Source organism: Furipterus horrens, unplaced genomic scaffold (assembly GCF_987537825.1).
Source record: "Furipterus horrens unplaced genomic scaffold, mFurHor1.1.pri manual_scaffold_18, whole genome shotgun sequence".
Taxonomy (NCBI): Eukaryota; Metazoa; Chordata; class Mammalia; order Chiroptera; family Furipteridae; genus Furipterus; species Furipterus horrens.
Window position 1 is genome coordinate 949,937 of NW_028327188.1, and position 63,356 is coordinate 1,013,292.

General features: G+C 48.8%; 5 pseudogenes; all 5 read right to left on the minus strand.

Moving 5' to 3' along the window:
* Positions 1 to 9,702: 9,702 nt before the first annotated feature.
* On the minus strand, positions 9,703 to 13,326 carry LOC149990300 (ATP-dependent RNA helicase DHX8 pseudogene; annotated as a pseudogene).
* A 20,370-nt stretch (positions 13,327 to 33,696) lies between these two features.
* Positions 33,697 to 36,099, minus strand: LOC149990301 (cell division cycle 5-like protein pseudogene; annotated as a pseudogene).
* Positions 36,100 to 38,271: 2,172 nt separating this feature from the next.
* LOC149990302 (cell division cycle 5-like protein pseudogene) lies at positions 38,272 to 40,674 on the minus strand (annotated as a pseudogene).
* Positions 40,675 to 42,851: 2,177 nt separating this feature from the next.
* Positions 42,852 to 45,254, minus strand: LOC149990303 (cell division cycle 5-like protein pseudogene; annotated as a pseudogene).
* A 2,173-nt stretch (positions 45,255 to 47,427) lies between these two features.
* Positions 47,428 to 49,830, minus strand: LOC149990304 (cell division cycle 5-like protein pseudogene; annotated as a pseudogene).
* Positions 49,831 to 63,356: the final 13,526 nt, after the last annotated feature.

Consider the following 63,356-nt stretch of genomic DNA (forward strand, 5'->3'; position numbering starts at 1 on the left):
TCTTATGCAAAATGGCTTTAATGCATCCAAAGCCTCAGGCAGATGGGAGGAGTCTTGAACTAGGGGACGGTATGGAAAGCACACAGAGCCTACGTAAGGACCTGTGAATGGTCAGAACTGTTTGCAACGCCCACTGCGTCAGATGACGCAGTCAGGGATATATAAGCAGCTGCAGACATTTTAGACTCAGACTCTCTCTGGCTCTCGCTCGTGCTCTCACTCTGGGACTCTCGCTCTCTGGGTCGCGCTCTCGCTCTGGTGCTCTGACTCTCTCTCTGGCACGCTCGCGAGCTGGCTCTCCCTCTCTCGCTCTCTCGCTCTCTCGTGTGCTCCCTCCACGTGGCTTGGTGAAGGGGCCTTCTCCAGGTGGCTTGGAGAAGGGGTCTCCAGGCTGCTCTAAGAGGCTCTCGCCATGCGGTTTTGAGGAGGAGAGGAGATCTGCACGGTTTGCAGGAAGAAGGCAGTTTGCAAGGAGGCTGAGAATCCAGGCGGTCCTGCATTGAGAGCTGGAGGGCGCCACAGCACAGAAAGGACCTCCCCACTCAGATTGAATGATTGGCAGCTGCTGGTAAATCTGAACTGTGTTTGGAAAGTAGGGAAACGGTCTCTCTGACTTTCCTAAAACTAGCCTGGTTTGGTAGTGGGGAGGCAAGGATATGTATTTGTGGGTGTTTTAAAGAGCATAAGACTTAACAACAGAAATCCGCAAATAACTAAATCTGTATGACTGTTAAATAAACAATTCTTTTTCTTTTCACCAAACTCTGGTATTGAGAGTTATAATTTTGGCGGCGGGCAATCGGGCCCCTAACTAAAGAGCCCGTGGGTTTGTTTTCAATTGGAGCAGCCCAGGGGTTCTGTAACAATACCCCCACCCCCACCCCGTGTCTAGCATTTCAGTCTCCACGAGATGCTTCCTTTTTCTTCACACAAGTCACTTTCTCGTCTGTCCATCCATCCATCCATCCATTCATCCATTTGGTGTTGGAGTCGGGGAGAAGACAAACCAACAAAACAAAGACTCGCGATAATACCTGTGCCCGGTGTCATTTAACTAGCTCCTTCGGTGTTCTCTCCACCACCACCCTCCTCTATCTTCTTGCCGTCTCCCTCTAGGGTTGGACCGTTCCCAGCTATTTTATAGGAATGGAATCACACTCTCCCCGCCCGCCTGTCTGCTGAGGAGATGGAATGCGTTTGGCCGGCAGCTCAGAGGCACGCCGAACGCCCTGAACGGCCTACCCTACCCTACCCTGACGACAGCCCGCTCGTTTCTAGTCCTATAACGCCGGTACTTGGATGAAATAAATATTCTAGCTCATCTTAAAGCCCGGATACTCCTTCCCTCTCCTCAGAGCTCACGTGGCCATTGTCTTTCTCCTCTCTCTGTTTCAATTACTGGCCCACCCCACCCTGAGACTTTAGCAACTCGATCTGCATCTGAACGCTCACTCCTTGCCGGAGCGGTCCTCTTCCCTTTTCTCTGACCGCTCTGTTGGCGGATCTGCGACCCCCGTTTCTATCTGCTTTACAGAGTTCCGGGCCCGACAGAGCGGACGTCTGATCCCCTAGCGGGAGGTGACGCTATTCCCCGCCTGCCCGACCCAGGCCTTGCGCTCACAGCTGCAGATCGGGCCTGGCCCCCTTGTGCCCACGTGAACTGGGAATGAGGGGACGAACGGAGAAGGGAGACCTCGCCACCTCCCTCATGTCAGAACGTGGAGGCGGCTAGAATGCACACGTGGGCTTTTGGTACATGCTAATCAACCTGGCCCTGGACTTAGCCGTTCCCAAAGATATGCTGATGGACTTAGCCATTCCCAAAAATATGTTGATGGACTGAAATCATCCCCAAGGGAAATGGTAATGAACCCAGCCTGATATGTTATGTTAACTAACCTGTTATGTGTGTGTAGGGGGGGCGGCAAGCATTCAGATGTAAATTATCTACCAAATATGTTGATAAGCAAACTCACCCTCACCAAAATGTGTGGTTGACAAGTATAAAAAAGGTGCCTGCAGAAGAGCAGGTGGGACTCCTACGGGTCCACGGGGAGGACCGGGAGTCCCCATTCCCCGTCCCCCATTACCCCTGCTCCTATGGGCCCTTGAGTTGGTCCGGGAGCTGCCTCTCCCCTCCCCACTTCACCCTTTTCCCCCCTCAATAAACTCATTGCCTAATCCCACAGTGGTGTCTGGGTGACCTCTCAGAGCAAGGCTTCCCTGACCCCTCGATGCATGGAAGAACACCATGAGGGACTGTCTGTTGTGGAAAGGCTGTCAAAAGGGATTCCTGGTGTGAGAAACGCTCGCAACAAAATGCGGGGACACGGGACTTGAGCGGTAACCGAGACGGGTGTTTATGCACAGATCTGCAGCTCTTGACGCAGCCTATAAGCCAAATCAAGGTGTGCGCCGAAAAGATGGAGCTGGCTGTTTTTATTCTAATGCGAGTAAAGCGCCCACCACCACCACTAAATTAACTGAGGGTGAGAATTAACTTGGGGTGATCTGGTTATAGGTCTCTCTTCAGCTCTTCTTTGAAAATTTTTTATCTTGTTTGCTGGCTCATCTAGCTACATTTTCCCATTTCCTGGAGTTTGGTGATGACCATCCCCACCCCTACCCCCAAACCTTCGATCTCAGGTATCCTTGGTACTCCAAAACCTCTGGGCTGAGCTGCGGAATGCCACAAAACCAATGATGAAGGGAAGGAAGTCGGGCTTCAAGTCAATGATTTTGGAACATAAGGAGGGAACAAACAAACAGTCAACCAGTACAAAATGAAGAGACAAGAACCGAAAAATATGAGGAGAAGCTTAGGAACCGCTGGGACAACTTTAAAGGTGCCAACATACACCCTGGATGGGGTGGCTCAGTGGATTGAGTGCCAGCCTGTGAACCAAAGGGTCGCCAGTTTTATTCCCCATATGGGCACATGCCTGGGTTGCAGGCCAGGTCCTCATTTGGGGGCGAGCGTGAGGCAGCCACACATTGATGTTTCTCTCCCTCTCTCTAAAAATAAATTAATTAAATTAAATTAAAAATACAATTAAAAAAAAGGCAAAAGATGCCAACATCTGTATCATAGGGATGCCGGAAGGCTGAAAGGAGCAGAGGAAGAGCAAGAAATTGAGAGCTTAAGTAAAAGATAAAATAAAGGAGAATTTCCAAAATTTGGTGAAGGAAGTAGACATACAAGCCCAAGAAGCACAGAGAATCCCAAAAAAGCTAGACCCAAAGAGGACCACACCGAGATACATCATCATAAAAATGCCAAAGGTGAAAGATAAAGAGAGACTCTTAAAAGCGACAAGAGAAAAGCAGAGCGTTACCTACAAAGAGGTTCCTATAAGACTCTCAGCTGATTTCTCAAAAAAAACTTTGTAGTCAAGAAGGGACCGGCAAGACATATTCGATGTGATGAATGGCAAGGACCTACAACCAAGATGACTCTATCCACCAAAGCTATCATGTAGAATGGAAGGGCATAGAAAGTGCTTCCCAGACAAGGTAAAACGAAAGGAATTCATCATCACCAGGCCATTATCCTATGAAATAAATGTTAAAGGGACTTATTTAAGATAAAGAAGATCAGAACTATGAACGCTAAAATAACAGCAAACTCACAAACTATCAACAACTTAATCTAAAAAATAAAAACAAAATCCAACGAAGCAAACCAGAATAGGAACAGAATCATAGGTATGGGGGCCATTTGGAGAGTTATCAGCTGGGAGGGGGAGGAGGGAGAAATGGGGAAATGGTGCAGGCATTAAGAAGCATGATTGGTAGGTACAAAATAGACATAGGGAAAGGGGGTGTCGGGCAGAGGGGAGCAAAGAAAAAAATTGGGACTACTGTAACAGCATAATTAATAAAATATACTTAAAAAAACAAAAAGGCAACAAACAGACAAAAAAGCCTTTCCATTGAGAGGCCTAGGGAAGAAGCTTCTGGCCAATGTAAATCCATGGCCCTTCCTATGTACTCCCTTGCCCGAGATTTCTTCTCAGACGTGTCGTCAGTCTTCAGGTTCGTGTCATCCGTGGATGGGAATAACTCTAAATCTGCGACTGGCCTCTCAGCTGCCTTCTGGTCTGACCTGCCGTTCCCTTTAGTAACAGGAGACCTATTCTTCTGGTGACCCCTATAGTGGATCACTGCTGCCTGTTTCGGGAGTCTAACTGCTTTTAACAGATTTAAGATTTCCTGTCTGTGCTTAAAGAGGGAGTTCCTTTTAGTAAGGAGCTCCCTGAAACGTCAGGATACTCATAATCTGGCCAAGAGGTCTTGTTCTAGCAACGGTATGGGGCATTGTGGAATACTTGAGAAAGAATGCTTAAAAATTTGGCATTCAAATCGACAAGGAATGGGGCGTGTAAAAACAAGTCCTGGACTTTCCTTTAATCCCCCATGATATTACACGAGTTAGAGGAGAGAGGACCGGCCTAAGAGTTGAGGACAGAGTGAGTGGCCAAGAAAATTAACTCTCTTATGTGACACGTCCAGTCACCCAGGTTTTTTTTTTTTTTTTGGATTGTTTGTTTATTTGTTTGTTTGTTTTGGTAGAGATTGAGCTACTTGTGTAGCTTGGGGCCGACCCGCTCCCCGGGCACCTTCTTTGGTCCTCGAGTCCCGCTGATGCTATCTCCTGAAATGCTGATTCAAAAAAACCTATGCACCCCTGTGTTCTTAGCTACGCTATTTGCAATAGTCAAGTGCTGGAAACAGCCTAAGAGCCCGTCTGTAGATGAGTGGATAAGAAAACGGTGGTAGTTTACACCACGGAACACTATGCAGCGGAAAGAAAGAAGGGACTCCTGCCATCGACGATAACAGGTGTGGAATTAGGGAGAGTTATGCTCAGCGAAATAAGCCGGGCAATGAAAGACAGATGCCATACGATATCACCTGGTACAGCAAACTAATGAACAACACACACAAACGAGCAGAACTGAAACAGAGGCGTGCAAACAAGGAGCAGATTGGCAGTGACGAGGGGGGAGGGGGAGAACGGGGGTAAGAAGGGGAAGGGTCTAGTCAAGGAACTAGTACCAATGACCCAAGAACATGGATGACGTGGTGGGGATTGACTTGTGGGAGAAGGGGTGGGGGGAAGCAACGGGGGTGGGGTTGAGTGGGACAGACAAATGTAATGGAAAAACAATAAAATATTAAGGAAAAAAATAAAAAGGACAATCTCTTAGGCTTCAAACCCTCTGTCTTCTCAGATCTCTGACCATCTAAATAAAGTGCCCATGAAAGATTCAATCCCTGTATCTGCTCATGACTGGGTCTGGTAGATGACAAGCGGCACGGACACCGGTTTTTCCGGTTTTGCTTTACTTAAATTCACTCACATTTTCCTCTTGCCTTTTTCTGTACGTGCACCTGAAGTTTATCGAGAGGGGAGGGGTGGATAAAGCGACCTGTTTTCATTGTTTTTTAAGGGAGGGCGGTTAACGAGTGAACAGTCATGGTCCCTCCCCTCCCCCCACACGAGAGGACCTCTGTCCTTCCCCCACACACCCCCTTTGTTAAGAGTTGCCGGTCTGTGGGGTTCTTTCCCGTTTCTCCATCGTCCTTCCTCTTTTTTACGGCGAGGAGGAGGCGAGTGACATCGCCAGCGAGTGTGTGGAGAGGCACTGAGAATTTCCTCTGGAGAGCCAGTGGGTGGAGGCAGGACGGATCCATCCATCCATCCATCCCTCCGTCCACGCGTCCACCCGTACGCCTGGGAAGTTAAAGAGGAAGCAGAAACACCAGCGCCTGGAACACGGTGTTGCTGTGGGTGTGTGCTTGCCTGTCCCGTGACCCGGGGGTCCGTCGCCTTGGACCCTTGACCACACGGACCCTCGACCCTGTCGCGTCGCTCCCCGCCCCCACCGCCACCCAGGATTCTCAAATGGCGGAGGGCTGCTTCTTAAGACTGGGAAATGGAGGCGGACACCTTTAGCTCGGAACCTGCCCGGCCGGTTTCTCAGACATCATTCCCCCCCCCACTCTCTCCCTGGCAGTTTGGAAGCTGCGGGCCTAAGGGTGGGGGAAGTCAAAGGAGCCCGAGGCGGAGGCGGCACCGAGGTCAGAGGCTCAGAGTTCCACCCAGAACTTTTTGCATTTGAACGAATGCCATTCGAACGCCTTGGAGTGAGGTCTCTTGGAATGAATCGCCCTGACCTTCCCTCCCGGCGCCGACCCTGCCCCCACACACCACCCCGCCAGGGCTCTGGTCCGCAGGAAAGTCAAACAGCGGGGTCAAGCGAGGTCGGCTTGTCCTCGTGGACCGAGCGGCCGAGGTGGCCAGACGTTTGTGGATGAGAGGGGACCGGCCCTGGGACCTTTATGCCCGTCCTTCCGCATCCTTCTCTGGCCCAGGAGAGGGCCGGGGCGGTGAGAGACGAGCGGGGGAGGGGAGACTCGGACCCCGGTAGGACGGTCGCTGGCGGGTTGTCGCGCGATACTGAGGTGCCCCTTGTTGGGAGTGCAGAAGGTAAACGGCCCCCGTTCGACCCTTCCAGTTTCAGTAAAGGCCCGAGTTTGAGCTAGGAAAGGTTCTACGGATTTTCTGAGAAAAGGGACCGGCCCATCCATCGTCACCTCCTGCCCAAAATTCCTGGGGAAATATCTCCACGGGAAGACTTCTTTTTGTTTGTTTACAAAAATAAGCAGATGGGGCGGGCCAGACCAGCCCTCCCTCCCTCCCGCCTATACCGACGACCCATTAATTTACCGTCTTAGGCACAGTTGTCATTTAGTCTGGTCGTTTGCATAAAAACAAAAGAGATTGATCATGTAGGCCTTTTTAAAAAAACTGATTTTCTTATTGCATCTCCCCCGCCCCCTCCCCCGCATTACCATCTAGACCCTAGGCCCCTTATTCCGCTCCCCCCGCCCCCTCCGCCCCCAAACAGGCCTTGGTCAATTCATTCTGGTGGGACGTTACAGGGCCACCGGGTAGGAAGAAACCTAGAAGTGCTTCACTATTGCTTATGAAAGTACACTTCACCTAATCTCTTTAAGAAACGGAGGGTTTTCACAGGGGCGGTGGGGGGGGGGCGGTAAGGGGAAAGCAATGGGGGGAAAGTGGGACAACTGTAATAGAAAAGCAATAAAAAAGGAAGAGAAAGAAAAGAAATGGAGTTTTCTTATGTCTGAGAAACAGATGATGAATGATTAGCGTTATTTTTCAACAAAAAAGTTATAAAAGACACGATCATCCTATTCGGTTGATGGTACCCATGTCCCGTGATTGATCTCTGTTTATCCAATCATCTATGAGCCAGCGCCTCTTCAGATCTACGTTAGGACAAAAAAAAAAAAATGCCTCTCTGGAGGAAGGTGTGCAAGGCACGTCGCCCCTGTTCAAAACCCTTTCACCCACTACACTTAGTTTTGGAGTGAGGGGAATAATTTAGGATTTTCATTTATATTTTAATTGTTTAAAGACACTGTCTTTCTGCTTAATTTTCACATGAACACATTGGCTGGTGAAGGAGGTTTCATACTTGTCAGAACATGGATGCAGCTAGAATGCACACCTGGACTTTTGGTATATGCTGATCATCCTGGCCCTGGACTTAGCCATTCCCAAAGATATGCTGATGGACTTAGCAGTGCCCAAAAATGTGTTGATGGACTGAAACCATTCCCAGGGGAAATGGTAATGAACCTAGCCCAATGTGTTAACTAACCTTGTGTGTGTGGGGGGGAGCAATCAGATGTAAATGATCTGCTGAATATATTGATAAGCAAACGCACCCTCACCAAAATGTGTGATTAACAAGTATAAAAAAGGTACCTGCAGAAGTACCGGTGGGACTCCTACGGGCCCGCGAGGAGGACCGGGAGTCCCCATTCCCCATTCCCTTTCTCCTCATTCCCCTTGCTCCTATGGGCCCTTGAGTTGGTCCGGGAGCTGCCTCTCCCCTTCTACCCGCTTCCTCCTTCCTTTGTTCCCTCAATAAACCAGTTATCCATTCCCACAGCAGTCTCTGGGCAATTTCTCAGAGCAGGGCTGCCCTGACAATACTTAGATTTTGTTTTGCTTTTTCTGACCCCAGGGCGGTGAGATTTTTCTTTTCTACACACATAATTTAAGTGTCCATTGACGTGCAGAGAATGAAAGCTATTTAATGTCAATCTGTTTTTGTAGATGAAAAAGCCATGTACAGTGTTCTGTTTAATAATACTATCCTTGCCCTGGCTGGGGTGGCTCAGTGGATTGAGCACTGACCTGTGATCCAAGGGGTCATGGTTTGGTTCCCCGGTTTCTGGTCAGGGTGCATGCCTGTGTTGCAGGCTGGGTCCTTGCTTGAGGGTGTGTGAGAGGCAACCACATGTGGATGTTCCCCCCCCCCCCGAAAATAAGGAAATAAAATATTTTTTTGTTGTTGTTTCCTTAAGAAAATGAGCATTTCCAGGAGGTCAATACAAAGTACAAGGGTTGAACAGGAGGAGAAAGTGGGGGCCAACACTTTCTCTGAGCTTCATGGCACCCTCCCCCACAGAGTACCGGGGTCCTCACCGTGTCCATCTGTCAGTCCAGGTGTCAGATGCTCCTGACGCCCCCATTTCCCATCCCAGTGCTGCACAAGTTGTCCTTTCCTTGGAGATGATGCAGTGCATCCCTGGGTTGGCTGCAAGCCCCAGCCATCCCCAGTGACTTGGGGTAATGGGGCCTGAAGGCCCTGGTCAACCCAGGCATAAATCCCTGTTTCAATGTTACTGTTACAGAAACAGGGGTATTCCAAAAAACCCCAGAGTTTGCGGCTGGGGTATGGGGAAAAGGAAGCAGCTTTTAGAATGCCTCCACATGGCTGAGGCTGGTGGCTAGTGTCTTTTTTTATGCAAGATGGCTTTAATGCATCCAAAGCCTCAGGTAGATGGGAGGGGACTTGGACCAGGGGACGGTACAGAGAAAGCACACAGAGCCTGCGTGAGGTTCTGTGAATGGTCAGAACTGGTTACCGCACCCACTGCATCAGAGGATGTAGTCAGGGATTTCAAAAGAAGCGGCAGACATTTTAGGCAGGCTGACTGTGCAGATTTAACTAAGACTGAGGCTGACTATGTGCATTTGACTGAGGCTGAGGCTGACTGTGCGGATTACAAAATGACTAACTATACAGTTTACAAGGAGGCTGAGAATCCACGAGGTTCTGGATTAAAAGCTGGTGGACCCCATAACACCGACGAGGTCTCCCCAATTAGGATTGAACCATTGGCAGCTACTGGTAAAGCTGAACTGTGTTTGGAAAGTAGGGAAAGGGTTTCTCTGACTTTTCTAAAACTAGCCTGGTTTGGTAGGGGGGAGGCAAGGATATGTGTTTATGGGTGTTTCAAAGAACATAAGACTTAACAACAGAAATTCGCAAATAACTAAATCTATATTTAGTTAAATCTGTTAAATAAACAATTCATTTTCTTTTCACTAAACTCTGGTATTGAGAGTTATAATTTTGGCGGCGGGCAATCGGGCCCCTAACTAAAGAGCCCGTGGGTTTGTTTTCAATTGGAGCAGCCCAGGGGTTGTGTAACATTACCGTGAGGGAAGAAATACAAATCAAACTTGGCAAACATCCAGTTAAGAGATGTAGTCAGTCCACTGGACAGCCGTGTCCTCTCGATCAGGATTTCACCAATAAGAGTAAGTCCAAGCCCTGGGCCGCTGCTGCAAGAGAGGCAAACAAGTCGTCCTTCTCAGCGCCGCTGGAAAGCCCGGGATATTCTCCAGGCGTTGGGCTCCTCGTAGCGATTGTACAAGGGTTCAAGACGCTGCTGCTTCTTCTGCTTGCTTAGGTTCATCAGGTCGGAGACCTTGAAGAAGGCCGGAGCCAACTCCGCGAGCCACCGGGGGTCGATGGTGGTGACCTCACGCATGTACTCCTTCGTGGTCAGCACCAGCTCATGGTACACCACCCATTCCGGCTGTCTGTTGAAGAGAGCGCTGGAAGGATGGATGTAGACCGCCTGCTGGTCGGTCAGTGTCCGGTAACCTTCCTGAGGGTCTTTCTTGGCAGCATTTCGGAAGAACCCACTGCAGATGGCCTTCCGCACTCGGACTGCGGACTTACCGCAGGAAACCACATCCAGCTTGTGTCTGTCCATTATGCCTAACATCTGCTTGCGAATGTCCTGGGCCCGCTGCAGAGAACGAGCCTGGATAAAGTTCTCATAGCACCATGGTTTGGAGAACTTGTTGTCCTTCCAAGAGTTGTACACGGCTAGCAGGGTGAGATGGTCTCCTTCCGTCTGGTGGAATTTGGCCTTCTTCTGATCGGCGAGGGCTTGTTTATCCTTGGGCCTGTAGAAGACGTTCTGCACAGACAGCATGGACACGATGGTCAGCATTTCCTTACTGCAGCCCAGGTGCACAGACATGATCAGCATTTTGCACAGCATCGGTTCCAGAGGGAATTCTGCCATCCTGCGGCCCAGACGAGTAAGCAGACCCTCGTCATCCAGTGCCCCCAGCGTATACAGCTGCTCCATAGCGGTTATCAAGGTTTCCATTGGTGGGGCATCCATGAAGTCGAAGGACAGCAGGTCATCGATGCCCATGGCCTTGAGCGAGAGCACTGTGCTTGCTAAGTTGGTTCTCTGGATTTCCGGCACATTAGTGGTCAGCATTTCATCTCGGGAGGCACGTTCTGTGTACAGCCTGTAACACTTCCCTGGGCCTGTTCTCCCAGCTCTGCCAGCTCGTTGCTTTGCTTGAGCCTGAGAAATAGGAGTCACCACGAGCTGGTCAATTCCTGTCTTGGAATTGTAAACTTTCTGCTTCACAAATCCAGGGTCCACCACATAGTAGATGCCATCGATAGTCAGCGATGTCTCTGCAATGTTGGTGGCAATCACGACCTTTCTGCTGCCGGGTGGAGCTGGGTCAAAGATTCGGGTCTGCATCTCACTGGGAAGAGCAGAATACACTGGGAGGATAATCAACTCAGGAACATCAGGTCCAAGGGATTTCATTCTTTCATACAGCATCTCGCAGGCCGTGTCGATCTCCTCCTGACCAGTCAGGAAGACTAGGATGTCACCTGGTGGTTCTGTTAAATGGATCTGCATGACAGTGATCAAGCTGGCATCCAAATAATCGGTCTCGGGTTCCTTTGTGTACAATATTTCCACTGTATATGTTCGACCGGGGATGGTAAAGATGGGAGCTTCATAGAAGTATTGAGAAAACTTCACTGCATCCAAGGTAGCTGAGGTGACAATCAGTTTCATGTGCTGCCGTCTCTGAACTGTCTTCTTCAACAACCCAAAGAGCACGTCAGTGTGGATCGTTCTCTCGTGCGCCTCATCCAACATGACGACTGCGTACTGAGTGAGGTCGGGGTCAATCAGGCACTCTCGAAGCAACATCCCATCTGTCATGTACTTAATGACCGTTTCAAGGCTGGTACAGTCCTCAAATCGAACGGTGTAGCCCACCTCTTGGCCTAAGCAACAACCAAACTCCTCTGACACTCTTTTGGCCACTGACATGGCTGCCACTCTTCTGGGCTGGGTACATCCAATCTTGCCCCTGGAAGTGTAGCCCGCCTCCACCAGGTACTGGGTGATCTGCGTTGTCTTCCCAGATCCTGTCTCTCCGATAACAATCAGGATCTGATTGTCATGGACAGCCTGAACCAGCTGCTCCTTCAGTTTGTAGATGGGCAGGCTCTCTCTCTGCTCAATGATTGACATCTGGGTCTTTTTTCCATAAGCAGCTTTGTTGCCCCCAAAGGCATGCTTCTTCCACTCAGGAATGTCATTGGGCATCATTCCAATACCCCTCATGTTGGCCGGAATCTGCCTGCCTCCCGCATCAGGCAGAGGATCAACCCAATGTTTGTTGAGTCCTGTGGGAATAGAATCCATCTCAGCTTCCCGCTGCGCCTGCTTGAGTTCCCGCCTTTCTTTGGCCAAGGCACTCTGCATCATAGCTGCTTGGGAGAGGGAGCCATCTGGGTTCTTAACGATTTTAATAGGGCTCATGTCCATGCTTTGCTTGGTGTACCCTCTCAGGAATGGAGGCTCTCCCTCAACCAGTTCGACCTCAAGGTCCTCATCTTCTTCATCATCCACTTTAGGACGAATGCCAGTCTCTTCATCAAAGTCTGGAAACTCTTCTTTGGAAAGAACATTGGCAGCGACCATCTGTTTGATCTCCCACTTCTCTGGGTCAGAGATTCGGGTAAGGCGCTTGCGCTCCAATGAGTCATCCTCTACTTGAGGGGCACTGACAAGGGAGAGATGAGTGGGTCTGTCCGGATTCCTCATTGAGATCTCCTCATTGGCCTCCCCAACAAGATCTCGACTTCGATTTGGGTTTAGATCTTCTCCGGTCTCTTGATCCACATCCTTCATGCTTAGGCTGGTCTTGGCCCCGGTGGAGGACAACACTTTGACCTTGACTCTCTGGCCTTTGCTCACCACATTGGCCACATTAGCCATACGGCCTTCCCGCCGGAGCTCAGAGATGTGCACCAGGCCTTCCCAACGCTTCCTTAGTCCCTCCAGCTGCACAAAGCATCCAAACTGCATGATGCTGGTAACCTTGCCATTGTAAATGTCCCCAATGGCGAGCTCTTCTAGAGGAGGGCGGTCCACATGCTTATCCTGCCATCTGTCCACATTTCTCTCCCCATACCTGTTTCGGTCCTTCTGGTCCTTGGGGGGACTCTGACTTCTGCTCCTAGGCCGATATCTAGACTTCCCTTTATTCCTCTCCCGGGTCCTAGAACGTGATCGAGAGTGGGACCGGTGTTTCCGCTTGCGGTCTCTCTCACGGTCTCGTTCTCGCTCTTGTTCTCGGTCCCGGCTCCAGCTCCGCTTCTTCTTTGTCTTGTGTCTGTGCTCCGCATCTCTTTGCTTCTCCGTGCCAGCTGCACTGGGCATTAGAACCTCCAGCTCTTTCAGGACATTCACAGCAACTTTCACATCATCCTTATCCAGCAGGGTCCAAACAGAAGGGTTGTCTGGTTGACAAAGGACTGGGAAGATTTCCTTCAACTTTTCTTTTTCAGTTTTGGGTTTAACAACTGGATCTTTGCTAGCAGAAGGCTTTGCTGGAGGTCGCATGGTTTGTATGAGATGCAGCAAGTTACTAATAAGAGAATCCGTGAATTCTGCACCATTTTTGATCAGGGAAGCCTTAAAAGTACCAAAGGTGGTATTTTTCTCAGCAAGACTGATCACAAATTCAGCCAGATCCTTGTCGTTGATCCCCAAGTGATTGTCCAGCTCGGTGCAAACCTTCGACACTAAAGACAGATACTCGAGTTTGGCGAGTTCTTCGGCCGGGCCTGTCTCCGTCCCAGCTACGGCTCCCACCATGGCTATAGCTACAGCCGTCGCTACGGCTCTTCCCGACCCCCTACCCGCACTTGGTGGTGGTGGTGGTGTGAGAAACGCTCACAATAAAAACTGGGACACAGGACTTGAGCAGTAAAGCGAGGCCTCTATTCACGAGTCTGCAGAGCCGGGCGCACCCTCACAGCCAGGAGAATGTGCGTGCCAAGTAGACAAAGGAAACTGGTTTTATAATCTTAGCTTCCCCACCCTGAAATTGCCCTGAAAGTGATTATTTTCCCCACCCGAAAATTGCCAACCTAAAGTGATTAGCTTCCCCACCCTAAAGTGAGAGCGATTAGCTTCCCCGCCCTAACGCAATTAGCTCCCCCTCCCCCTCCTTCTTCCACGTTTCTCCATTACTGGTTACTCCGGAATTACAATCTAACATGGTTAACTAAATGCCCCTATTGTGATTTGCAGATATGCCAGTGCTGTCAACTCCCTTCTCAGAGATCCTCTAATTACATTTGCCCTTAAGACCCTCTAATTACATTTTCCTTTTGTTACTAATGACTTTCTACCGGTTTGGGAGTCACTATGTCCTTGTTTCTTACAGTGGTATTTAGGGGTTAGGGGGGTGGTTAGTAGAAGGTCCACTGTGGGCCCTGTTGTGCCAGGTGAGAGGGAGGACAGGGACCACACCAGGAGAGCAGAGAGAGGAAACCAACTCTTGGCTACAATGTATTGAAAACTTCCCACCATCATGTGGCCGGAACCACACAGTTGGCATGCGTCATGGTGGCGCTATGCGTGTAATAGGCTCTTCCATGGTCCCCATTGGACAAATGCCCAAGCGGAGGTTTTGGGTCTTGGCTCTGCCTCTTTCTAGCTGTGTAGCCTAGAGGTCAGTGACCTACCCAGAGTCCCTGCTCCTCCACCGCCACCAACAACCCCAAAATCTGGGAGAGAAAGAAAGCAAAGCATTCTCCTTTCATGGACTAGAGACTTGTAGAACCTTAATGCCCAGTTCCAGCTCGCCCCACCCAAGTTATGGATTTGGGGATTTTCAGTGCCTCCTTATGAGAACAATATACAAAGCTTTCCTGTGCACCCAGTGGCTCAGAGAGCCACAGGGGACAGGGACTCCTGAATGGCCAAATGGAGTCAACCACCAAGAGCTTTCTGCACTTGAATGAATGCCATTCGAATGCCTTAGAGTGAGGTCTTTTGGAATGACTCGCCCTGACCTTCCCTCCCGGTCCCAACCCTTCCCCCACACCCTAGTCAAACAGGGGATAAAGCCCAATCTGCTTATTATATTGGGCGGCGTGACATTTGTGAATGAGTGGAGACTGGTTGTGGGACAGTTGTGCCCCGCCCTCCCGCATCCCTCTCTGGCCCAGGAGAGGGCCGGGGCGGTGGGAGACGGGCGGGGGAAGGGAGACTCGGATCCTGGGAGGATGGTCGGTTGGTCGCTGGCGGGCTGCTGCCTGCTGCTGAGGTGTCCCTTGCTGGGAGGGCGGAACTTAACGCACCCCAACCCCCTCCCCATTTCTGAAAAGGCCCGAGTCTGAGGCAGAAAAGGTTCTTTAGATTTTCCAGTAAAAGGGACCGGCCCGCCCATCCTCTCTTCCTACTCGAGCTTCCTGGGGAAATATCTCTACGGGAAGACTTTTTTCCTTTTTTTAACAAAAATGAGCAGACGGGGCGGGTCAGACCAGCCCCCCCCAACCCCAAACCCCTGCCTACACCGATGACCCATTAATTTACCATCTTAAGCCCAGTTGCCATTTAGCTTGATTGTTTGCATAAACATCAAAGAGATTGATCGCGTAAGCCTTTTTAAAAAGAAAATGATTTTCTTATAGCATGCACCGCCCCCCTGCTTTACCATCTAGGCCCTAGGCCCCTTATTCTACTCCCCCGCCCCCTCCACCCGAAAACAGACTTTGGTCAATCCAATGTGCTGGAACGTTACAGGGCCACTGAGTGGGGATGTGAGAAACGCTCACAATAAAAACTGGGACACAGGACTTGAGCAGTAAAGCGAGGCCTTTGTTCACGAGTCTGCAGAGCCGGACGCACCCTCACAGCCAGGAGAATGTGTGCGACAAGTAGACAAAGGAACCTGGTTTTATAGTTTTGGCTTCCCCACCCTGAAATTGCCACACTAAAGTGATTATTTTCTCCACCCTAAAAATGCCACCCTAAAGTGAGAGTAATTAGGTTTCCCACACTAACGCAACTAGCTACACCCCCGCCCCCTCCCCCCCCCGCCGCTCCTTTTTCCCCCGTCACTTCATGACTGGAAACTCCGGAGTTACAATCTAACATGTTTATTTAAATGCCCCATTGTGATTTGTAGATATGCTAATGATGTCAACTTCCTTCTCCGAGATCCTTTAATGGCATTTGCCCTTAACACCCTTTAATTACATTTGCCCTTTGTTACTAATGACTTTTTACTGGTTTGGGAGTCACTATGACCTTGTTTCTTACAGGGAGAAACCTACAAATGCCTCACCATTGCCTATGAAAGTACACTTCACGAGATCTGAGCGCCGTTGCTATTTTTCTGAAGCTCCTCTTGGCCACTTGCTGAGACACCCCGCCGCCAAAAATGCCTCGAATTGTGACTAAGGGGGGGCATGTGGAGGAATAGAGAGGATGAAATTCTGAAAGCAGCGGTTGTGAAATATGGGGAAAGTCAGCTGCCTAGGATTGCTTCATTGCTGCCTAGGGAATCGGCAAGGCAGTGCAAAGCCAGATGGTATGAGTGGCTGGATCCAAGCATTAAGAAAACAGAATGGTCCAGAGAAGAAGAGGAAAGACTCTTGCCTTTGGCCAAGAGGAAGCGAGACTTCGGTTACAGAGCCCCTGGGCTGCTCCAATTGAAAACAAACCCACGGGCCCTTTAGTTAGGGGTCCGATTGCCCGCCGCCAAAATTATAACTCTGAGTATTCCATTTGAGTGAAAAGAAAATTGTTTATTTAACAGGTACACATATCCTTGCCTTCCGTCTACCAAACCTAGCCAGTTTTGCGCGGGGAGGGGTCAGAAACACCGTTTCCCTCCTTCTTAGGCACAGTTCATCTTTACCAGCAGCTGCCAGTCACTCCATCTGATTGGGTAGGTCCTTTCTGTGCTGTGGTGCCCTCCAGCTCTCAATGTAGGGCCACCTGGATTCTCAGCCTCCTTGAAAACTGTTCTTTCTGTAAGCCGCGTGGATCTCCTCTCCTTCTCCAGAGCACCTCTGCGAACACTCACCAGCGAGGGAGACAGCCCCAGAGCGTGCCCCCACCCCCACCCCCCGCCCTGCAGTGTTCGCAGCTGCCTATATATCCCTGAGTGCGTCCTCTGACGCAGTGGGTGTTGCCAATAGTTCTGACCATTGGCAGAACCCCACGTAGGCTCTGTGTGCTTTCCATACCGTGCCCTGGTTCAAGACCCCTCCCATCCACCTGAGGCCTTGGAAGCATCCAAACAAGTTTGCATAAGCAAAGACACCAGCCACCAGCCTCAGGCGTGTGGAGGCATTCTGAAAGCCGCTTATTTCTCCCCATCACCCAGCCGCAAACTCCGGGCAGTTTTGGACTCCCCTGTTTCTGTAACAACTCGACCTGGGGTACCTGGGCGTTCGGACGTCTGGTGGCGTTTCGGCCTGCGCCTGAGCCCGACCTGCTTCTCTCTGAGCCATGGCGGACGGGGGCAAGTCCTACAGCGAGCACGATGATCGCGTCAGTTTCCCTCGAAGAAGAAAGAAAGGCCAGGGTCCTTCCCGGTGGAAGTGTGGCGAGGGGAACCGTAGGCCTGGAAGAGGAGGTGCTGGCCTTTGGCCTTCCCGCCTTGAGGACGACGACAGAGATGTGGCAATGAGTGACGCCCAGGATGTTCCTCGAGTACGATACGACCCCTATGTGGTGCGACCCGACCGCCGGGGCGATAGCTGGCATGATCGAGACCGCATTCACGTTACTGTGCGGAGACACAGAGTTCCTCCACAGAGAGCAGGGGCCGGCACCGGCCAGGACGGGACCTCGAAGAGCTGGTTTAAGATTACGATTCCTTACGGCAGGAAATATGACAAGTCATGGCTCCTGAGTAGGATTCGGAGCAAGTGCAGTGTCCCTTTCACCCCCATTGACTTTTGCTACGAAAACACACGGGCCCAGTTCTTTGTTGAGGATGCCAGTACCGCCTCTGCATTGAAGGCTGTCAACTCTAAGATTTTGGATCAGGAGAACCGAAGGATCTCTATCATCGTCAACTCCTCTCCTCCGCCACTTCCTGTACAGAATGAACTGAAGCCAGAGCAGGTGGAGCAGCTGAAGCTGATCGTGAGCAAACGGTACGATGGCTCCCAAAAAGCGCTTGACCTCCAGGGCCTCCGTTCAGACCCAGACCTGGTGGCCCAGAACATCGATGTTGTCCTCAATCGTAGAAGCTGTATGGCAGCCACCCTGCAAATCATTGGGGAAAACCTCCCTGAGCTCTTGTCCTTGAACTTGAGTAATAACAAGCTCTATAGGCTGGATGACATGTCCAGCATTGTGCAGAAAGCACCCAACCTGAAGGTCCTAAGCCTCTCCGGAAACGAGTTGAGATCTGAGCGGGAACTGGACAAGGTAAAAGGGCTGAAGCTAGAGGAAGTGTGGCTCGTAGGAAACCCCCTGAGCGACGCCTTCCGCGATCAGTCCGCCTACGTCAGCGCCATTCGTGAACGCTTTCCCAAAGTATTACGCCTGGATGGCCATGAGTTGCCCCCACCAATCGCCTTTGACCTTGAAGCCCCCACGGCGTTACCGCCCTGCAAGGGAAGCTATCTTGGAACAGAGACGCTGAAGAATCTGGTCCTGCACTTCTTGCAGCAGTACTATGCCGTTTATGACTCTGGAAACCGGCAGCGGCTCCTGGACGCCTACCACGATGGAGCCTGCTGCTCCCTGAGCATCCCTTTCACCCCCCGGAACCCTTCCCGAAGCAGCCTGGCCGAGTACTTCAAGGATAGCAGGAACGTGAAGAAACTGAAAGACCCGACCCTGCGGTTTCGCCTGCTGAAGCACACACGGCTCAGCGTCGTTGCCTTCCTCAACGAGTTGCCCAGAACTCAGCACGATGTCAGCTCCTTTGTGGTAGACATAAGCGCCCAAACCCACACATTGCTGTGTTTTTCTGTCAACGGGGTCTTCAAGGAAGTGGATGGAAAGTCTCGGGACTCTTTGCGAGCCTTCACGCGGACGTTCGTCGCTGTTCCAGCCAGCAATTCAGGGCTGTGCATTGTAAACGACGAGCTGTTTGTGCGGAACGCCAGCTCCGATGAGATCCCGAGAGCTTTCGCCATGCCTGCGCCCGCGCCCTCCTCCAGCCCAGCGCCCGCCCTCTCCCCGGAGCAGCAGGAAGTGCTGCAGGCCTTCTCCACACAGTCCGGCATGAACCTCGAATGGTCCCACAAGTGCCTTCAGGACAACAACTGGGACTACACCAGATCCGCGCAGGCCTTTACTCATCTCAAGGCCAAGGGTGAAATTCCAGAGCTGGCGTTCATGAAGTGATCCCTAGTCCCGGAAAAAGCCCCCCTGCAAGTAGTCCTTGGATACTGATGTCGCCTTGTCGAGGTTGTCGTCTCCTCTCTCTGCCCTGCCCGAGGCCACCCTGTGACTGAGACCCAGGAGGGAGGGTTGCTGGATCCCTCGCCTCACCTCCTTCTGGAAGACTCTGGAAGACTGGAAGACTTTCAGGAGACTGAGCCTCACTGGCGCCGGGAAGCCAAAGGTGACTTTGTAGAACTGACACGAAACTGCCCGAAGGACTGAGGTGCTTTGCATACTTAACCCCAGAACCCCCCGCCCCAGTCCCCACTGACCCCGACTTTTTAAGATAAAAGAGTGATATTGTAAAAAGAAATAAAATAAAATAAAAGCAAAAACAAACAAACAAACAAACGAATAAATAAATAACTAAATAAAATAAAGAGGAAGCGAGGTCAGTATGTATTTCAGTCACGCCAAACATTCAGATTCGCAGAATCCTGACATCATAGAACATCACGACCAAAGTCAGGAGCTGACATGGTGGGTCGAATGATAAGTACATATAACGTGGCCAGGAACACCAGGAGATGGCCGACAGTTATATTCTACACACTTCTGAATACTGCACGAAAGGTGCTCAGGCTATTCACCTGCTAAATGGCAATGCGAACACAAGGCGCAGAATGTTTCTTAGAAATATCAATGCAGTCAGTGTCAGAACAAATAAAAAGGTGTTGGCATCTCTACGGGTGTGCATAAGCCTTTACACCCGAAACTTCAATTTCAAACAAAAACTGGAGGAAATGCTAATGACGATATAGATACGGCTCCCTTGACGAGAAAAAAAGATGTGAGGTGTTGTGCATCCAAAACAAGTCGCTTATCAAAACATTTTTTACAAGCGTCGTGAAGTGTTTATGCCTTCAGCGCTGCAAGATTGTTTGCTATGACTGCTAAGATGTTTTGCAAAGCCAGCTGTTGGAGGTTCTAACTAACGTTAAAGACATTTTGTGTTTTGCTTTTGAAAGAAATATTCATGTGTGTTGTTTGAAAACAAAGAAAACCATTCTTTGTTTTCATATTTAATTTCTAGATTGTAACTGAAAATAAGAAAATCGTGTATATTGTTATATAAGTATAATAAATGCAAATGTGCAGGGTTTTGTCTTGTTTTTTGCATCTCAGCACATACTAGCAATGAAGTCCCTCTCGGGTACATAATACCGACGCTGTACCTCTGACCGCAACCTCTGCGGGCTTCAGTACAGCTTTGCTTTCTGCCCAGAGATTTAGCTTTCACCACGGATGCACAGGTGCCGCTCCCAAGTGTAGCTGACTTCAAGCCCAGATTCGAGCCTCACTTAATGGAGAACCAACGAACAAATGAAAAGAAAAACGAAAACCAAAAAACAAAACTGGTGCCTAAAGAGGCTTCCCACTGGTCCCCACCCCTTGGGTGGCCAGTTCTACAAAGCATGCGTACACCTCTCACAGGTGGTCCCAGTGTCTCACAGAAGCCGCCTCGATATGTCCTTGTTTCTATTTCCTTCCTTCTGCTACCCGGTGCCTCCCAGGATGACCTCCCTGACACACTACCTGCCTGCCCTGAGACCTCATCTCAGACTTCTTCCCAGGGAGCCCGAATTACAGCATGGCTCAATGGGATGCCCACAGTACAAAGGTAAATCTCACGAGCCACAGGGTCAAAGGCATGTGATGTATAACTTCGCATTGTAGGAACACTTGTCATAGCTTGGGAGGTTACAGGTGGCCTACCTGTACACACAGATGAGGAGTAAGGAAGGAACCCTCTTGTGAGCAGAACACATTGAAGGTCAGTGGGCTGCATTCTCCCACAGTGAGGAGATGGATGTATTGAGCCCCTAGGGCATTGGAACTGGGTTGCCAGAGATCTACAGTTACAATAGTCACATCCCTGCTGCATCAGAGAGCTCTAGGGGGCCCTTAGACAAGACTCCACTCAGCCCAAAGGTGTCAACGTTCCCCTAATCACCACGGAGCTCTGATGAAAGCCATCTCTTTAGGTCACTCAACTCAGCTTCTTCTTAGCTTATTTTCATTAAAGAAATGACCAAGTTTCTCCAGACAGGAGCCACCATCTTGGCCTCGGCTTCCTCTTTTGTAAAAGAAGGACTGGAATTCCTTAAAGAGCTGCTTCTTCTTCTTCTGCTTTTAAATTTGAGTCTTGGCTCTGAATTTCTTTAAAACAGTTTATTGATCTATTTCTTTAATTTATTTCTTTTCAGAGAGGGGAAAGGAGAAAGAGAGGGAAAGAAACATCACTGTGTGGTTGCCTCTCACGAGTCCCCCACAACTGGGGAACTGACGTGCAACCTAGTCATGTACCCTGCCTGGGAATCAAACCAGCGACACTTGGTTCACAGGCTGATGCTCAATCCACTGAGCCACAGCAGCCAGGGCTGAGACCTCCTTCCTTTTGAGGAGGCAGAGTATGAGGGAACCTGCAGAGGGGCCCGTGCCCCCATTGCCACCGGGCACGGCATACCCCGGTCGCCTGCAGCCCTGGTGTGGGAGGCGGCCTTCTCTATCAGCCCAAGCCCTGGCAAGCCATTCTGGGGCCCTCTCGGCCCTACGTGTCCTTCAGGGTTTGAGCTGAGGGCTGGCTTGTCTACACCGACCACCCCCTCTCTTCTTACATCTCACATTCCGAGGGGCAGCACAAGCAGCTCGAAGCTCTCTTTTAGGGGGCACAGTTGCAGGAGGAGAGTCAGGTGCCCATCACCGGGAGATGGACAGGGAAGATGCGGGTGCTCACCAGGAACACCCAGCAGGTAGCAGCAATGAGCTGGCTGAAAACCCAGCAACCTGCTGAAGCCCTGGATGGAGTACAAGCGGAGGCTGCGCCAGGATACCGCACCTGTGCGCCTACACCGTACGCACCGAGGGTCTGGAGGCAGGAGGTGGGTAGGGAAGGGAAGGATGGAGGAGTACTGAAAAGAATCGCTTGAGAGGGGCCCAAGGATGCTTGAGTAGGATGAAGAGAACTTGACTCCAAGGTAATGAAGTCATGAAGCCTCCTTAACTTGTGCTCTCACTTCAGTGCAAATGAGACTCTCCGGGGAGCAGCTGGGATTTTAAAAGCGTGGGTGGGGTGAGCGTGGGCGGGGTAAGCCTCAAGCTTGATGTCAATCAAACCCGAGAAGCCACAAGGTGACACACACCACTCCCAGGTGCCCAGGCTTAGCTACCGAGAGAAGGTGAGCTTAGAACAAAGCTGCTATAGCAGAACGTCGTGCCCGGAGGAAGTGGCGGCTCTCGGTCCTGCAGGCGGAGCGAGCGCCGTTGCTATTTTTCTGAAGCTCCTCTCGGCCACTTGCCGAGACACCGCGCCGCCAAAATGCCTCGAATTGTGACTAAGGGGGGCATGTGGAGGAATACCGAGGATGAAATTCTGAAAGCAGCTGTTATGAAATATGGGAAAAATCAGTGGTCTAGGGTTGCTTCATTGCTGCCTAGGAAATCGGCAAAGCAGTGCAAAGCCAGATGGTGGGAGTGGCTGGATCCAAGCCTCAAGAAAACAGAATGGTCCAGAGAAGAAGAGGAAAAACTCTTGCATTTGGCCAAGTTAATGTCAACGCAGTGGCGGACCATTGCTCCAATCATTGGAAGGACAGCTGCCCAGTGCTTAGAACACTATGAATGTCTTCTGGATAAAGCATCCCAAAGAGACAACGAAGAGGAAACAGACGATCCACGGAAACTTAAACCTGGAGAAATAGCTTCCAATCCAGAAACAAAGCCAGCACGTCCTGATCCAATGGATATGGATGAGGATGAACTTGAGATGCTTTCTGAAGCTAGAGCCCGGCTGGCTAATACTCAGGGAAAGAAGGCCAAGAGGAAAGCGAGAGAGAAACAGTTGGAGGAGGCAAGGCGTCTTGCTGCCCTCCAAAAGAGAAGAGAACTTTGGGCAGCTGGCATCGAAATTCAGAAGAAAAGAAGAAAGAAGAGAGGGGTTGATTATAATGCTGAAATCCCATTTGAAAAAAAGCCTGCTCTTGGTTTCTATGATACGTCTGAGGAGAACTACCAGGCTCTTGATGCAGATTCCAGGAAGTTAAGACGACAGGATCTTGATGGCGAGCTAAGGTCTGAGAAAGAAGGACGAGATCGGAAAAAAGACAAGCAGCGTTTGAAAAGGAAAGAAAGATCGGGTTTACCATCAGCTATTCTTCAAACTAGTGGTGTTTCTAAATTTACTAAAAAGAGAAGTAAACTAGTACTTCCTGCCCCTCAGATTTCAGATGCAGAACTGCAGGAAGTTGTGAAGGTAGGCAAAGCGAGTGAAATTGCACGTCAGACTGCTGAGGAGTCGGGCATAACCAATTCTGCTTCCAGTACTCTTCTGTCTGAGTACAATGTCACCAACAACAGCATCGCTCTTAGAACGCCACGAACACCAGCTTCCCAGGACAGAATGCTCCAGGAAGGCCAGAACCTTGTGGCCCTGACCACTGTGGATACGCCATTAAAAGGTGGACTTAACACACCCTTGCATGAGAGTGACTTCTCGGGTGTGACTCCACAGTGGCAGGCTGTACAGACTCCAAACACAGTTCTTTCTATCCCATTCGGGACTCCTTCTCATGGATCTGAAGGGCTGACTCCCTGGAGTGGGGCAACTCCCAAACCAGTTAACTCCACCCCAGGCAGAACTCCTCTTCGAGACAAGTTGAACACTGATCCTGAGGATGGAATGGCAGACTACCGTGATCCCTCTTATGTGAGGCAGATGGAAAGAGAGTCTCGTGAACACCTCCGTATAGGGTTGATGGGCCTTCCTGCCTCCAAGAATGACTTTGAAATTGTTCTACCAGAAAATGCTGAGAAAGAGTTGGAAGACCGAGAAATAGATGGCACATACATTGAAGATGCTGCTGATGTGGCTGCACGAAAGCAGGCCATGCGAGACGCAAAGCGTGTGAAGCAAATGAAACGAACGCACAAAGCTGGCCAGAAAGATCTTCCAAGACCATCAGAAGTAATCGAAACTATTCTAAGAGCCTTAAATGTAGAACCGCCTTTAACAGATTTACAGAAAAGCGAAGAACTAATCAAAAAAGAAACGGTAGCATTGCTTCATTATGACCTTCTACATCACCCTTATGAACCATCTGGAAATAAAAAAGGAAAAACGGTAGGGTTTGCTACCAATAATTCAGAGCACGTTTCCTATCTGGAACACAGCCCTTACGAAAAGTTCTCTAAAGAAGAGATGAAAAAGGCCCAGGATGTTCTGGTACGGGAGATGGAAGTGGTAAAACAAGGTATGAGTCATGGAGAACTCTCAAGCGAAGCTTATAACCAGGTGTGGGAAGAATGCTATAGTCAAGTTTTGTATCTCCCTGGACAGAGCCGCTACACACGGGCCAACCTAGCAGGCAAAAAGGACAGAATCGAGTCACTGGAAAAGAGGCTCGAGATTAACAGAGGTCACATGATGACAGAAGCCAAGAGAGCTGCAAAGATGGAAAAGAAGATAGAAATTTTGCTCGGGGGTTACCAGTCCCATACTATGGGGCTCATGAAACAGGTGAATGACTTATGGGATCAAATTGAGCAGGCTTACTTAGAGGTACACACGTTTGAAGAACTCAGGAAACATGAGGATTCTGCTATTCTCTGGAGGCTGGGGTGTCTTAAAGAAGATGTTCAGCGACAACAGGAAAGAGAAAAGGGACTTCAGCAAAGATATGCTGATTTGCTGCTGCAGAAAGAAACTTTAAAGTCCAAAATGTGAAGCACAGTTTGTATTCTGTCACAGGATGAATTAGTTGCTGGTTTTCATACTCTGGAAGGCTGAAACTGATGTTTATCCTCAACGACAAATTCACCCGTGACCTGTGGGTTCTTTTGTTGTTTATTTTAAATGACATCGCTCTTACACAATCTATGTATAAAGTATTTAACTCCACAGGACATTTTAGAGTGTAAATTATGATGACAATCATTCTTTAAGCACTGTCATATTTGCAGATTCTTTTTGGTTTTGGCCTTTATTTTTAAAGCGTAATTTGAAAGTGCTGCCTGTGAGTATACCCTTGAATAAAAACGAAAGATAAAATTGAAAAAAAAAAAAAAAAAACAAAGCTTGTGGGCAACCTCTCCTCGTGGTTTAAGGAACTGTAGCCGCTGTCTGAGCATGACGAGCCACCGGCGTCCCGGCCGTGCTTGTCTCTAAGTCTCAACATAAGGCTGTGTGTGGAACATGACTGACAGCCACTCAGAGGGTTGTCATGGGAATTGGATTAAAGAATGCGTATTGTACTCATGTTTTAGAGCTTGCTTTGCTTTCTTTATCATTAATGGAACATAAATAGTCTCTAGCAAGGAGTGTATGAAACCTCGCCCTTAGTTCCAGTGTGGCGCCAAGATGTTTTATGGACCCTGACACAGACTGGTCACTGTGGCCCCTGTACTGGTATGCGTAATCTGTTCCTGTCAAATGCCTAATGGCTATTGACGATTTATGAGTTTTAGCCTTGTATCTCTCGTATGCATCCTCCTCAAGAAAAGGCACAAGGGATGAAGGTTTAGGGGCTGGTCTGCACTAGAGAGGCAGTCACCTTCTTTCTCCCAGACATAACAAAGTGTCCTGGGTAAAAAGTTTCTTCCGCCATGGTCGCGAAGCCTCTGCTGGACAGAGCAACTTCCAAATGAGCCTAGGATGTGTGTGGCACCTCCGCCATAAAAGCTGCTGCCTCTTTTCTCTTTTCTTTTTTTCTTTTTTTTGAAGATAGCACTATGTTTTTTTTTTTACAATTGTTTGTATGTATGTATGTATGTATTTATTTATTTATTTTTAGAGAGAGGGGAAAGGAGAAAGGGAGAGAAACATCACTGTGTGGTTGCCTCTCACGCGCCCCCAACCGGGGACCTGATGTGCAACCTAGTAACGTGCTCTGACTGGGAATCAAACCAGCGACAGTTAGGTCTGCAGGCTGATGCTCAATCCACTGAGCCACAGCAGCCAGGGCTGAGACCTCCTTCCTTTTGAGGAGGCAGAGTATGAGGGAACCTGCAGAGGGGCCCGTGTCCCCATTGCCACCGGGCACGGCATACCCCGGCCGCCTGGAGCCCTGGTGTGGGAGGCGGCCTTCTCTATCAGCCCAAGCCCTGGCAAGCCATTCTGGGGCCCTCGCGGCCCTACGTGTCCTTCAGGGTTTGAGCTGAGGGCTGGCTTGTCTACACCGACCACCCCCTCTCTTCTTACATCTCACATTCTGAGGGGCAGCATAAGCAGCTGTAAGCCCTCTTTTAGGGGGCACAGTTGGAGGAGAGTCAGGTGCCCATCACCGGGAGGTGGACAGGGAAGATGCGGGTGCTCACCAGGAACACCCAGCAGGTAGCAGCAATGAGCTGGCTGAACACCCAGCAACCTGCTGAAGCCCTGGATGGAGTACAAGCGGAGGCTGCGCCAGGATATCGCACCTGTGCGCCTACATACACCCTACGCACCGAGGGCCTGGAGGCAGGAGATGGGTAGAGAAGGGGAGGATGGAGGAGTACTGAAAAGAATCGCTTGAGAGGGGCCCAAGGATGCTTGAGTAGGATGAAGAGCACTTGACTCCAAGGTAATGAAGTCATGAAGCCTCCTTAAATTGTGATCTCACTTCAGTGCAAATGAGACTCTCTGGGGAGCAGCTGGGATCTTAAAGGCGTGGGTGGGGTGAGCGTGGGCGGGGTAAGCCTCAAGCTTGATGTCAATCAAACCCGAGAAGCCACAAGGTGACACACACCAATCCCAGGTGTCCAGGCTTGGCTACCGAGAGAAGGTGAGCTTAGAACAAAGCTGCTATAGCAGAACGTCGTGCCCGGAGGAAGTGGCGGCTCTCGGTCCTGCAGGCGGACCGCCGTTGCTATTTTTCTGAAGCTCCTCTCGGCCACTTGCCGAGACACCCCGCCGCCAAAAGTGCCTCGAATTGTGACTAAGGGGGGCATGTGGAGGAATACCGAGGAAGAAATTCTGAAAGCGGCGGTTGTGAAATATGGGGAAAATCAGCGGCCTAGGATTGCTTCATTGCTGCCTAGGGAATCGGCAAAGCAGTGCAAAGCCAGATGGTGTGAGCGGCTGGATCCAAGCGTTAAGAAAACAGAATGGGGCGAGACGCAGGCGTCCTGGAGAGAGGAGCTTCAGAAAAATAGCAACGGCGCTCGCTCCACCTGCAGGACCGAGAGCCGCCACTTCCTCCGGGCACGACGTTCTGCTATAGCAGCTTTGTTCTAAGCTCACCTTCTCTCGGTAGCTAAGCCTGGGCAACTGGGAGTGGTGTGTGTCATCTTGTGGCTTCTCGGGTTTGATTGACATCAAGCTTGAGGCTTACCCTGCCCACGCTCACCCCACCCACGCTTTTAAGATCCCAGCTGCTCCCCGGAGAGTCTCATTTGCACTGAAGTGAGAGCACAAGTTAAGGAGGCTTCATGACTTCATTACCTTGGAGTCAAGTTCTCTTCATCCTACTCAAGCATCCTTGGGACCCTCTCAAGCGATTCTTTTCAGTACTCCTCCATCCTCCCCTTCTTTACCCATCTCCTGCCTCCAGACCCTCGGTGCGTACGGTGTAGGCGCACAGGTGCGGTGTCCTGGCGCAGCCTGCGCTTGTACTCCATCCAGGGCTTCAGCAGGTTGCTGGGTTTTCAGCCAGCTCATTGCTGCTACCTGCTGGATGTTCCTGGTGAGCACCTGCATCTTCCCTGTCCATCTCCCGGTGATGGGCACCTGACTCTCCTCCTGCAACTGTGCCCCCTAAAAGAGAGCTTCGAGCTGCTTGTGCTGCCCCTCGGAATGTGAGATGTAAGAAGAGAGGGGGTGGTCGGTGTAGACAAGCCAGCCCTCAGCTCAAACCCTGAAGGACACGTAGGGCCGAGAGGGCCCCAGAATGGCTTGCCAGGGCTTGGGCTGATAGAGAAGGCCGCCTCCCACACCAGGGCTGCAGGCGACCGGGGTATGCCGTGCCCGGTGGCAATGGGGGCACGGGCCCCTCTGCAGGTTCCCTCATACTCTGCCTCCTCAAAAGGAAGGAGGTCTCAGCCCTGGCTGCTGTGGCTCAGTGGATTGAGCATCAGCCTGGAGACCTAACTGTCGCTGGTTTGATTCCCAGTCAGAGCACGTTACTAGGTTGCACATCAGGTCCCCGGTTGGGAGCGCGTGAGAGGCAACCACACAGTGATGTTTCTCTCCCTTTCTCCTTTCCCCTCTCTCTAAAAATACATACATACATACATACATACATACATACAAACAGTTGTAAAAAAAAACAGTGCTATCTTCAAAAAAAAAGAAAAAAAGAAAAGAGGCAGCAGCTTTTATGGCGGAGGTGCCACACACACCCTAGGCTCAGTTGGAAGTTGCTCTGTCCAGCAGAGGCTTCGCGACCATGGCGGAAGAAACTTTTTACCCAGGACACTTTGTTATGTCTAGGAGAAAGAAGGTGACTGCCTCTCTAGTGCAGACCAGCCCCTAAACCTTCATCCCTTGTGCCTTTTCTTGAGGAGGATGCATACGAGAGATACAAGGCTAAAACTCATAAATCGTCAATAGCCATTAGGCATTTGACAGGAACAGATTACGCATACCAGTACAGGGGCCACAGTGACCAGTCTGTGTCAGGGTCCATAAAACATCTTGGCGCCACACTGGAACTAAGGGCGAGGTTTCATACACTCCTTGCTAGAGACTATTTATGTTCCATTAATGATAAAGAAAGCAAAGCAAGCTCTAAAACATGAGTACAATACGCATTCTTTAATCCAATTGCCATGACAACCCTCTGAGTGGCTGTCAGTCATGTTCCACACACAGCCTTATGTTGAGACTTAGAGACAAGCACGGCCGGGACGCCGGTGGCTCGTCATGCTCAGACAGCGGCTACAGTTCCTTAAACCACGAGGAGAGGTTGCCCACAAGCTTTGTTTTTTTTTTTTTTTTTTCAATTTTATCTTTCGTTTTTATTCAAGAGTATACTCACAGGCAGCACTTTCAAATTACGCTTTAAAAATAAAGGCCAAAACCAAAAAGAATCTGCAAATATGACAGTGCTTAAAGAATGATTGTCATCATAATTTACACTCTAAAATGTCCTGTGGAGTTAAATACTTTATACATAGATTGTGTAAGAGCGATGTCATTTAAAATAAACAACAAAAGAACCCACAGGTCACGGGTGAATTTGTCGTTGAGGATAAACATCAGTTTCAGCCTTCCAGAGTATGAAAACCAGCAACTAATTCATCCTGTGACAGAATACAAACTGTGCTTCACATTTTGGACTTTAAAGTTTCTTTCTGCAGCAGCAAATCAGCATATCTTTGCTGAAGTCCCTTTTCTCTTTCCTGTTGTCGCTGAACATCTTCTTTAAGACACCCCAGCCTCCAGAGAATAGCAGAATCCTCATGTTTCCTGAGTTCTTCAAACGTGTGTACCTCTAAGTAAGCCTGCTCAATTTGATCCCATAAGTCATTCACCTGTTTCATGAGCCCCATAGCATGGGACTGGTAACCCCCGAGCAAAATTTCTATCTTCTTTTCCATCTTTGCAGCTCTCTTGGCTTCTGTCATCATGTGACCTCTGTTAATCTCGAGCCTCTTTTCCAGTGACTCGATTCTGTCCTTTTTGCCTGCTAGGTTGGCCCGTGTGTAGCGGCTCTGTCCAGGGAGATACAAAACTTGACTATAGCATTCTTCCCACACCTGGTTATAAGCTTCGCTTGAGAGTTCTCCATGACTCATACCTTGTTTTACCACTTCCATCTCCCGTACCAGAACATCCTGGGCCTTTTTCATCTCTTCTTTAGAGAACTTTTCGTAAGGGCTGTGTTCCAGATAGGAAACGTGCTCTGAATTATTGGTAGCAAACCCTACCGTTTTTCCTTTTTTATTTCCAGATGGTTCATAAGGGTGATGTAGAAGGTCATAATGAAGCAATGCGATCGTTTCTTTTTTGATTAGTTCTTCGCTTTTCTGTAAATCTGTTAAAGGCGGTTCTACATTTAAGGCTCTTAGAATAGTTTCGTTTACTTCTGATGGTCTTGGAAGATCTTTCTGGCCAGCTTTGTGCGTTCGTTTCATTTGCTTCACACGCTTTGCGTCTCGCATGGCCTGCTTTCGTGCAGCCACATCAGCAGCATCTTCAATGTATGTGCCATCTATTTCTCGGTCTTCCAACTCTTTCTCAGCATTTTCTGGTAGAACAATTTCAAAGTCATTCTTGGAGGCAGGAAGGCCCATCAACCCTATACGGAGGTGTTCACGAGACTCTCTTTCCATCTGCCTCACATAAGAGGGATCACGGTAGTCTGCCATTCCATCCTCAGGATCAGTGTTCAACTTGTCTCGAAGAGGAGTTCTGCCTGGGGTGGAGTTAACTGGTTTGGGAGTTGCCCCACTCCAGAGAGTCAGCCCTTCAGATCCATGAGAAGGAGTCCCGAATGGGATAGAAAGAACTGTGTTTGGAGTCTGTACAGCCTGCCACTGTGGAGTCACACCCGAGAAGTCACTCTCATGCAAGGGTGTGTTAAGTCCACCTTTTAATGGCGTATCCACAGTGGTCAGGGCCACGAGGTTCTGGCCTTCCTGGAGCATTCCGTCCTGGGAAGCTGGTGTTCGTGGCGTTCTAAGAGCGATGCTGTTGTTGGTGACATTGTACTCAGACAGAAGAGTTCTGGAAGCAGAATTGGTTATGCCCGACTCCTCAGCAGTCTGACGTGCAATTTCACTCGCTTTGCCTACCTTCACAACTTCCTGCAGTTCTGCATCTGAAATCTGAGGGGCAGGAAGTACTAGTTTACTTCTCTTTTTAGTAAATTTAGAAACACCACTAGTTTGAAGAATAGCTGATGGTAAACCCGATCTTTCTTTCCTTTTCAAACGCTGCTTGTCTTTTTTCCGATCTCGTCCTTCTTTCTCAGACCTTAGCTCGCCATCAAGATCCTGTCGTCTTAACTTCCTGGAATCTGCATCAAGAGCCTGGTAGTTCTCCTCAGACGTATCATAGAAACCAAGAGCAGGCTTTTTTTCAAATGGGATTTCAGCATTATAATCAACCCCTCTCTTCTTTCTTCTTTTCTTCTGAATTTCGATGCCAGCTGCCCAAAGTTCTCTTCTCTTTTGGAGGGCAGCAAGACGCCTTGCCTCCTCCAACTGTTTCTCTCTCGCTTTCCTCTTGGCCTTCTTTCCCTGAGTATTAGCCAGCCGGGCTCTAGCTTCAGAAAGCATCTCAAGTTCATCCTCATCCATATCCATTGGATCAGGACGTGCTGGCTTTGTTTCTGGATTGGAAGCTATTTCTCCAGGTTTAAGTTTCCGTGGATCGTCTGTTTCCTCTTCGTTGTCTCTTTGGGATGCTTTATCCAGAAGACATTCATAGTGTTCTAAGCACTGGGCAGCTGTCCTTCCAATGATTGGAGCAATGGTCCGCCACTGCGTTGACATTAACTTGGCCAAATGCAAGAGTTTTTCCTCTTCTTCTCTGGACCATTCTGTTTTCTTGAGGCTTGGATCCAGCCACTCCCACCATCTGGCTTTGCACTGCTTTGCCGATTTCCTAGGCAGCAATGAAGCAACCCTAGACCACTGATTTTTCCCATATTTCATAACAGCTGCTTTCAGAATTTCATCCTCGGTATTCCTCCACATGCCCCCCTTAGTCACAATTCGAGGCATTTTGGCGGCGCGGTGTCTCGGCAAGTGGCCGAGAGGAGCTTCAGAAAAATAGCAACGGCGCTCGCTCCGCCTGCAGGACCGAGAGCCGCCACTTCCTCCGGGCACGACGTTCTGCTATAGCAGCTTTGTTCTAAGCTCACCTTCTCTCGGTAGCTAAGCCTGGGCACCTGGGAGTGGTGTGTGTCACCTTGTGGCTTCTCGGGTTTGATTGACATCAAGCTTGAGGCTTACCCCGCCCACGCTCACCCCACCCACGCTTTTAAGATCCCAGCTGCTCCCCGGAGAGTCTCATTTGCACTGAAGTGAGAGCACAAGTTAAGGAGGCTTCATGACTTCATTACCTTGGAGTCAAGTTCTCTTCATCCTACTCAAGCATCCTTGGGCCCCTCTCAAGCGATTCTTTTCAGTACTCCTCCATCCTTCCCTTCCCTACCCACCTCCTGCCTCCAGACCCTCGGTGCGTACGGTGTAGGCGCACAGGTGCGGTATCCTGGCGCAGCCTCCGCTTGTACTCCATCCAGGGCTTCAGCAGGTTGCTGGGTTTTCAGCCAGCTCATTGCTGCTACCTGCTGGGTGTTCCTGGTGAGCACCCGCATCTTCCCTGTCCATCTCCCGGTGATGGGCACCTGACTCTCCTCCTGCAACTGTGCCCCCTAAAAGAGAGCTTCGAGCTGCTTGTGCTGCCCCTCGGAATGTGAGATGTAAGAAGAGAGGGGGTGGTCGGTGTAGACAAGCCAGCCCTCAGCTCAAACCCTGAAGGACACGTAGGGCCGAGAGGGCCCCAGAATGGCTTGCCAGGGCTTGGGCTGATAGAGAAGGCCGCCTCCCACACCAGGGCTCCAGGCGGCCGGGGTATGCCGTGCCCGGTGGCAATGGGGGCACGGGCCCCTCTGCAGGTTCCCTCATAATCTGCCTCCTCAAAAGGAAGGAGGTCTCAGCCCTGGCTGCTGTGGCTCAGTGGATTGAGCATCAGCCTGGAGACCTAACTGTCGCTGGTTTGATTCCCAGCCAGAGCACGTTACTAGGTTGCACATCAGGTCCCCGGTTGGGGGCGCGTGAGACGCAACCACACAGTGATGTTTCTCTCCCTTTCTCCTTTCCCCTCTCTCTAAAAATAAATACATACATACATACATACATACATACATACATACAAACAATTGTAAAAAAAAACAGTGCTATCTTCAAAAAAAAAGAAAAAAAGAAAAGAGGCAGCAGCTTTTATGGCGGAGGTGCCACACACACCCTAGGCTCAGTTGGAAGTTGCTCTGTCCAGCAGAGGCTTCGCGACTATGGCGGAAGAAACTTTTTACCCAGGACACTTTGTTATGTCTAGGAGAAAGAAGGTGACTGCCTCTCTAGTGCAGACCAGCCCCTAAACCTTCATCCCTTGTGCCTTTTCTTGAGGAGGATGCATACGAGAGATACAAGGCTAAAACTCATAAATCGTCAATAGCCATTAGGCATTTGACAGGAACAGATTACGCATACCAGTACAGGGGCCACAGTGACCAGTCTGTGTCAGGGTCCATAAAACATCTTGGCGCCACACTGGAACTAAGGGCGAGGTTTCATACACTCCTTGCTAGAGACTATTTATGTTCCATTAATGATAAAGAAAGCAAAGCAAGCTCTAAAACATGAGTACAATACACATTCTTTAATCCAATTGCCATGACAACCCTCTGAGTGGCTGTCAGTCATGTTCCACACACAGCCTTATGTTGAGACTTAGAGACAAGCACGGCCGGGACGCCGGTGGCTCGTCATGCTCAGACAGCGGCTACAGTTCCTTAAACCACGAGGAGAGGTTGCCCACAAGCTTTGTTTTTTTTTTTTTTTTTTCAATTTTATCTTTCGTTTTTATTCAAGAGTATACTCACAGGCAGCACTTTCAAATTACGCTTTAAAAATAAAGGCCAAAACCAAAAAGAATCTGCAAATATGACAGTGCTTAAAGAATGATTGTCATCATAATTTACACTCTAAAATGTCCTGTGGAGTTAAATACTTTATACATAGATTGTGTAAGAGCGATGTCATTTAAAATAAACAACAAAAGAACCCACAGGTCACGGGTGAATTTGTCGTTGAGGATAAACATCAGTTTCAGCCTTCCAGAGTATGAAAACCAGCAACTAATTCATCCTGTGACAGAATACAAACTGTGCTTCACATTTTGGACTTTAAAGTTTCTTTCTGCAGCAGCAAATCAGCATATCTTTGCTGAAGTCCCTTTTCTCTTTCCTGTTGTCGCTGAACATCTTCTTTAAGACACCCCAGCCTCCAGAGAATAGCAGAATCCTCATGTTTCCTGAGTTCTTCAAACGTGTGTACCTCTAAGTAAGCCTGCTCAATTTGATCCCATAAGTCATTCACCTGTTTCATGAGCCCCATAGCATGGGACTGGTAACCCCCGAGCAAAATTTCTATCTTCTTTTCCATCTTTGCAGCTCTCTTGGCTTCTGTCATCATGTGACCTCTGTTAATCTCGAGCCTCTTTTCCAGTGACTCGATTCTGTCCTTTTTGCCTGCTAGGTTGGCCCGTGTGTAGCGGCTCTGTCCAGGGAGATACAAAACTTGACTATAGCATTCTTCCCACACCTGGTTATAAGCTTCGCTTGAGAGTTCTCCATGACTCATACCTTGTTTTACCACTTCCATCTCCCGTACCAGAACATCCTGGGCCTTTTTCATCTCTTCTTTAGAGAACTTTTCGTAAGGGCTGTGTTCCAGATAGGAAACGTGCTCTGAATTATTGGTAGCAAACCCTACCGTTTTTCCTTTTTTATTTCCAGATGGTTCATAAGGGTGATGTAGAAGGTCATAATGAAGCAATGCGATCGTTTCTTTTTTGATTAGTTCTTCGCTTTTCTGTAAATCTGTTAAAGGCGGTTCTACATTTAAGGCTCTTAGAATAGTTTCGTTTACTTCTGATGGTCTTGGAAGATCTTTCTGGCCAGCTTTGTGTGTTCGTTTCATTTGCTTCACACGCTTTGCGTCTCGCATGGCCTGCTTTCGTGCAGCCACATCAGCAGCATCTTCAATGTATGTGCCATCTATTTCTCGGTCTTCCAACTCTTTCTCAGCATTTTCTGGTAGAACAATTTCAAAGTCATTCTTGGAGGCAGGAAGGCCCATCAACCCTATACGGAGGTGTTCACGAGACTCTCTTTCCATCTGCCTCACATAAGAGGGATCACGGTAGTCTGCCATTCCATCCTCAGGATCAGTGTTCAACTTGTCTCGAAGAGGAGTTCTGCCTGGGGTGGAGTTAACTGGTTTGGGAGTTGCCCCACTCCAGGGAGTCAGCCCTTCAGATCCATGAGAAGGAGTCCTGAGTGGGATAGAAAGAACTGTGTTTGGAGTCTGTACAGCCTGCCACTGTGGAGTCACACCCGAGAAGTCACTCTCATGCAAGGGTGTGTTAAGTCCACCTTTTAATGGCGTATCCACAGTGGTCAGGGCCACGAGGTTCTGGCCTTCCTGGAGCATTCCGTCCTGGGAAGCTGGTGTTCGTGGCGTTCTAAGAGCGATGCTGTTGTTGGTGACATTGTACTCAGACAGAAGAGTACTGGAAGCAGAATTGGTTATGCCCGACTCCTCAGCAGTCTGACGTGCAATTTCACTCGCTTTGCCTACCTTCACAACTTCCTGCAGTTCTGCATCTGAAATCTGAGGGGCAGGAAGTACTAGTTTACTTCTCTTTTTAGTAAATTTAGAAACACCACTAGTTTGAAGAATAGCTGATGGTAAACCCGATCTTTCTTTCCTTTTCAAACGCTGCTTGTCTTTTTTCCGATCTCGTCCTTCTTTCTCAGACCTTAGCTCGCCATCAAGATCCTGTCGTCTTAACTTCCTGGAATCTGCATCAAGAGCCTGGTAGTTCTCCTCAGACGTATCATAGAAACCAAGAGCAGGCTTTTTTTCAAATGGGATTTCAGCATTATAATCAACCCCTCTCTTCTTTCTTCTTTTCTTCTGAATTTCGATGCCAGCTGCCCAAAGTTCTCTTCTCTTTTGGAGGGCAGCAAGACGCCTTGCCTCCTCCAACTGTTTCTCTCTCGCTTTCCTCTTGGCCTTCTTTCCCTGAGTATTAGCCAGCCGGGCTCTAGCTTCAGAAAGCATCTCAAGTTCATCCTCATCCATATCCATTGGATCAGGACGTGCTGGCTTTGTTTCTGGATTGGAAGCTATTTCTCCAGGTTTAAGTTTCCGTGGATCGTCTGTTTCCTCTTCGTTGTCTCTTTGGGATGCTTTATCCAGAAGACATTCATAGTGTTCTAAGCACTGGGCAGCTGTCCTTCCAATGATTGGAGCAATGGTCCGCCACTGCGTTGACATTAACTTGGCCAAATGCAAGAGTTTTTCCTCTTCTTCTCTGGACCATTCTGTTTTCTTGAGGCTTGGATCCAGCCACTCCCACCATCTGGCTTTGCACTGCTTTGCCGATTTCCTAGGCAGCAATGAAGCAACCCTAGACCACTGATTTTTCCCATATTTCATAACAGCTGCTTTCAGAATTTCATCCTCGGTATTCCTCCACATGCCCCCCTTAGTCACAATTCGAGGCATTTTGGCGGCGCGGTGTCTCGGCAAGTGGCCGAGAGGAGCTTCAGAAAAATAGCAACGGCGCTCGCTCCGCCTGCAGGACCGAGAGCCGCCACTTCCTCCGGGCACGACGTTCTGCTATAGCAGCTTTGTTCTAAGCTCACCTTCTCTCGGTAGCTAAGCCTGGGCACCTGGGAGTGGTGTGTGTCACCTTGTGGCTTCTCGGGTTTGATTGACATCAAGCTTGAGGCTTACCCTGCCCACGCTCACCCCACCCACGCTTTTAAGATCCCAGCTGCTCCCCGGAGAGTCTCATTTGCACTGAAGTGAGAGCACAAGTTAAGGAGGCTTCATGACTTCATTACCTTGGAGTCAAGTTCTCTTCATCCTACTCAAGCATCCTTGGGCCCCTCTCAAGCGATTCTTTTCAGTACTCCTCCATCCTTCCCTTCCCTACCCACCTCCTGCCTCCAGACCCTCGGTGCGTACGGTGTAGGCGCACAGGTGCGGTATCCTGGCGCAGCCTCCGCTTGTACTCCATCCAGGGCTTCAGCAGGTTGCTGGGTTTTCAGCCAGCTCATTGCTGCTACCTGCTGGGTGTTCCTGGTGAGCACCCGCATCTTCCCTGTCCATCTCCCGGTGATGGGCACCTGACTCTCCTCCTGCAACTGTGCCCCCTAAAAGAGAGCTTCGAGCTGCTTGTGCTGCCCCTCGGAATGTGAGATGTAAGAAGAGAGGGGGTGGTCGGTGTAGACAAGCCAGCCCTCAGCTCAAACCCTGAAGGACACGTAGGGCCGAGAGGGCCCCAGAATGGCTTGCCAGGGCTTGGGCTGATAGAGAAGGCCGCCTCCCACACCAGGGCTCCAGGCGGCCGGGGTATGCCGTGCCCGGTGGCAATGGGGGCACGGGCCCCTCTGCAGGTTCCCTCATAATCTGCCTCCTCAAAAGGAAGGAGGTCTCAGCCCTGGCTGCTGTGGCTCAGTGGATTGAGCATCAGCCTGGAGACCTAACTGTCGCTGGTTTGATTCCCAGCCAGAGCACGTTACTAGGTTGCACATCAGGTCCCCGGTTGGGGGCGCGTGAGAGGCAACCACACAGTGATGTTTCTCTCCCTTTCTCCTTTCCCCTCTCTCTAAAAATAAATACATACATACATACATACATACATACATACATACAAACAATTGTAAAAAAAAACAGTGCTATCTTCAAAAAAAAAGAAAAAAAGAAAAGAGGCAGCAGCTTTTATGGCGGAGGTGCCACACACACCCTAGGCTCAGTTGGAAGTTGCTCTGTCCAGCAGAGGCTTCGCGACCATGGCGGAAGAAACTTTTTACCCAGGACACTTTGTTATGTCTAGGAGAAAGAAGGTGACTGCCTCTCTAGTGCAGACCAGCCCCTAAACCTTCATCCCTTGTGCCTTTTCTTGAGGAGGATGCATACGAGAGATACAAGGCTAAAACTCATAAATCGTCAATAGCCATTAGGCATTTGACAGGAACAGATTACGCATACCAGTACAGGGGCCACAGTGACCAGTCTGTGTCAGGGTCCATAAAACATCTTGGCGCCACACTGGAACTAAGGGCGAGGTTTCATACACTCCTTGCTAGAGACTATTTATGTTCCATTAATGATAAAGAAAGCAAAGCAAGCTCTAAAACATGAGTACAATACGCATTCTTTAATCCAATTCCCATGACAACCCTCTGAGTGGCTGTCAGTCATGTTCCACACACAGCCTTATGTTGAGACTTAGAGACAAGCACGGCCGGGACGCCGGTGGCTCGTCATGCTCAGACAGCGGCTACAGTTCCTTAAACCACGAGGAGAGGTTGCCCACAAGCTTTGTTTTTTTTTTTTTTTTTTCAATTTTATCTTTCGTTTTTATTCAAGAGTATACTCACAGGCAGCACTTTCAAATTACGCTTTAAAAATAAAGGCCAAAACCAAAAAGAATCTGCAAATATGACAGTGCTTAAAGAATGATTGTCATCATAATTTACACTCTAAAATGTCCTGTGGAGTTAAATACTTTATACATAGATTGTGTAAGAGCGATGTCATTTAAAATAAACAACAAAAGAACCCACAGGTCACGGGTGAATTTGTCGTTGAGGATAAACATCAGTTTCAGCCTTCCAGAGTATGAAAACCAGCAACTAATTCATCCTGTGACAGAATACAAACTGTGCTTCACATTTTGGACTTTAAAGTTTCTTTCTGCAGCAGCAAATCAGCATATCTTTGCTGAAGTCCCTTTTCTCTTTCCTGTTGTCGCTGAACATCTTCTTTAAGACACCCCAGCCTCCAGAGAATAGCAGAATCCTCATGTTTCCTGAGTTCTTCAAACGTGTGTACCTCTAAGTAAGCCTGCTCAATTTGATCCCATAAGTCATTCACCTGTTTCATGAGCCCCATAGCATGGGACTGGTAACCCCCGAGCAAAATTTCTATCTTCTTTTCCATCTTTGCAGCTCTCTTGGCTTCTGTCATCATGTGACCTCTGTTAATCTCGAGCCTCTTTTCCAGTGACTCGATTCTGTCCTTTTTGCCTGCTAGGTTGGCCCGTGTGTAGCGGCTCTGTCCAGGGAGATACAAAACTTGACTATAGCATTCTTCCCACACCTGGTTATAAGCTTCGCTTGAGAGTTCTCCATGACTCATACCTTGTTTTACCACTTCCATCTCCCGTACCAGAACATCCTGGGCCTTTTTCATCTCTTCTTTAGAGAACTTTTCGTAAGGGCTGTGTTCCAGATAGGAAACGTGCTCTGAATTATTGGTAGCAAACCCTACCGTTTTTCCTTTTTTATTTCCAGATGGTTCATAAGGGTGATGTAGAAGGTCATAATGAAGCAATGCGATCGTTTCTTTTTTGATTAGTTCTTCGCTTTTCTGTAAATCTGTTAAAGGCGGTTCTACATTTAAGGCTCTTAGAATAGTTTCGTTTACTTCTGATGGTCTTGGAAGATCTTTCTGGCCAGCTTTGTGCGTTCGTTTCATTTGCTTCACACGCTTTGCGTCTCGCATGGCCTGCTTTCGTGCAGCCACATCAGCAGCATCTTCAATGTATGTGCCATCTATTTCTCGGTCTTCCAACTCTTTCTCAGCATTTTCTGGTAGAACAATTTCAAAGTCATTCTTGGAGGCAGGAAGGCCCATCAACCCTATACGGAGGTGTTCACGAGACTCTCTTTCCATCTGCCTCACATAAGAGGGATCACGGTAGTCTGCCATTCCATCCTCAGGATCAGTGTTCAACTTGTCTCGAAGAGGAGTTCTGCCTGGGGTGGAGTTAACTGGTTTGGGAGTTGCCCCACTCCAGGGAGTCAGCCCTTCAGATCCATGAGAAGGAGTCCCGAGTGGGATAGAAAGAACTGTGTTTGGAGTCTGTACAGCCTGCCACTGTGGAGTCACACCCGAGAAGTCACTCTCATGCAAGGGTGTGTTAAGTCCACCTTTTAATGGCGTATCCACAGTGGTCAGGGCCACGAGGTTCTGGCCTTCCTGGAGCATTCCGTCCTGGGAAGCTGGTGTTCGTGGCGTTCTAAGAGCGATGCTGTTGTTGGTGACATTGTACTCAGACAGAAGAGTACTGGAAGCAGAATTGGTTATGCCCGACTCCTCAGCAGTCTGACGTGCAATTTCACTCGCTTTGCCTACCTTCACAACTTCCTGCAGTTCTGCATCTGAAATCTGAGGGGCAGGAAGTACTAGTTTACTTCTCTTTTTAGTAAATTTAGAAACACCACTAGTTTGAAGAATAGCTGATGGTAAACCCGATCTTTCTTTCCTTTTCAAACGCTGCTTGTCTTTTTTCCGATCTCGTCCTTCTTTCTCAGACCTTAGCTCGCCATCAAGATCCTGTCGTCTTAACTTCCTGGAATCTGCATCAAGAGCCTGGTAGTTCTCCTCAGACGTATCATAGAAACCAAGAGCAGGCTTTTTTTCAAATGGGATTTCAGCATTATAATCAACCCCTCTCTTCTTTCTTCTTTTCTTCTGAATTTCGATGCCAGCTGCCCAAAGTTCTCTTCTCTTTTGGAGGGCAGCAAGACGCCTTGCCTCCTCCAACTGTTTCTCTCTCGCTTTCCTCTTGGCCTTCTTTCCCTGAGTATTAGCCAGCCGGGCTCTAGCTTCAGAAAGCATCTCAAGTTCATCCTCATCCATATCCATTGGATCAGGACGTGCTGGCTTTGTTTCTGGATTGGAAGCTATTTCTCCAGGTTTAAGTTTCCGTGGATCGTCTGTTTCCTCTTCGTTGTCTCTTTGGGATGCTTTATCCAGAAGACATTCATAGTGTTCTAAGCACTGGGCAGCTGTCCTTCCAATGATTGGAGCAATGGTCCGCCACTGCGTTGACATTAACTTGGCCAAATGCAAGAGTTTTTCCTCTTCTTCTCTGGACCATTCTGTTTTCTTGAGGCTTGGATCCAGCCACTCCCACCATCTGGCTTTGCACTGCTTTGCCGATTTCCTAGGCAGCAATGAAGCAACCCTAGACCACTGATTTTTCCCATATTTCATAACAGCTGCTTTCAGAATTTCATCCTCGGTATTCCTCCACATGCCCCCCTTAGTCACAATTCGAGGCATTTTGGCGGCGCGGTGTCTCGGCAAGTGGCCGAGAGGAGCTTCAGAAAAATAGCAACGGCGCTCGCTCCGCCTGCAGGACCGAGAGCCGCCACTTCCTCCGGGCACGACGTTCTGCTATAGCAGCTTTGTTCTAAGCTCACCTTCTCTCGGTAGCTAAGCCTGGGCACCTGGGAGTGGTGTGTGTCACCTTGTGGCTTCTCGGGTTTGATTGACATCAAGCTTGAGGCTTACCCTGCCCACGCTCACCCCACCCACGCTTTTAAGATCCCAGCTGCTCCCCGGAGAGTCTCATTTGCACTGAAGTGAGAGCACAAGTTAAGGAGGCTTCATGACTTCATTACCTTGGAGTCAAGTTCTCTTCATCCTACTCAAGCATCCTTGGGCCCCTCTCAAGCGATTCTTTTCAGTACTCCTCCATCCTTCCCTTCCCTACCCACCTCCTGCCTCCAGACCCTCGGTGCGTACGGTGTAGGCGCACAGGTGCGGTATCCTGGCGCAGCCTCCGCTTGTACTCCATCCAGGGCTTCAGCAGGTTGCTGGGTTTTCAGCCAGCTCATTGCTGCTACCTGCTGGGTGTTCCTGGTGAGCACCCGCATCTTCCCTGTCCATCTCCCGGTGATGGGCACCTGACTCTCCTCCTGCAACTGTGCCCCCTAAAAGAGAGCTTCGAGCTGCTTGTGCTGCCCCTCGGAATGTGAGATGTAAGAAGAGAGGGGGTGGTCGGTGTAGACAAGCCAGCCCTCAGCTCAAACCCTGAAGGACACGTAGGGCCGAGAGGGCCCCAGAATGGCTTGCCAGGGCTTGGGCTGATAGAGAAGGCCGCCTCCCACACCAGGGCTCCAGGCGGCCGGGGTATGCCGTGCCCGGTGGCAATGGGGGCACGGGCCCCTCTGCAGGTTCCCTCATAATCTGCCTCCTCAAAAGGAAGGAGGTCTCAGCCCTGGCTGCTGTGGCTCAGTGGATTGAGCATCAGCCTGGAGACCTAACTGTCGCTGGTTTGATTCCCAGCCAGAGCACGTTACTAGGTTGCACATCAGGTCCCCGGTTGGGGGCGCGTGAGAGGCAACCACACAGTGATGTTTCTCTCCCTTTCTCCTTTCCCCTCTCTCTAAAAATAAATACATACATACATACATACATACATACATACATACATACAAACAATTGTAAAAAAAAACAGTGCTATCTTCAAAAAAAAAGAAAAAAAGAAAAGAGGCAGCAGCTTTTATGGCGGAGGTGCCACACACACCCTAGGCTCAGTTGGAAGTTGCTCTGTCCAGCAGAGGCTTCGCGACCATGGCGGAAGAAACTTTTTACCCAGGACACTTTGTTATGTCTAGGAGAAAGAAGGTGACTGCCTCTCTAGTGCAGACCAGCCCCTAAACCTTCATCCCTTGTGCCTTTTCTTGAGGAGGATGCATACGAGAGATACAAGGCTAAAACTCATAAATCGTCAATAGCCATTAGGCATTTGACAGGAACAGATTACGCATACCAGTACAGGGGCCACAGTGACCAGTCTGTGTCAGGGTCCATAAAACATCTTGGCGCCACACTGGAACTAAGGGCGAGGTTTCATACACTCCTTGCTAGAGACTATTTATGTTCCATTAATGATAAAGAAAGCAAAGCAAGCTCTAAAACATGAGTACAATACGCATTCTTTAATCCAATTCCCATGACAACCCTCTGAGTGGCTGTCAGTCATGTTCCACACACAGCCTTATGTTGAGACTTAGAGACAAGCACGGCCGGGACGCCGGTGGCTCGTCATGCTCAGACAGCGGCTACAGTTCCTTAAACCACGAGGAGAGGTTGCCCACAAGCTTTGTTTTTTTTTTTTTTTTTTTCAATTTTATCTTTCGTTTTTATTCAAGAGTATACTCACAGGCAGCACTTTCAAATTACGCTTTAAAAATAAAGGCCAAAACCAAAAAGAATCTGCAAATATGACAGTGCTTAAAGAATGATTGTCATCATAATTTACACTCTAAAATGTCCTGTGGAGTTAAATACTTTATACATAGATTGTGTAAGAGCGATGTCATTTAAAATAAACAACAAAAGAACCCACAGGTCACGGGTGAATTTGTCGTTGAGGATAAACATCAGTTTCAGCCTTCCAGAGTATGAAAACCAGCAACTAATTCATCCTGTGACAGAATACAAACTGTGCTTCACATTTTGGACTTTAAAGTTTCTTTCTGCAGCAGCAAATCAGCATATCTTTGCTGAAGTCCCTTTTCTCTTTCCTGTTGTCGCTGAACATCTTCTTTAAGACACCCCAGCCTCCAGAGAATAGCAGAATCCTCATGTTTCCTGAGTTCTTCAAACGTGTGTACCTCTAAGTAAGCCTGCTCAATTTGATCCCATAAGTCATTCACCTGTTTCATGAGCCCCATAGCATGGGACTGGTAACCCCCGAGCAAAATTTCTATCTTCTTTTCCATCTTTGCAGCTCTCTTGGCTTCTGTCATCATGTGACCTCTGTTAATCTCGAGCCTCTTTTCCAGTGACTCGATTCTGTCCTTTTTGCCTGCTAGGTTGGCCCGTGTGTAGCGGCTCTGTCCAGGGAGATACAAAACTTGACTATAGCATTCTTCCCACACCTGGTTATAAGCTTCGCTTGAGAGTTCTCCATGACTCATACCTTGTTTTACCACTTCCATCTCCCGTACCAGAACATCCTGGGCCTTTTTCATCTCTTCTTTAGAGAACTTTTCGTAAGGGCTGTGTTCCAGATAGGAAACGTGCTCTGAATTATTGGTAGCAAACCCTACCGTTTTTCCTTTTTTATTTCCAGATGGTTCATAAGGGTGATGTAGAAGGTCATAATGAAGCAATGCGATCGTTTCTTTTTTGATTAGTTCTTCGCTTTTCTGTAAATCTGTTAAAGGCGGTTCTACATTTAAGGCTCTTAGAATAGTTTCGTTTACTTCTGATGGTCTTGGAAGATCTTTCTGGCCAGCTTTGTGCGTTCGTTTCATTTGCTTCACACGCTTTGCGTCTCGCATGGCCTGCTTTCGTGCAGCCACATCAGCAGCATCTTCAATGTATGTGCCATCTATTTCTCGGTCTTCCAACTCTTTCTCAGCATTTTCTGGTAGAACAATTTCAAAGTCATTCTTGGAGGCAGGAAGGCCCATCAACCCTATACGGAGGTGTTCACGAGACTCTCTTTCCATCTGCCTCACATAAGAGGGATCACGGTAGTCTGCCATTCCATCCTCAGGATCAGTGTTCAACTTGTCTCGAAGAGGAGTTCTGCCTGGGGTGGAGTTAACTGGTTTGGGAGTTGCCCCACTCCAGGGAGTCAGCCCTTCAGATCCATGAGAAGGAGTCCCGAGTGGGATAGAAAGAACTGTGTTTGGAGTCTGTACAGCCTGCCACTGTGGAGTCACACCCGAGAAGTCACTCTCATGCAAGGGTGTGTTAAGTCCACCTTTTAATGGCGTATCCACAGTGGTCAGGGCCACGAGGTTCTGGCCTTCCTGGAGCATTCCGTCCTGGGAAGCTGGTGTTCGTGGCGTTCTAAGAGCGATGCTGTTGTTGGTGACATTGTACTCAGACAGAAGAGTACTGGAAGCAGAATTGGTTATGCCCGACTCCTCAGCAGTCTGACGTGCAATTTCACTCGCTTTGCCTACCTTCACAACTTCCTGCAGTTCTGCATCTGAAATCTGAGGGGCAGGAAGTACTAGTTTACTTCTCTTTTTAGTAAATTTAGAAACACCACTAGTTTGAAGAATAGCTGATGGTAAACCCGATCTTTCTTTCCTTTTCAAACGCTGCTTGTCTTTTTTCCGATCTCGTCCTTCTTTCTCAGACCTTAGCTCGCCATCAAGATCCTGTCGTCTTAACTTCCTGGAATCTGCATCAAGAGCCTGGTAGTTCTCCTCAGACGTATCATAGAAACCAAGAGCAGGCTTTTTTTCAAATGGGATTTCAGCATTATAATCAACCCCTCTCTTCTTTCTTCTTTTCTTCTGAATTTCGATGCCAGCTGCCCAAAGTTCTCTTCTCTTTTGGAGGGCAGCAAGACGCCTTGCCTCCTCCAACTGTTTCTCTCTCGCTTTCCTCTTGGCCTTCTTTCCCTGAGTATTAGCCAGCCGGGCTCTAGCTTCAGAAAGCATCTCAAGTTCATCCTCATCCATATCCATTGGATCAGGACGTGCTGGCTTTGTTTCTGGATTGGAAGCTATTTCTCCAGGTTTAAGTTTCCGTGGATCGTCTGTTTCCTCTTCGTTGTCTCTTTGGGATGCTTTATCCAGAAGACATTCATAGTGTTCTAAGCACTGGGCAGCTGTCCTTCCAATGATTGGAGCAATGGTCCGCCACTGCGTTGACATTAACTTGGCCAAATGCAAGAGTTTTTCCTCTTCTTCTCTGGACCATTCTGTTTTCTTGAGGCTTGGATCCAGCCACTCCCACCATCTGGCTTTGCACTGCTTTGCCGATTTCCTAGGCAGCAATGAAGCAACCCTAGACCACTGATTTTTCCCATATTTCATAACAGCTGCTTTCAGAATTTCATCCTCGGTATTCCTCCACATGCCCCCCTTAGTCACAATTCGAGGCATTTTGGCGGCGCGGTGTCTCGGCAAGTGGCCGAGAGGAGCTTCAGAAAAATAGCAACGGCGCTCGCTCCGCCTGCAGGACCGAGAGCCGCCACTTCCTCCGGGCACGACGTTCTGCTATAGCAGCTTTGTTCTAAGCTCACCTTCTCTCGGTAGCTAAGCCTGGGCACCTGGGAGTGGTGTGTGTCACCTTGTGGCTTCTCGGGTTTGATTGACATCAAGCTTGAGGCTTACCCTGCCCACGCTCACCCCACCCACGCTTTTAAGATCCCAGCTGCTCCCCGGAGAGTCTCATTTGCACTGAAGTGAGAGCACAAGTTAAGGAGGCTTCATGACTTCATTACCTTGGAGTCAAGTTCTCTTCATCCTACTCAAGCATCCTTGGGCCCCTCTCAAGCGATTCTTTTCAGTACTCCTCCATCCTTCCCTTCCCTACCCACCTCCTGCCTCCAGACCCTCGGTGCGTACGGTGTAGGCGCACAGGTGCGGTATCCTGGCGCAGCCTCCGCTTGTACTCCATCCAGGGCTTCAGCAGGTTGCTGGGTTTTCAGCCAGCTCATTGCTGCTACCTGCTGGGTGTTCCTGGTGAGCACCCGCATCTTCCCTGTCCATCTCCCGGTGATGGGCACCTGACTCTCCTCCTGCAACTGTGCCCCCTAAAAGAGAGCTTCGAGCTGCTTGTGCTGCCCCTCGGAATGTGAGATGTAAGAAGAGAGGGGGTGGTCGGTGTAGACAAGCCAGCCCTCAGCTCAAACCCTGAAGGACACGTAGGGCCGAGAGGGCCCCAGAATGGCTTGCCAGGGCTTGGGCTGATAGAGAAGGCCGCCTCCCACACCAGGGCTCCAGGCGGCCGGGGTATGCCGTGCCCGGTGGCAATGGGGGCACGGGCCCCTCTGCAGGTTCCCTCATAATCTGCCTCCTCAAAAGGAAGGAGGTCTCAGCCCTGGCTGCTGTGGCTCAGTGGATTGAGCATCAGCCTGGAGACCTAACTGTCGCTGGTTTGATTCCCAGCCAGAGCACGTTACTAGGTTGCACATCAGGTCCCCGGTTGGGGGCGCGTGAGACGCAACCACACAGTGATGTTTCTCTCCCTTTCTCCTTTCCCCTCTCTCTAAAAATAAATACATACATACATACATACATACATACATACATACAAACAATTGTAAAAAAAAAACAGTGCTATCTTCAAAAAAAAAGAAAAAAAGAAAAGAGGCAGCAGCTTTTATGGCGGAGGTGCCACACACACCCTAGGCTCAGTTGGAAGTTGCTCTGTCCAGCAGAGGCTTCGCGACCATGGCGGAAGAAACTTTTTACCCAGGACACTTTGTTATGTCTAGGAGAAAGAAGGTGACTGCCTCTCTAGTGCAGACCAGCCCCTAAACCTTCATCCCTTGTGCCTTTTCTTGAGGAGGATGCATACGAGAGATACAAGGCTAAAACTCATAAATCGTCAATAGCCATTAGGCATTTGACAGGAACAGATTACGCATACCAGTACAGGGGCCACAGTGACCAGTCTGTGTCAGGGTCCATAAAACATCTTGGCGCCACACTGGAACTAAGGGCGAGGTTTCATACACTCCTTGCTAGAGACTATTTATGTTCCATTAATGATAAAGAAAGCAAAGCAAGCTCTAAAACATGAGTACAATACGCATTCTTTAATCCAATTCCCATGACAACCCTCTGAGTGGCTGTCAGTCATGTTCCACACACAGCCTTATGTTGAGACTTAGAGACAAGCACGGCCGGGACGCCGGTGGCTCGTCATGCTCAGACAGCGGCTACAGTTCCTTAAACCACGAGGAGAGGTTGCCCACAAGCTTTGTTTTTTTTTTTTTTTTTTCAATTTTATCTTTCGTTTTTATTCAAGAGTATACTCACAGGCAGCACTTTCAAATTACGCTTTAAAAATAAAGGCCAAAACCAAAAAGAATCTGCAAATATGACAGTGCTTAAAGAATGATTGTCATCATAATTTACACTCTAAAATGTCCTGTGGAGTTAAATACTTTATACATAGATTGTGTAAGAGCGATGTCATTTAAAATAAACAACAAAAGAACCCACAGGTCACGGGTGAATTTGTCGTTGAGGATAAACATCAGTTTCAGCCTTCCAGAGTATGAAAACCAGCAACTAATTCATCCTGTGACAGAATACAAACTGTGCTTCACATTTTGGACTTTAAAGTTTCTTTCTGCAGCAGCAAATCAGCATATCTTTGCTGAAGTCCCTTTTCTCTTTCCTGTTGTCGCTGAACATCTTCTTTAAGACACCCCAGCCTCCAGAGAATAGCAGAATCCTCATGTTTCCTGAGTTCTTCAAACGTGTGTACCTCTAAGTAAGCCTGCTCAATTTGATCCCATAAGTCATTCACCTGTTTCATGAGCCCCATAGCATGGGACTGGTAACCCCCGAGCAAAATTTCTATCTTCTTTTCCATCTTTGCAGCTCTCTTGGCTTCTGTCATCATGTGACCTCTGTTAATCTCGAGCCTCTTTTCCAGTGACTCGATTCTGTCCTTTTTGCCTGCTAGGTTGGCCCGTGTGTAGCGGCTCTGTCCAGGGAGATACAAAACTTGACTATAGCATTCTTCCCACACCTGGTTATAAGCTTCGCTTGAGAGTTCTCCATGACTCATACCTTGTTTTACCACTTCCATCTCCCGTACCAGAACATCCTGGGCCTTTTTCATCTCTTCTTTAGAGAACTTTTCGTAAGGGCTGTGTTCCAGATAGGAAACGTGCTCTGAATTATTGGTAGCAAACCCTACCGTTTTTCCTTTTTTATTTCCAGATGGTTCATAAGGGTGATGTAGAAGGTCATAATGAAGCAATGCGATCGTTTCTTTTTTGATTAGTTCTTCGCTTTTCTGTAAATCTGTTAAAGGCGGTTCTACATTTAAGGCTCTTAGAATAGTTTCGTTTACTTCTGATGGTCTTGGAAGATCTTTCTGGCCAGCTTTGTGCGTTCGTTTCATTTGCTTCACACGCTTTGCGTCTCGCATGGCCTGCTTTCGTGCAGCCACATCAGCAGCATCTTCAATGTATGTGCCATCTATTTCTCGGTCTTCCAACTCTTTCTCAGCATTTTCTGGTAGAACAATTTCAAAGTCATTCTTGGAGGCAGGAAGGCCCATCAACCCTATACGGAGGTGTTCACGAGACTCTCTTTCCATCTGCCTCACATAAGAGGGATCACGGTAGTCTGCCATTCCATCCTCAGGATCAGTGTTCAACTTGTCTCGAAGAGGAGTTCTGCCTGGGGTGGAGTTAACTGGTTTGGGAGTTGCCCCACTCCAGGGAGTCAGCCCTTCAGATCCATGAGAAGGAGTCCCGAGTGGGATAGAAAGAACTGTGTTTGGAGTCTGTACAGCCTGCCACTGTGGAGTCACACCCGAGAAGTCACTCTCATGCAAGGGTGTGTTAAGTCCACCTTTTAATGGCGTATCCACAGTGGTCAGGGCCACGAGGTTCTGGCCTTCCTGGAGCATTCCGTCCTGGGAAGCTGGTGTTCGTGGCGTTCTAAGAGCGATGCTGTTGTTGGTGACATTGTACTCAGACAGAAGAGTACTGGAAGCAGAATTGGTTATGCCCGACTCCTCAGCAGTCTGACGTGCAATTTCACTCGCTTTGCCTACCTTCACAACTTCCTGCAGTTCTGCATCTGAAATCTGAGGGGCAGGAAGTACTAGTTTACTTCTCTTTTTAGTAAATTTAGAAACACCACTAGTTTGAAGAATAGCTGATGGTAAACCCGATCTTTCTTTCCTTTTCAAACGCTGCTTGTCTTTTTTCCGATCTCGTCCTTCTTTCTCAGACCTTAGCTCGCCATCAAGATCCTGTCGTCTTAACTTCCTGGAATCTGCATCAAGAGCCTGGTAGTTCTCCTCAGACGTATCATAGAAACCAAGAGCAGGCTTTTTTTCAAATGGGATTTCAGCATTATAATCAACCCCTCTCTTCTTTCTTCTTTTCTTCTGAATTTCGATGCCAGCTGCCCAAAGTTCTCTTCTCTTTTGGAGGGCAGCAAGACGCCTTGCCTCCTCCAACTGTTTCTCTCTCGCTTTCCTCTTGGCCTTCTTTCCCTGAGTATTAGCCAGCCGGGCTCTAGCTTCAGAAAGCATCTCAAGTTCATCCTCATCCATATCCATTGGATCAGGACGTGCTGGCTTTGTTTCTGGATTGGAAGCTATTTCTCCAGGTTTAAGTTTCCGTGGATCGTCTGTTTCCTCTTCGTTGTCTCTTTGGGATGCTTTATCCAGAAGACATTCATAGTGTTCTAAGCACTGGGCAGCTGTCCTTCCAATGATTGGAGCAATGGTCCGCCACTGCGTTGACATTAACTTGGCCAAATGCAAGAGTTTTTCCTCTTCTTCTCTGGACCATTCTGTTTTCTTGAGGCTTGGATCCAGCCACTCCCACCATCTGGCTTTGCACTGCTTTGCCGATTTCCTAGGCAGCAATGAAGCAACCCTAGACCACTGATTTTTCCCATATTTCATAACAGCTGCTTTCAGAATTTCATCCTCGGTATTCCTCCACATGCCCCCCTTAGTCACAATTCGAGGCATTTTGGCGGCGCGGTGTCTCGGCAAGTGGCCGAGAGGAGCTTCAGAAAAATAGCAACGGCGCTCGCTCCGCCTGCAGGACCGAGAGCCGCCACTTCCTCCGGGCACGACGTTCTGCTATAGCAGCTTTGTTCTAAGCTCACCTTCTCTCGGTAGCTAAGCCTGGGCACCTGGGAGTGGTGTGTGTCACCTTGTGGCTTCTCGGGTTTGATTGACATCAAGCTTGAGGCTTACCCTGCCCACGCTCACCCCACCCACGCTTTTAAGATCCCAGCTGCTCCCCGGAGAGTCTCATTTGCACTGAAGTGAGAGCACAAGTTAAGGAGGCTTCATGACTTCATTACCTTGGAGTCAAGTTCTCTTCATCCTACTCAAGCATCCTTGGGCCCCTCTCAAGCGATTCTTTTCAGTACTCCTCCATCCTTCCCTTCCCTACCCACCTCCTGCCTCCAGACCCTCGGTGCGTACGGTGTAGGCGCACAGGTGCGGTATCCTGGCGCAGCCTCCGCTTGTACTCCATCCAGGGCTTCAGCAGGTTGCTGGGTTTTCAGCCAGCTCATTGCTGCTACCTGCTGGGTGTTCCTGGTGAGCACCCGCATCTTCCCTGTCCATCTCCCGGTGATGGGCACCTGACTCTCCTCCTGCAACTGTGCCCCCTAAAAGAGAGCTTCGAGCTGCTTGTGCTGCCCCTCGGAATGTGAGATGTAAGAAGAGAGGGGGTGGTCGGTGTAGACAAGCCAGCCCTCAGCTCAAACCCTGAAGGACACGTAGGGCCGAGAGGGCCCCAGAATGGCTTGCCAGGGCTTGGGCTGATAGAGAAGGCCGCCTCCCACACCAGGGCTCCAGGCGGCCGGGGTATGCCGTGCCCGGTGGCAATGGGGGCACGGGCCCCTCTGCAGGTTCCCTCATAATCTGCCTCCTCAAAAGGAAGGAGGTCTCAGCCCTGGCTGCTGTGGCTCAGTGGATTGAGCATCAGCCTGGAGACCTAACTGTCGCTGGTTTGATTCCCAGCCAGAGCACGTTACTAGGTTGCACATCAGGTCCCCGGTTGGGGGCGCGTGAGACGCAACCACACAGTGATGTTTCTCTCCCTTTCTCCTTTCCCCTCTCTCTAAAAATAAATACATACATACATACATACATACATACATACAAACAATTGTAAAAAAAAACAGTGCTATCTTCAAAAAAAAAGAAAAAAAGAAAAGAGGCAGCAGCTTTTATGGCGGAGGTGCCACACACACCCTAGGCTCAGTTGGAAGTTGCTCTGTCCAGCAGAGGCTTCGCGACCATGGCGGAAGAAACTTTTTACCCAGGACACTTTGTTATGTCTAGGAGAAAGAAGGTGACTGCCTCTCTAGTGCAGACCAGCCCCTAAACCTTCATCCCTTGTGCCTTTTCTTGAGGAGGATGCATACGAGAGATACAAGGCTAAAACTCATAAATCGTCAATAGCCATTAGGCATTTGACAGGAACAGATTACGCATACCAGTACAGGGGCCACAGTGACCAGTCTGTGTCAGGGTCCATAAAACATCTTGGCGCCACACTGGAACTAAGGGCGAGGTTTCATACACTCCTTGCTAGAGACTATTTATGTTCCATTAATGATAAAGAAAGCAAAGCAAGCTCTAAAACATGAGTACAATACGCATTCTTTAATCCAATTCCCATGACAACCCTCTGAGTGGCTGTCAGTCATGTTCCACACACAGCCTTATGTTGAGACTTAGAGACAAGCACGGCCGGGACGCCGGTGGCTCGTCATGCTCAGACAGCGGCTACAGTTCCTTAAACCACGAGGAGAGGTTGCCCACAAGCTTTGTTTTTTTTTTTTTTTTTTTCAATTTTATCTTTCGTTTTTATTCAAGAGTATACTCACAGGCAGCACTTTCAAATTACGCTTTAAAAATAAAGGCCAAAACCAAAAAGAATCTGCAAATATGACAGTGCTTAAAGAATGATTGTCATCATAATTTACACTCTAAAATGTCCTGTGGAGTTAAATACTTTATACATAGATTGTGTAAGAGCGATGTCATTTAAAATAAACAACAAAAGAACCCACAGGTCACGGGTGAATTTGTCGTTGAGGATAAACATCAGTTTCAGCCTTCCAGAGTATGAAAACCAGCAACTAATTCATCCTGTGACAGAATACAAACTGTGCTTCACATTTTGGACTTTAAAGTTTCTTTCTGCAGCAGCAAATCAGCATATCTTTGCTGAAGTCCCTTTTCTCTTTCCTGTTGTCGCTGAACATCTTCTTTAAGACACCCCAGCCTCCAGAGAATAGCAGAATCCTCATGTTTCCTGAGTTCTTCAAACGTGTGTACCTCTAAGTAAGCCTGCTCAATTTGATCCCATAAGTCATTCACCTGTTTCATGAGCCCCATAGCATGGGACTGGTAACCCCCGAGCAAAATTTCTATCTTCTTTTCCATCTTTGCAGCTCTCTTGGCTTCTGTCATCATGTGACCTCTGTTAATCTCGAGCCTCTTTTCCAGTGACTCGATTCTGTCCTTTTTGCCTGCTAGGTTGGCCCGTGTGTAGCGGCTCTGTCCAGGGAGATACAAAACTTGACTATAGCATTCTTCCCACACCTGGTTATAAGCTTCGCTTGAGAGTTCTCCATGACTCATACCTTGTTTTACCACTTCCATCTCCCGTACCAGAACATCCTGGGCCTTTTTCATCTCTTCTTTAGAGAACTTTTCGTAAGGGCTGTGTTCCAGATAGGAAACGTGCTCTGAATTATTGGTAGCAAACCCTACCGTTTTTCCTTTTTTATTTCCAGATGGTTCATAAGGGTGATGTAGAAGGTCATAATGAAGCAATGCGATCGTTTCTTTTTTGATTAGTTCTTCGCTTTTCTGTAAATCTGTTAAAGGCGGTTCTACATTTAAGGCTCTTAGAATAGTTTCGTTTACTTCTGATGGTCTTGGAAGATCTTTCTGGCCAGCTTTGTGCGTTCGTTTCATTTGCTTCACACGCTTTGCGTCTCGCATGGCCTGCTTTCGTGCAGCCACATCAGCAGCATCTTCAATGTATGTGCCATCTATTTCTCGGTCTTCCAACTCTTTCTCAGCATTTTCTGGTAGAACAATTTCAAAGTCATTCTTGGAGGCAGGAAGGCCCATCAACCCTATACGGAGGTGTTCACGAGACTCTCTTTCCATCTGCCTCACATAAGAGGGATCACGGTAGTCTGCCATTCCATCCTCAGGATCAGTGTTCAACTTGTCTCGAAGAGGAGTTCTGCCTGGGGTGGAGTTAACTGGTTTGGGAGTTGCCCCACTCCAGGGAGTCAGCCCTTCAGATCCATGAGAAGGAGTCCCGAGTGGGATAGAAAGAACTGTGTTTGGAGTCTGTACAGCCTGCCACTGTGGAGTCACACCCGAGAAGTCACTCTCATGCAAGGGTGTGTTAAGTCCACCTTTTAATGGCGTATCCACAGTGGTCAGGGCCACGAGGTTCTGGCCTTCCTGGAGCATTCCGTCCTGGGAAGCTGGTGTTCGTGGCGTTCTAAGAGCGATGCTGTTGTTGGTGACATTGTACTCAGACAGAAGAGTACTGGAAGCAGAATTGGTTATGCCCGACTCCTCAGCAGTCTGACGTGCAATTTCACTCGCTTTGCCTACCTTCACAACTTCCTGCAGTTCTGCATCTGAAATCTGAGGGGCAGGAAGTACTAGTTTACTTCTCTTTTTAGTAAATTTAGAAACACCACTAGTTTGAAGAATAGCTGATGGTAAACCCGATCTTTCTTTCCTTTTCAAACGCTGCTTGTCTTTTTTCCGATCTCGTCCTTCTTTCTCAGACCTTAGCTCGCCATCAAGATCCTGTCGTCTTAACTTCCTGGAATCTGCATCAAGAGCCTGGTAGTTCTCCTCAGACGTATCATAGAAACCAAGAGCAGGCTTTTTTTCAAATGGGATTTCAGCATTATAACCAACCCCTCTCTTCTTTCTTCTTTTCTTCTGAATTTCGATGCCAGCTGCCCAAAGTTCTCTTCTCTTTTGGAGGGCAGCAAGACGCCTTGCCTCCTCCAACTGTTTCTCTCTCGCTTTCCTCTTGGCCTTCTTTCCCTGAGTATTAGCCAGCCGGGCTCTAGCTTCAGAAAGCATCTCAAGTTCATCCTCATCCATATCCATTGGATCAGGACGTGCTGGCTTTGTTTCTGGATTGGAAGCTATTTCTCCAGGTTTAAGTTTCCGTGGATCGTCTGTTTCCTCTTCGTTGTCTCTTTGGGATGCTTTATCCAGAAGACATTCATAGTGTTCTAAGCACTGGGCAGCTGTCCTTCCAATGATTGGAGCAATGGTCCGCCACTGCGTTGACATTAACTTGGCCAAATGCAAGAGTTTTTCCTCTTCTTCTCTGGACCATTCTGTTTTCTTGAGGCTTGGATCCAGCCACTCCCACCATCTGGCTTTGCACTGCTTTGCCGATTTCCTAGGCAGCAATGAAGCAACCCTAGACCACTGATTTTTCCCATATTTCATAACAGCTGCTTTCAGAATTTCATCCTCGGTATTCCTCCACATGCCCCCCTTAGTCACAATTCGAGGCATTTTGGCGGCGCGGTGTCTCGGCAAGTGGCCGAGAGGAGCTTCAGAAAAATAGCAACGGCGCTCGCTCCGCCTGCAGGACCGAGAGCCGCCACTTCCTCCGGGCACGACGTTCTGCTATAGCAGCTTTGTTCTAAGCTCACCTTCTCTCGGTAGCTAAGCCTGGGCACCTGGGAGTGGTGTGTGTCACCTTGTGGCTTCTCGGGTTTGATTGACATCAAGCTTGAGGCTTACCCTGCCCACGCTCACCCCACCCACGCTTTTAAGATCCCAGCTGCTCCCCGGAGAGTCTCATTTGCACTGAAGTGAGAGCACAAGTTAAGGAGGCTTCATGACTTCATTACCTTGGAGTCAAGTTCTCTTCATCCTACTCAAGCATCCTTGGGCCCCTCTCAAGCGATTCTTTTCAGTACTCCTCCATCCTTCCCTTCCCTACCCACCTCCTGCCTCCAGACCCTCGGTGCGTACGGTGTAGGCGCACAGGTGCGGTATCCTGGCGCAGCCTCCGCTTGTACTCCATCCAGGGCTTCAGCAGGTTGCTGGGTTTTCAGCCAGCTCATTGCTGCTACCTGCTGGGTGTTCCTGGTGAGCACCCGCATCTTCCCTGTCCATCTCCCGGTGATGGGCACCTGACTCTCCTCCTGCAACTGTGCCCCCTAAAAGAGAGCTTCGAGCTGCTTGTGCTGCCCCTCGGAATGTGAGATGTAAGAAGAGAGGGGGTGGTCGGTGTAGACAAGCCAGCCCTCAGCTCAAACCCTGAAGGACACGTAGGGCCGAGAGGGCCCCAGAATGGCTTGCCAGGGCTTGGGCTGATAGAGAAGGCCGCCTCCCACACCAGGGCTCCAGGCGGCCGGGGTATGCCGTGCCCGGTGGCAATGGGGGCACGGGCCCCTCTGCAGGTTCCCTCATAATCTGCCTCCTCAAAAGGAAGGAGGTCTCAGCCCTGGCTGCTGTGGCTCAGTGGATTGAGCATCAGCCTGGAGACCTAACTGTCGCTGGTTTGATTCCCAGCCAGAGCACGTTACTAGGTTGCACATCAGGTCCCCGGTTGGGGGCGCGTGAGAGGCAACCACACAGTGATGTTTCTCTCCCTTTCTCCTTTCCCCTCTCTCTAAAAATAAATACATACATACATACATACATACATACATACAAACAATTGTAAAAAAAAACAGTGCTATCTTCAAAAAAAAAGAAAAAAAGAAAAGAGGCAGCAGCTTTTATGGCGGAGGTGCCACACACACCCTAGGCTCAGTTGGAAGTTGCTCTGTCCAGCAGAGGCTTCGCGACCATGGCGGAAGAAACTTTTTACCCAGGACACTTTGTTATGTCTAGGAGAAAGAAGGTGACTGCCTCTCTAGTGCAGACCAGCCCCTAAACCTTCATCCCTTGTGCCTTTTCTTGAGGAGGATGCATACGAGAGATACAAGGCTAAAACTCATAAATCGTCAATAGCCATTAGGCATTTGACAGGAACAGATTACGCATACCAGTACAGGGGCCACAGTGACCAGTCTGTGTCAGGGTCCATAAAACATCTTGGCGCCACACTGGAACTAAGGGCGAGGTTTCATACACTCCTTGCTAGAGACTATTTATGTTCCATTAATGATAAAGAAAGCAAAGCAAGCTCTAAAACATGAGTACAATACGCATTCTTTAATCCAATTCCCATGACAACCCTCTGAGTGGCTGTCAGTCATGTTCCACACACAGCCTTATGTTGAGACTTAGAGACAAGCACGGCCGGGACGCCGGTGGCTCGTCATGCTCAGACAGCGGCTACAGTTCCTTAAACCACGAGGAGAGGTTGCCCACAAGCTTTGTTTTTTTTTTTTTTTTTTCAATTTTATCTTTCGTTTTTATTCAAGAGTATACTCACAGGCAGCACTTTCAAATTACGCTTTAAAAATAAAGGCCAAAACCAAAAAGAATCTGCAAATATGACAGTGCTTAAAGAATGATTGTCATCATAATTTACACTCTAAAATGTCCTGTGGAGTTAAATACTTTATACATAGATTGTGTAAGAGCGATGTCATTTAAAATAAACAACAAAAGAACCCACAGGTCACGGGTGAATTTGTCGTTGAGGATAAACATCAGTTTCAGCCTTCCAGAGTATGAAAACCAGCAACTAATTCATCCTGTGACAGAATACAAACTGTGCTTCACATTTTGGACTTTAAAGTTTCTTTCTGCAGCAGCAAATCAGCATATCTTTGCTGAAGTCCCTTTTCTCTTTCCTGTTGTCGCTGAACATCTTCTTTAAGACACCCCAGCCTCCAGAGAATAGCAGAATCCTCATGTTTCCTGAGTTCTTCAAACGTGTGTACCTCTAAGTAAGCCTGCTCAATTTGATCCCATAAGTCATTCACCTGTTTCATGAGCCCCATAGCATGGGACTGGTAACCCCCGAGCAAAATTTCTATCTTCTTTTCCATCTTTGCAGCTCTCTTGGCTTCTGTCATCATGTGACCTCTGTTAATCTCGAGCCTCTTTTCCAGTGACTCGATTCTGTCCTTTTTGCCTGCTAGGTTGGCCCGTGTGTAGCGGCTCTGTCCAGGGAGATACAAAACTTGACTATAGCATTCTTCCCACACCTGGTTATAAGCTTCGCTTGAGAGTTCTCCATGACTCATACCTTGTTTTACCACTTCCATCTCCCGTACCAGAACATCCTGGGCCTTTTTCATCTCTTCTTTAGAGAACTTTTCGTAAGGGCTGTGTTCCAGATAGGAAACGTGCTCTGAATTATTGGTAGCAAACCCTACCGTTTTTCCTTTTTTATTTCCAGATGGTTCATAAGGGTGATGTAGAAGGTCATAATGAAGCAATGCGATCGTTTCTTTTTTGATTAGTTCTTCGCTTTTCTGTAAATCTGTTAAAGGCGGTTCTACATTTAAGGCTCTTAGAATAGTTTCGTTTACTTCTGATGGTCTTGGAAGATCTTTCTGGCCAGCTTTGTGCGTTCGTTTCATTTGCTTCACACGCTTTGCGTCTCGCATGGCCTGCTTTCGTGCAGCCACATCAGCAGCATCTTCAATGTATGTGCCATCTATTTCTCGGTCTTCCAACTCTTTCTCAGCATTTTCTGGTAGAACAATTTCAAAGTCATTCTTGGAGGCAGGAAGGCCCATCAACCCTATACGGAGGTGTTCACGAGACTCTCTTTCCATCTGCCTCACATAAGAGGGATCACGGTAGTCTGCCATTCCATCCTCAGGATCAGTGTTCAACTTGTCTCGAAGAGGAGTTCTGCCTGCGGTGGAGTTAACTGGTTTGGGAGTTGCCCCACTCCAGGGAGTCAGCCCTTCAGATCCATGAGAAGGAGTCCCGAGTGGGATAGAAAGAACTGTGTTTGGAGTCTGTACAGCCTGCCACTGTGGAGTCACACCCGAGAAGTCACTCTCATGCAAGGGTGTGTTAAGTCCACCTTTTAATGGCGTATCCACAGTGGTCAGGGCCACGAGGTTCTGGCCTTCCTGGAGCATTCCGTCCTGGGAAGCTGGTGTTCGTGGCGTTCTAAGAGCGATGCTGTTGTTGGTGACATTGTACTCAGACAGAAGAGTACTGGAAGCAGAATTGGTTATGCCCGACTCCTCAGCAGTCTGACGTGCAATTTCACTCGCTTTGCCTACCTTCACAACTTCCTGCAGTTCTGCATCTGAAATCTGAGGGGCAGGAAGTACTAGTTTACTTCTCTTTTTAGTAAATTTAGAAACACCACTAGTTTGAAGAATAGCTGATGGTAAACCCGATCTTTCTTTCCTTTTCAAACGCTGCTTGTCTTTTTTCCGATCTCGTCCTTCTTTCTCAGACCTTAGCTCGCCATCAAGATCCTGTCGTCTTAACTTCCTGGAATCTGCATCAAGAGCCTGGTAGTTCTCCTCAGACGTATCATAGAAACCAAGAGCAGGCTTTTTTTCAAATGGGATTTCAGCATTATAATCAACCCCTCTCTTCTTTCTTCTTTTCTTCTGAATTTCGATGCCAGCTGCCCAAAGTTCTCTTCTCTTTTGGAGGGCAGCAAGACGCCTTGCCTCCTCCAACTGTTTCTCTCTCGCTTTCCTCTTGGCCTTCTTTCCCTGAGTATTAGCCAGCCGGGCTCTAGCTTCAGAAAGCATCTCAAGTTCATCCTCATCCATATCCATTGGATCAGGACGTGCTGGCTTTGTTTCTGGATTGGAAGCTATTTCTCCAGGTTTAAGTTTCCGTGGATCGTCTGTTTCCTCTTCGTTGTCTCTTTGGGATGCTTTATCCAGAAGACATTCATAGTGTTCTAAGCACTGGGCAGCTGTCCTTCCAATGATTGGAGCAATGGTCCGCCACTGCGTTGACATTAACTTGGCCAAATGCAAGAGTTTTTCCTCTTCTTCTCTAGACCATTCTGTTTTCTTGAGGCTTGGATCCAGCCACTCCCACCATCTGGCTTTGCACTGCTTTGCCGATTTCCTAGGCAGCAATGAAGCAACCCTAGACCACTGATTTTTCCCATATTTCATAACAGCTGCTTTCAGAATTTCATCCTCGGTATTCCTCCACATGCCCCCCTTAGTCACAATTCGAGGCATTTTGGCGGCGCGGTGTCTCGGCAAGTGGCCGAGAGGAGCTTCAGAAAAATAGCAACGGCGCTCGCTCCGCCTGCAGGACCGAGAGCCGCCACTTCCTCCGGGCACGACGTTCTGCTATAGCAGCTTTGTTCTAAGCTCACCTTCTCTCGGTAGCTAAGCCTGGGCACCTGGGAGTGGTGTGTGTCACCTTGTGGCTTCTCGGGTTTGATTGACATCAAGCTTGAGGCTTACCCTGCCCACGCTCACCCCACCCACGCTTTTAAGATCCCAGCTGCTCCCCGGAGAGTCTCATTTGCACTGAAGTGAGAGCACAAGTTAAGGAGGCTTCATGACTTCATTACCTTGGAGTCAAGTTCTCTTCATCCTACTCAAGCATCCTTGGGCCCCTCTCAAGCGATTCTTTTCAGTACTCCTCCATCCTTCCCTTCCCTACCCACCTCCTGCCTCCAGACCCTCGGTGCGTACGGTGTAGGCGCACAGGTGCGGTATCCTGGCGCAGCCTCCGCTTGTACTCCATCCAGGGCTTCAGCAGGTTGCTGGGTTTTCAGCCAGCTCATTGCTGCTACCTGCTGGGTGTTCCTGGTGAGCACCCGCATCTTCCCTGTCCATCTCCCGGTGATGGGCACCTGACTCTCCTCCTGCAACTGTGCCCCCTAAAAGAGAGCTTCGAGCTGCTTGTGCTGCCCCTCGGAATGTGAGATGTAAGAAGAGAGGGGGTGGTCGGTGTAGACAAGCCAGCCCTCAGCTCAAACCCTGAAGGACACGTAGGGCCGAGAGGGCCCCAGAATGGCTTGCCAGGGCTTGGGCTGATAGAGAAGGCCGCCTCCCACACCAGGGCTCCAGGCGGCCGGGGTATGCCGTGCCCGGTGGCAATGGGGGCACGGGCCCCTCTGCAGGTTCCCTCATAATCTGCCTCCTCAAAAGGAAGGAGGTCTCAGCCCTGGCTGCTGTGGCTCAGTGGATTGAGCATCAGCCTGGAGACCTAACTGTCGCTGGTTTGATTCCCAGCCAGAGCACGTTACTAGGTTGCACATCAGGTCCCCGGTTGGGGGCGCGTGAGACGCAACCACACAGTGATGTTTCTCTCCCTTTCTCCTTTCCCCTCTCTCTAAAAATAAATACATACATACATACATACATACATACATACAAACAATTGTAAAAAAAAACAGTGCTATCTTCAAAAAAAAAGAAAAAAAGAAAAGAGGCAGCAGCTTTTATGGCGGAGGTGCCACACACACCCTAGGCTCAGTTGGAAGTTGCTCTGTCCAGCAGAGGCTTCGCGACCATGGCGGAAGAAACTTTTTACCCAGGACACTTTGTTATGTCTAGGAGAAAGAAGGTGACTGCCTCTCTAGTGCAGACCAGCCCCTAAACCTTCATCCCTTGTGCCTTTTCTTGAGGAGGATGCATACGAGAGATACAAGGCTAAAACTCATAAATCGTCAATAGCCATTAGGCATTTGACAGGAACAGATTACGCATACCAGTACAGGGGCCACAGTGACCAGTCTGTGTCAGGGTCCATAAAACATCTTGGCGCCACACTGGAACTAAGGGCGAGGTTTCATACACTCCTTGCTAGAGACTATTTATGTTCCATTAATGATAAAGAAAGCAAAGCAAGCTCTAAAACATGAGTACAATACGCATTCTTTAATCCAATTCCCATGACAACCCTCTGAGTGGCTGTCAGTCATGTTCCACACACAGCCTTATGTTGAGACTTAGAGACAAGCACGGCCGGGACGCCGGTGGCTCGTCATGCTCAGACAGCGGCTACAGTTCCTTAAACCACGAGGAGAGGTTGCCCACAAGCTTTGTTTTTTTTTTTTTTTTTTCAATTTTATCTTTCGTTTTTATTCAAGAGTATACTCACAGGCAGCACTTTCAAATTACGCTTTAAAAATAAAGGCCAAAACCAAAAAGAATCTGCAAATATGACAGTGCTTAAAGAATGATTGTCATCATAATTTACACTCTAAAATGTCCTGTGGAGTTAAATACTTTATACATAGATTGTGTAAGAGCGATGTCATTTAAAATAAACAACAAAAGAACCCACAGGTCACGGGTGAATTTGTCGTTGAGGATAAACATCAGTTTCAGCCTTCCAGAGTATGAAAACCAGCAACTAATTCATCCTGTGACAGAATACAAACTGTGCTTCACATTTTGGACTTTAAAGTTTCTTTCTGCAGCAGCAAATCAGCATATCTTTGCTGAAGTCCCTTTTCTCTTTCCTGTTGTCGCTGAACATCTTCTTTAAGACACCCCAGCCTCCAGAGAATAGCAGAATCCTCATGTTTCCTGAGTTCTTCAAACGTGTGTACCTCTAAGTAAGCCTGCTCAATTTGATCCCATAAGTCATTCACCTGTTTCATGAGCCCCATAGCATGGGACTGGTAACCCCCGAGCAAAATTTCTATCTTCTTTTCCATCTTTGCAGCTCTCTTGGCTTCTGTCATCATGTGACCTCTGTTAATCTCGAGCCTCTTTTCCAGTGACTCGATTCTGTCCTTTTTGCCTGCTAGGTTGGCCCGTGTGTAGCGGCTCTGTCCAGGGAGATACAAAACTTGACTATAGCATTCTTCCCACACCTGGTTATAAGCTTCGCTTGAGAGTTCTCCATGACTCATACCTTGTTTTACCACTTCCATCTCCCGTACCAGAACATCCTGGGCCTTTTTCATCTCTTCTTTAGAGAACTTTTCGTAAGGGCTGTGTTCCAGATAGGAAACGTGCTCTGAATTATTGGTAGCAAACCCTACCGTTTTTCCTTTTTTATTTCCAGATGGTTCATAAGGGTGATGTAGAAGGTCATAATGAAGCAATGCGATCGTTTCTTTTTTGATTAGTTCTTCGCTTTTCTGTAAATCTGTTAAAGGCGGTTCTACATTTAAGGCTCTTAGAATAGTTTCGTTTACTTCTGATGGTCTTGGAAGATCTTTCTGGCCAGCTTTGTGCGTTCGTTTCATTTGCTTCACACGCTTTGCGTCTCGCATGGCCTGCTTTCGTGCAGCCACATCAGCAGCATCTTCAATGTATGTGCCATCTATTTCTCGGTCTTCCAACTCTTTCTCAGCATTTTCTGGTAGAACAATTTCAAAGTCATTCTTGGAGGCAGGAAGGCCCATCAACCCTATACGGAGGTGTTCACGAGACTCTCTTTCCATCTGCCTCACATAAGAGGGATCACGGTAGTCTGCCATTCCATCCTCAGGATCAGTGTTCAACTTGTCTCGAAGAGGAGTTCTGCCTGCGGTGGAGTTAACTGGTTTGGGAGTTGCCCCACTCCAGGGAGTCAGCCCTTCAGATCCATGAGAAGGAGTCCCGAGTGGGATAGAAAGAACTGTGTTTGGAGTCTGTACAGCCTGCCACTGTGGAGTCACACCCGAGAAGTCACTCTCATGCAAGGGTGTGTTAAGTCCACCTTTTAATGGCGTATCCACAGTGGTCAGGGCCACGAGGTTCTGGCCTTCCTGGAGCATTCCGTCCTGGGAAGCTGGTGTTCGTGGCGTTCTAAGAGCGATGCTGTTGTTGGTGACATTGTACTCAGACAGAAGAGTACTGGAAGCAGAATTGGTTATGCCCGACTCCTCAGCAGTCTGACGTGCAATTTCACTCGCTTTGCCTACCTTCACAACTTCCTGCAGTTCTGCATCTGAAATCTGAGGGGCAGGAAGTACTAGTTTACTTCTCTTTTTAGTAAATTTAGAAACACCACTAGTTTGAAGAATAGCTGATGGTAAACCCGATCTTTCTTTCCTTTTCAAACGCTGCTTGTCTTTTTTCCGATCTCGTCCTTCTTTCTCAGACCTTAGCTCGCCATCAAGATCCTGTCGTCTTAACTTCCTGGAATCTGCATCAAGAGCCTGGTAGTTCTCCTCAGACGTATCATAGAAACCAAGAGCAGGCTTTTTTTCAAATGGGATTTCAGCATTATAATCAACCCCTCTCTTCTTTCTTCTTTTCTTCTGAATTTCGATGCCAGCTGCCCAAAGTTCTCTTCTCTTTTGGAGGGCAGCAAGACGCCTTGCCTCCTCCAACTGTTTCTCTCTCGCTTTCCTCTTGGCCTTCTTTCCCTGAGTATTAGCCAGCCGGGCTCTAGCTTCAGAAAGCATCTCAAGTTCATCCTCATCCATATCCATTGGATCAGGACGTGCTGGCTTTGTTTCTGGATTGGAAGCTATTTCTCCAGGTTTAAGTTTCCGTGGATCGTCTGTTTCCTCTTCGTTGTCTCTTTGGGATGCTTTATCCAGAAGACATTCATAGTGTTCTAAGCACTGGGCAGCTGTCCTTCCAATGATTGGAGCAATGGTCCGCCACTGCGTTGACATTAACTTGGCCAAATGCAAGAGTTTTTCCTCTTCTTCTCTGGAC